This window comes from Phyllobates terribilis, unplaced genomic scaffold, assembly GCF_046119375.1.
Source record: "Phyllobates terribilis strain yellow unplaced genomic scaffold, ASM4611937v1 Scaffold_42__1_contigs__length_11168841, whole genome shotgun sequence".
NCBI classification, from domain to species: domain Eukaryota; kingdom Metazoa; phylum Chordata; class Amphibia; order Anura; family Dendrobatidae; genus Phyllobates; species Phyllobates terribilis.
In genome coordinates, this window is record NW_027362802.1 from 1875459 (window position 1) to 1947547 (window position 72089).

Here is a 72089-nt window from a genome sequence, read left to right on the forward strand (position 1 = left end):
CACCATTCTTCCAAGGGGTATTAAAACCTACTTGTTAAGCTATTGCGACCTCCACGTCTCTTCCAAGTGGCATTAAAACCATCTTGTTAAGCTACTGCGACCTCCATCACTCTTCCAAGGGGCATTGATATTATCTTTTATTCCACTGCGACCTCCACCATTCTTCCAAGCTGCATTAAAACCGTCTTGTTAAGCTACTGCGACCTCCACGTCTTTTCCAAGGGGCATTAAAACCGTCTTGTTTAGCTACTGCGATCTGCACCACTCTTCCAAGTGGCATTGATATTGTCTTTTTTTTCCACTGCGACCTCCACCATTCTTCCAAGGGGCATTAAAACTGTCTTGTTAAGCAACTGCGACCTCCTTGTCTCTTCCAAGTTGCATTAAAACCATCATGTTAAGCTACTGTGACCTCCACGTCTCTTCCAAGTGGCATTAAAACCATCTTGTTAAACTACTGTGACCTCCACGTCTTTTCCAAGGGGCATTAAACCGTCTTGTTTAGCTACTGCGATCTGCACCACTCTTCCAAGTGGCATTGATATTGTCTTTTTGTTCCACTGCGACCTCCACCATTCTTCCAAGGGGCATTAAAACTGTCTTGTTAAGCAACTGCGACCTCCTTGTCTCTTCCAAGTTGCATTAAAACCATCTTGTTAAGCTACTGTGACCTCCACGTCTCTTCCAAGTGGCATTAAAACCATCTTGTTAAACTACTGCGACCTCCATCACTCTTCCAAGGGGCATTGATGTTATCTTTTCATTCCACTGTGACCTCCACCATTCTTCCAAGGGGCGTTAAAACCATCTCGTTAAGCTACTGCGACCTCCACATCTTTTCCAAGGGGCATTTAAACCATCTTGTTAAGCTACTGCGACCTGCACCACTTTTGCAAGGGGCATTGATATTGTCTTTTTGTTACACTGCGACCTCCACCATTCTTCCAATGGCATTAAAACTGTCTTGTTAAGCAACTGCGACCTCCACATCTCTTCCAAGTTGCATTAAAACCATATTCTTCAACTACTGCGACCTCCACGTTTCTTCCAAGGGGCATTGATATTGTCTTTGTTCCACTGCGACCTCAACTATTCTTCCAAGGGGCATTAAAACCATCTTTTTAAGCTACTGCAACCCCCACGTCTCTTCCAATGGGCATTAAAACCAACTTCTTAAGCCACTGTGACCATAACGTCTCTTTCAAGTGGCATTAAAACCGTCTTGTTAAGCTACTGCGACCTTCATCACTCTTCCAAGGGACATTGATATTATCTTTTTATTCCACTGCGACCTCTATCATTCTTCCAAGGGGCATTAAAACCTACTTGTTAAGCTACTGCGACCTCCACGTCTCTTCCCAGGGGCATTAAAACCGGCTTGTTAAGCTACTGTGACCTCTACGTATCTTCCAAGGAGCATTAAAACGTTCTTGTTAAGCTACTGCCAACTCCATGTCTCTTCCCTGGAGCATTAAAACTGGCTTGTTAAGCTACTGCGACCTCCCCTTCTCTTCCAATGGGCATTAAAACCGTCTTGTTAAGCTACTCTGATCTCCACCACTTCTATAAGGGGCATTGATATTGTCTTTTTGTTCCACTGCGACATCCACCATTGTTCCAAGGGGCAATAAAACCCTCTTGTTAAGCAACTGCAACCTACACGTCTTTTCCAAGGGGCATTAAAATAGTCTTTTTAAGCTACTGCGACCTCCTGGTCTCTTCCAAGGTACATTAAAACCGTCTTGTTAAGCTTCACAGACCTAATCCAATTATCCAAGGGGCATTGATATAGTCTTTTTATTCCACTGTGACCTCCACCATTTTTCCAAGGGGCATTAAAACCATCTTGTTGAGCTACTGCTACCTCCACGTCTGTACCAAGTGGCAATAAAACCGTCTTGTTAACCTACTGCGACCTCCATGTCTCTTCCAAGGGGTAATAAAACCGTCTTGTTAAGCTACTGCAACCTCAACCACTTTTCCAAGGGGCAATTTTTAAGCTACTGCGACCTCCCTGTCTCTTCCAAAGTGCATTAAAACCGACTTATTAAGCTACACAGACCTAATTAAATTATCCAAGGGGCATTGATATAGTCTTTTTGTTCCAATGCGACTTCAACCATTCTTCCAAGGGCCATTAAAACCGTCTTGTTTAGCTACTTTGACATCCATGTCTTTTCCAAGGGGCATTAAAACTGGCTTGTTAAGCTACTGCGACCTCCTGGTCTCTTACAAGGTGCATTAAAACCGTATTGTTAAGTTACTGCGACCTGCACCACTTTTCCAAGGGGCATGAATATTGTCTTTTTATTCCGCTGCGACCTCCACCATTCTTCCAAGTGGCATTAAAACCGTCTTGTTAAGCTACTGCGACCTCCACGTCTTTTCCAAGGGGCATTAAAACCGTATTGTTATGTTACTGCGACCTGCACCACTTTTCCAAGGGGCATTGATATTGTCTTTTTATTCCACTGCGACCTCCACCATTCTTCCAAGGGGCATTAAAACCATCTTGTTGAGCTACTGCTACCTCCACGTCTGTACCAAGTTGCATTAAAAACGTCTTGTTAACCTACTGCGACCTCCATGTCTCTTCCAAAGGGGTAATAAAACCATCTTGTTAAGCTACTGCAACCTCAACCACTTTTCCAAGGGGCAATGATATTGTCTTTTTGTTCCACTGCGAGCACCACCATTCATCCAAGGGGCATTAAAACCGTCTTATTAAGCTACTGCGACCTCCACGTCTCTTCCATGTTGCATTAAAACCATATTCTTAAGCTACTTCGATCTCCAAGTCTCTTTCAAGTCACATTAAAACCGTCTTGTTATGCAATTGCGACCTCCATCACTCTTCCAAGGGACATTGATATTATCTTTTTATTTCACAGTGACCTCCACCATTCTTCCAAGGGGCAATAAAACCTTCTTGTTAAGCTACTGCAACCTCCACGTCTCTTCTCAGGGGCATTAAAACTGGCTTGTTAAGCTACTGTGACCACCACGTCGCTTCCAAGTGGCATTAAAACTGTCTTGTTAAGCTACTGCAACCTCCATCACTCTTCCAAGGAACATTGATATTATCTTTTTATTCCATTGCGACCTCCACCATTCTTCCAAGGGGTATTAAAACCTTCTTGTTAAGCTATTGCGACCTCCAAGTCTCTTCCAAGTGGCATTAAAACCGTCTTGTTAAACTACTGCGACCTCCATCACTCTTCCAAGGGGCATTGATATTATCTTTTTATTCCACTGCGACCTCCACCATTCTTCCAAGCGGCATTAAAACCGTCTTGTTAAGCTACTGCAACCTCCACGTCTTTTCCAAGGGGCATTAAAACCGTCTTGTTTAGCTACTGCGACCTGCACCACTCTTCCAAGTGGCATTGATATTTTCTTTTTGTTCCACTGCGAGCTCCACCATTCTTCCAAGGGGCATTAAAACTATCTTGTTAAGCAACTGCAACCTCCACGTCTCTTCCAAGTTGCATTAAAACAATCTTCTTAAGCTACTGCGACCTCCACGTCTCTTCCAAGTGGCATTAAAACCGTCTTGTTAAACTACTGCGACCTCCATCACTCTTCCAAGGAACATTGATATTATCTTTTTATTCCATTGTGACCTCCACCATTCTTCCAAGGGGTATTAAAACCTACTTGTTAAGCTATTGCGACCTCCACGTCTCTTCCAAGTGGCATTAAAACCGTCTTGTTAAGCTACTGCGACCTCCATCACTCTTCCAAGGGGCATTGATATTATCTTTTTATTCCACTGCGACCTCCACCATTCTTCCAAGCGGCATTAAAACCGTCTTGTTAAGCTACTGCGACCTCCACGTCTTTTCCAAGGGGCATTAAAACCGTCTTGTTTAGCTACTGCGACCTGCACCACTCTTCAAAGTGGCATTGATATTTTCTTTTTGTTCTACTGCGAACTCCACCATTCTTCCAAGGGGCATTAAAACTATCTTGTTAAGCAACTGCAACCTCCACGTCTCTTCCAAGTTGCATTAAAACAATCTTCTTAAGCTACTGCGACCTCCACGTCTCTTCCAAGTGGCATTAAAACCGTCTTGTTAAACTACTGCGACCTCCATCACTCTTCCAAGGAACATTGATGTTATCTTTTTATTCCATTGTGACCTCCACCATTCTTCCAAGGGGTATTAAAACCTATTTGTTAAGCTATTGCGACCTCCACGTCTCTTCCAAGTGGCATTAAAACCGTCTTGTTAAGCTACTGCGACCTCCATCGCTCTTCCAAGGGGCATTGATATTATCTTTTATTCCACTGCGACCTCCACCATTCTTCCAAGCTGCATTAAAACCGTCTTGTTAAGCTACTGCGACCTCCACGTCTTTTTCAAGGGGCATTAAAACCGTCTTGTTTAGCTACTGCGATCTGCACCACTCTTCCAAGTGGCATTGATATTGTCTTTTTTTTCCACTGCGACCTCCACCATTCTTCCAAGGGGCATTAAAACTGTCTTGTTAAGCAACTGCGACCTCCTTGTCTCTTCCAAGTTGCATTAAAACTATCTTGTTAAGCTACTGTGACCTCCACGTCTCTTCCAAGTGGCATTAAAACCATCTTGTTAAACTACTGTGACCTCCACGTCTTTTCCAAGGGGCATTAAACCGTCTTGTTTAGCTACTGCGATCTGCACCACTCTTCCAAGTGGCATTGATATTGTCTTTTTGTTCCACTGCGACCTCCACCATTCTTCCAAGGGGCATTAAAACTGTCTTGTGAAGCAACTGCGACCTCCTTGTCTCTTCCAAGTTGCATTAAAACCATCTTGTTAAGCTACTGTGACCTCCACGTCTCTTCCAAGTGGCATTAAAACCATCTTGTTAAACTACTGCGACCTCCATCACTCTTCCAAGGGGCATTGATATTATCTTTTCATTCCACTGTGACCTCCACCATTCTTCCAAGGGGCGTTAAAACCATCTCGTTAAGCTACTGCGACCTCCACATCTTTTCCAAGGGGCATTTAAACCATCTTGTTAAGCTACTGCGACCTGCACCACTTTTGCAAGGGGCATTGATATTGTCTTTTTGTTACACTGCGACCTCCACCATTCTTCCAATGGCATTAAAACTGTCTTGTTAAGCAACTGCGACCTCCACATCTCTTCCAAGTTGCATTAAAACCATATTCTTCAACTACTGCGACCTCCATGTTTCTTCCAAGGGGCATTGATATTGTCTTTGTTCCACTGCGACCTCAACTATTCTTCCAAGGGGCATTAAAACCATCTTTTTAAGCTACTGCAACCCACACGTCTCTTCCAATGGGCATTAAAACCATCTTCTTAAGCCACTGTGACCATAACGTCTCTTTCAAGTGGCATTAAAACCGTCTTGTTAAGCTACTGCGACCTTCATCACTCTTCCAAGGGACATTGATATTATCTTTTTATTCCACTGCGACCTCTATCATTCTTCCAAGGGGCATTAAAACCTACTTGTTAAGCTACTGCGACCTCCACGTCTCTTCCCAGGGGCATTAAAACCGGCTTGTTAAGCTACTGTGACCTCTACGTATCTTCCAAGGAGCATTAAAACGTTCTTGTTAAGCTACTGCCAACTCCATGTCTCTTCCCTGGAGCATTAAAACTGGCTTGTTAAGCTACTGCGACCTCCCCTTCTCTTCCAATGGGCATTAAAACCGTCTTGTTAAGCTACTCTGATCTCCACCACTTCTATAAGGGGCATTGATATTGTCTTTTTGTTCCACTGCGACATCCACCATTGTTCCAAGGGGCAATAAAACCGTCTTGTTAAGCAACTGCAACCTCCACGTCTTTTCCAAGGGGCATTAAAATAGTCTTTTTAAGCTACTGCGACCTCCTGGTCTCTTCCAAGGTGCATTAAAACCGTCTTGTTAAGCTTCACAGACCTAATCCAATTATCCAAGGGGCATTGATATAGTCTTTTTATTCCACTGTGACCTCCACCATTTTTCCAAGGGGCATTAAAACCATCTTGTTGAGCTACTGCTACCTCCACGTCTGTACCAAGTGGCATTAAAACCGTCTTGTTAACCTACTGCGACCTCCATGTCTCTTCCAAGGGGTAATAAAACCGTCTTGTTAAGCTACTGCAACCTCAACCACTTTTCCAAGGGGCAATTTTTAAGCTACTGCGACCTCCCTGTCTCTTCCAAAGTGCATTAAAACCGACTTATTAAGCTACACAGACCTAATCCAATTATCCAAGGGGCATTGATATAGTCTTTTTGTTCCAATGCGACTTCAACCATTCTTCCAAGGGCCATTAAAACCGTCTTGTTTAGCTACTTTGACATCCATGTCTTTTCCAAGGGGCATTAAAACTGGCTTGTTAAGCTACTGCGACCTCCTGGTCTCTTACAAGGTGCAATAAAACAGTATTGTTAAGTTACTGCGACCTGCAACACTTTTCCAAGGGGCATGAATATTGTCTTTTTGTTCCACTGCAACCTCCACCATTCTTCCAAGGGTCATTAAAACTGTCTTGTTAAGCTACTGCGACCTCCAAGTCTCTTCCCAGGGGCATTAAAACCGGCTTGTTAAGCTACTGCGACCTCCTGGTCTATTACAAGGTGCATTAAAACCGACTTTTTAAGCTACAGAGACTTCCTCCACTTATCCAAGGGGCATTGATATAGTCTTTTTATTCCACTGCAACCTCCACCATTCTTCAAAACGGCATTAAAACCATCTTGTTGAGCTACTGCTATCTCCACGTCTTAAGCAAATTGCATTAAAACCGTCTTGTTAACCTACTGCGACCTCCATGTCTCTTCCAAGGGGTAATAAAACCGTCGTGTTAAGCTACTGTAACCTCAACCACTTTTCAAAGGGGCAATGATATTGTCTTTTTGTTCCACTGTGACCACCACCATTCATCAAAGGGGCATTAAATCCGTTTTATTAAGCTACTGCGACCTCCACGTCTCTTCCAAGTTGCGTTAAAACCATATTCTTAAGCTATTGAGACCTCCAAGTCTCTTTCAAGTCTCATTAAAACCATCTTGCTATGCTATTGCGACCTCCATCACTCTTCCAAGGGACATTGATATTATCTTTTTATTTCACAGCGACCTCCACCATTCTTCCAAGGGGCAACAAAAAAACCTTCTTGTTATGCTACTGCAACCTCCACGTCTCTTCCCAGGGGCATTAAAACTGGCTTGTTAAGCTACTGTGACCTCCACGTCTCTTCCAAGGTGCATTAAAACCATCTTGTTAAGCTACTGCGACCTCCACGTTTCTTCCAATGGGCATTGATATTGTCTTTGTTCCACTGCGACCTCAACCATTCTTCCAAGTGGCATTAAAACCATCTTGTTAAGCTACTGTGACCTCCATCACTCTTCCAAGGGGCATTGATATTATCTTTTTATTCCACTGCGACCTCCACCATTCTTCCAAGGGGCATTAAAACCATCTTGTTAAGCTACTACAACCTCCACGTTTCTTCCAATGGGCTTTAAAACCATCTTATTAAAATACTGCAACCTCCACGTTGCTTCCAAGTGGCATTAAAACCGTCTTGTTAAGCTACTGCGACCTCCATCACTCTTCCAAGGTACATTGATATTATCTTTTTATTCCATTGCGACCTCCACCATTCTTCCAAGGGATATTTAAACCAACTTGTTAAGCTATTGAGACCTCCACGTCTCTTCCAAGTGGCATTAAAACCGTCTTGTTAAGCTACTGTGACCTCCATCACTCTTCCAAGGGGCATTGATATTATCTTTTTATTCCACTGCGACCTCCACCATTCTTCCAAGGGGCATTAAAACCATCTTGTTAAGCTACTACGACCTCCACGTTTCTTCTAATGGGCTTTAAAACCATCTTATTAAAATACTGCAACCTCCACGTTGCTTCCAAGTGGCATTAAAACCGTCTTGTTAAGCTACTGTGACCTCCATCACTCTTCCAAGGGGCATTGATATTATCTTTTTATTCCACTGCGACCTCCACCATTCTTCCAAGGGGCATTATAACAGTCTTTTTTAGCTACTGCGACCTCCACGTCTTTTCCAAAGGGCATTAAAACCGTCTTGTTAAGCTACTGCGACCTGCACCACTTTTCCAAGTGGCATTGATATTGTCTTTTTGTTCCACTGCGACCTCCACCATTCTTCCAAGGGGCATTAAAACTGTCTTGTTAAGCAACTGCGACCTCCATGTCTCATCCAAGTTGCATTAAAACCATCTTATTAACACTAGAACTACTGATGGAGTCATTTTGACTCCTTTCGTTTTTTATTTCTCTTCTGTGACTACATTTTTCAGAATTCCGGCTTGAAACTCGGTGACTTTTCCTCAAATACGATGTGAAAAAAGATTTTGTGAGAATAAATAATTTTGGTGAAACATTTGCGCGTTTTTTTCAAAATTTACCAAGAACTACTGAAGGGAGTCATTTTGACTCCCTACTATATTTTGAGGTCCTTTTGTCACTAAATGTTGCTATAAAGTTTTGTGCATAATTTTTTCACTCTGTCTTATTTACCCTGATGTTCATATAGATGTAGTTCAATTTACATGTCAACTTTTCACATTTTCCTTGTGTTTTACCTGCTTGTATTACTGTGTAATGCTGAACAAAATAGCTTGTTTACTCTAGGCTCTTATCTTATGCTAATGAAGGGTGGTGTTTTTCTAAGGTCCTAGCAGGAGACAGTATTCTGGATAGTAACTTTACTTTCAGTTCAGCTGAAGAGACAAAGAGAACAGACGCAGACATACGAGCTCTGAAGACTCATACAGGTATGAATTGTTATGAAATAATTTAGCTGTCTGTCAACTGATTCAGCCCACCTACTTTTGAAGGTGGCAGAACAGTTATTATTTCTTTTAGTTTTCATTTCATTTCTATTTTTCAGCAGGGAACTATATAGAATTATGGAATTTGTGAGGAATATGGAGAGAAGACGTTTGATAAAGCCTCAGGATATTCTGGCTACTTTGCAATCCATACCGGAGGATGAATCGGAATCCGAATTGCAGGAACATGTATTTGATTCTGACAGTGATGAAGATTTCATTCCTCAGAACATATCAAGTGAATCTGAAGACTCAGAAGGAACAAATCCAGAAGGTAAGTAGTTATGTGTATTTATTTGTTCTTCCACACACTGAGTTAGGGCCTGTGCACACTAGCAGAATTCTGGCTGAATAGCCATCTGGATATTCTTGCCGCAATACAGGCCGTACCTGCCCGCTCATGCCTGAAGCTCCGCTCTGAACCCCGGGCTGGAGCCGCTGTCAGGGACAGAGCAGCGCTTGCTTACGTGCGAGCAAGGCTCCGTCCCAGACAGCGGCTCCAGCCCGGGGCTCGGAGCGGAGCTTCAGGTATGAAACTCCGCTCTGTACCTGAGCGGGCAGGTACGGGCCGGATTGTGGTGAGAATATCCGGTCGGATATTCCGCCGCTAATCCAGCCAGTGTGCACGGACCCTTACAAAACAAAAATTCTGAATATTCATCAACTTTTTTCCAGATATTCCAAGCACATCAACTGGGGATCGGGCTCATGCAGTTATGTTGCCTCGTGACCATCCTCCTGGTCGTACACAGAAAAAATCAGCAAAACGTCCCAGAAATGAAAGAACAACAGATAACGATGGCGGCGAAGGTAATGCAACAACAAACACCAGAGAAGGCGAATCTGAAGGAATACTAGTTTCAGCGGATGGTATTCAATGGAAACCTGTTGAAATTGGAGAACACTTGCCTGGTAGGCGTGACAGCCAAAATATTCTTCGAGAAGCACCTGGCCCTACAGGATACGCCAGAAGAAATATCATTATCGATAGTCCTTTGAGCGCATGGCGTTTATTTTTTGATTCATATATATTGACACATATAAAGAACTGTACGCTTGCAGAAGCATGCAGGAACAATAATTTACAGTTTACTCTATCTGATGAGGAGCTAGATGCATTCATTGCGATATTCTATGCTCGTGGAATATCTGGCACGAACCGTCACTCGATTAGCAGTATTTGGTGTAATGACTGGGGAATACCGTTTTGCAAAGCGACAATGTCTAGGGACCGCTTTGTTGAAATTATGAGGTTTCTCAGATTTGATGAGAAATCTACTCGATCGGAGAGACTGCAAATGGACAAGTTTGCTCTATTTTCTACTGTGTGGGACAGGTTTATTGAGAATTGTATTGCGTGTTACAAACCTGGCCCATACATATCGGTGGTTGAGCAACTTTTCCCAAGCAAAACTACGTGTCCATTCACGCAGTACATGCCTTCCAAACCAGATAAATATGGCCACAAATATTGGCTAGCTGTTGATAAGAAGAGCAAATATCTGGCAAATGGCTTCCCTTATCTAGGCAAAGACGACACACGCCGTGCTGAGGACCGTTTAGCTGACCATGTGGTAATGAAGTTATTGGACCCGTTTTTGAAAAAAGGTCGCAATGTTACAACCGATAATTATTTTACTTCAGTAAAATTAGCTAAACAGCTAAAAAGCAAAGGAACAACCATCGTGGGAACACTGAACAAGATAAGGCGAGAAGTGCCTAAAGAAATAAAATCCATGAAAGAGGAATTGTACAACACTAAAGTGTTTAGAAATGAAGACAATTTTACACTTACAGTATATCAAGGAAAGCCCAACAAAAATGTTGTCATTTTGAGTTCCGTCCATCCAGATGTTGTTGTTGTGTCTGATTCCGCTAAAAAAACTCCAGAAACGGTAAAGTTTTACAATGAAACAAAATATGGAGTAGATGTAGTGGATCAGATGGCACGAAAATATACCACACGAACATGCACAAGGAGATGGCCTGTTCATGCATTTGAAAATGCCTTAGACTTTGCGGGTATAAATGCATGGATAATATTCAAGGAGATTACCCTCCAAAAAATGTCACGCAAGGCATTTTTGCAAACGCTTGTGAGAGAGTTGAGTGGTCCTTATGTCACAGATAGGGAAAAGGGTTCCACATCCCAAGTTTCTATAAGCTCAGAAGTGATGGTTCAAACAAAATTTTGCCAGATCAAAGAAAAGTGCAAGAAAAATAGATCTGTCGGAAAATGTAAGACTTGTGGTAAGTCTTTGTGTGGGCAATGTACTGCCATAAATCAAAGGCAATGACTAAAATGCGAAACACCAAATGTTTAGAAGGTGAATTCTGCGCCATATTTTCATTTTTATGCTCCTCCACCTACATTTTCTCTGCTTTTTGTTTTTCAGTTGTTGTTTATATGTGTGCACTTGAATAAAAAAAAATGTTTGAAAAACGTCTATTATAATTATTGTTATTTTCTGTAGAAAAATAAGAAAAGCAGAAAAAAAACAATCAAAAGCATTACTGTTGGATCTCACAATAATAATACATTACAAAAAATATAATTATTAATAAATAACCACAAATGAAACTCTAAAAATAAACGAAAACAAGCAAGGAGTCAAAATGACTCCTTTCAGTAGTTCTAGGCGGGGTCACGAGTCCAGTAGTCCTAGTGTTAAGCTACTGTGACCTCCACGTCTCTTTCAAGGGGCATTAAAACCATCTTGTTAAGCTTCTGTGTCCTCCATCACTCTTCCAAGGGGCATTGATATTATCTTTTCATTCCACTGCGACCTCCACCATTCTTCAAAGGGGCGTTAAAACCATATCGTTAAGCTCCTGCGACCTCCACATTTTTCCAAGGGGCATTTAAACCGTTTTGTTAAGCTACTGCGACCTGCACCACTTTTCCAAGGGGCATTGATATTATCTTTTTGTTCCACTTCGACTTCCACCATTCTTCCAAGAGGCATTAAAACTGTCTTGTTAAGCAACTGCGACCTCCACGTCTCTTCCAAGTTGCATTAAAACCATATTCTTAAGCTACTGCGACCTCCACCTTTCTTCCAAGGGTCATTGATATTGTCTTTGTTCCACTGCGACCTCAACCATTTCTCCAAGGGGCATTAAAATCGTCTTTTTAAGCTACTGCAACCTCCACGTCTCTTCCAATGGGCATTAAAATCATCTTCTTAAGCTACTGCGACCTCTACGTCTCTTCCAAGTGGCATGAAATCCGTCTTGTTAAGTAAGCTACTGCGACCTCCATCACTCTTCCAAGGGACATTGATATTATCTATTTATTCCACTGCGACCTCCATCATTCTTCAAGGGGCATTAAAACCTACTTGTTAAGCTACTGCAACCTCCACGTCTCTTCCCAGGGGCATTAAAACCGGCTTGTTTGGCTACTGTGACCTCTACGTCTCTTCCAAGGGGCATTAAAACCTTCTTGTTAAGCTACTGTGAACTCCATGTCTCTTCCCTGGGGCATTAAAACTGGCTTGTTAAGCTACTGCGACCTCCACTTCTCTTCAAAGGGGCATTAAAACCATCTTGTTAAGCTACTGCGACCTCCACGTTTCTTCCAAAGGGCTTTAAAACTATCTTATTAAGATACTGCAACCTCCACGTCGCTTCCAAGTGGCATTAAAACTGTCTTGTTAAACTACTGTGACCTCCATCACTCTTCCAAAGTACATTGATATTATCTTTTCATTCCATTGCGACCTCCACCATTTTTCCAAGGGGTAATAAAACCAACTTGTTAAGCTATTGCAACCTCCATGTCTCTTCCAAGTGGCATTAAAACCATCTTGTTAAGCTACTGTGACCTCCATCACTCTTCCAAGGGGCATTGATATTATCTTTTTATTCCATTGCGACCTCCACCATTCTTCCAAGGGGTATTAAAACCAACTTGTTAAGCTATTGCGACCTCCACGTCTCTTCTAAGTGGCATTAAAACCATCTTGTTAAGCTACTGTGACCTCCATCACTCTTCCAAGGGGCATTGATATTATCTTTTTATTCCACTGCGACCTCCACCATTCTTCCAAGGGGCATTAAAACCGTCTTGTTAAGCTACTGCGATCTCCAGGTCTTTTCCAAAGGGCATTAAAACCGTCTTGTTAAGCTACTGCGACCTGCACCACTTTTCCACGTGACATTGATATTGTCTTTTTGTTCCACTGCGACCTCCACCATTCTTCCAAGGGGCATTAAAACTGTCTTGTTAAGCAACTGCGACCTCCACGTCTCATCCAAGTTGCATTAAAACCATCTTCTTAAGCTACTGCGACCTCCACGTCTCTTTAAAGGGGCATTAAAACCATCTTGTTAAGCTTCTGCGACCTCCATCACTCTTCCAAGGGGCATTTGTATTATCTTTTCATTCCACTGCGACCTCCACCATTCTTCCAAGGGGCGTTAAAAATCATATCGTTAAGCTTCTGCGACCTCCACATTTTTCCAAGGGGCATTTAAACCGTCTTATTAAGTTACTGCGACCTGCATCACTTTTCCAAGGGGCATTGATATTATCTTTTTGTTCCACTGCGACTTCCACCATTCTTCCAAGAGGCATTAAAACCGTCTTGTTAAGTAACTGCGACCTCCACGTCTCTTCCAAGTTGCATTAAAACCATATTCTTAAGCTACTGCGACCTCCACATTTCTTCCAAGGGGCATTGATATTGTCTTTGTTCCACTGCGACCTCAACCATTCTTCCAAGGGGCATTAAAACCGTCTTTTTAAGCTACTGCAACCTCCACGTCTCTTCCAATGGGCATTAAAATCATCTTCCTAAGCTACTGCGACCTCTACGTCTCTTCCAAGTGGCATGAAAACCGTCTTGTTAAGCTACTGCGACCTCCATCACTCTTCCAAGGGACATTGATATTATCTATTTATTCCACTGCGACCTCCATCATTCTTCCAAGGGGCATTAAAACCTACTTGTTAAGCTACTGTGACCTCTACGTCTCTTCCAAGGAGCATTAAAACGTTCTTGTTAAGATACTGCAAACTCCATGTCTCTTCCCTGGGGCATTAAAACTGGCTTGTTTAGCTACTGCGACCTCCAATTCTCTTCCAAGGGGCATTAAAACCGTCTTGTTAAGCTACTCTGACCTCCACCACTTCTATAAGGGGCATTGATATTGTCTTTTTGTTCCACTGCGACATACAACACTCTTCCAAGGGGCAATAAAACCATCTTGTTAAGCAACTGCAACCTCCACATCTTTTCCAAGGGGCATTAAAATCGTCCTTTTAAGCTACTGCGACCTCCTGGTCACTTCCAAGGTGCATTAAAACCGACTTGTTAAGCTACAGAGACCTAATCCACTTATCCAAGGGGCATTGATATAGTCTTTTTATTCCACTGCGACCTCCACCATTCTTCCAAGTGGCATTAAAACCATCTTGTTGAGCTACTGCTACCTCCACGTCTGTACCAAGTGGTATTAAAACCGTCTTGTTAGCCTACTGCGACCTCCATGTCTCTTCCAAGGAGTAATAAAACCGTCTTGTTAAGCTACTGCAACCTCAATCACTCTTCCAAGGGGCAGTGATATTGTCTTTTTGTTCCAATGCGACTTCAACCATTCTTCCAAGGGCCATTAAAACCGTCTTGCTAAGCTGCTTTGACATCCATGTTTTTTCCAAGGGGCATTAAAACCGTATTGCTAAGTTACTGCGACCTGCACCACTTTTCCAAGGGGCATGAATATTGTCTTTTTGTTCCACTGCGACCGCCACCATTCTTCCACGGGTCATTAAAACTGTCTTGTTAAGCTACTGCGACCTCTAAGTCTCTTCCCAGGGGCATTAAAACTGGCTTGTTAAGCTACTGCGACCTCCTGGTCTATTACAAGGTGCATTAAAACCGACTTTTTCAGCTACAGAGGCCTCCTCCACTTATCCAAGGGGCATTGATATAGTCTTTTTATTCCACTGCAACCTCCACCATTCCACTGCGACATACAACACTCTTTCAAGGGGCATTAAAACCATCTTGTTAAGCTACTGCTATCTCCACGTCTTAAGCAAATTGCATTAAAACCGTCTTGTTAACCTACTGCGACCTCCATGTCTCTTCCAAGGGGTAATAAAACCGTCGTGTTAAGCTAGTGCAACCTCAACCACTTTTCAAAGGGGCAATGATATTGTCTTTTTGTTCCACTGTGACCACCACCATTCATCAAAGGGGCATTAAAACCGTTTTATTAAGCTACTGCGACCTCCACGTCTCTTCCAAGTTGCGTTATAACCATATTCTTAAGCTACTGAGACCTCCAAGTCTCTTTCAAGTCTCATTAAAACCGTCTTGCTATGCTATTGCGACCTCCATCACTCTTCCAAGGGACATTGATATTATCTTTTTATTTCACAGCGACCTCCACCATTCTTCCAAGGGGCAACAAAAAAACCTTCTTGTTATGCTACTGCAACCTCCACGTCTCTTCCCAGGGGCATTAAAACTGGCTTGTTAAGCTGCTGTGACCTCCACGTCTCTTCCAAGGTGCATTAAAACCATATTGTTAAGCTACTGCGACCCCCACGTTTCTTCCAATGGGCATTGATATTGTCTTTGTTCCACTGTGACCTCAACCATTCTTCCAAGTGGCATTAAAACCATCTTGTTAAGCTACTGTGACCTCCATCACTCTTCCAAGGGGCATTGATATTATCTTTTTATTCCACTGCGACCTCCACCATTCTTCGAAGCGGCATTAAAACCATCTTGTTAAGCTACTACGACCTCCACGTTTCTTCCAATGGGCTTTAAAACCATCTTATTAAAATACTGCAACCTCCACGTTGCTTCCAAGTGACATTAAAACCGTCTTGTTAAGCTACTGCGACCTCCATCACTCTTCCAAGGTACATTGATATTATCTTTTTATTCCATTGCGACCTCCACCATTCTTCCAAGGGATATTTAAACCAACTTGTTAAGCTATTGAGACCTCCACGTCTCTTCCAAGTGGCATTAAAACCATCTTGTTAAGCTACTGTGACCTCCATCACTCTTCCAAGGGGCATTGATATTATCTTTTTATTCCACTGCGTCCTCCACCATTCTTCCAAGGGGCATTATAACCGTCTTGTTAAGCTACTGCGACCTCCACGTATTTTCCAAAGGGCATTAAACCCGTCTTGTCAAGCTACTGCGACCTGCACCACTTTTCCAAGTGGCATTGATATTGTCTTTTTGTTCCACTGCGACCTCCACCATTCTTCCAAGGGGCATTAAAACTGTCTTGTTAAGCAACTGCGACCTCCATGTCTCATCCAAGTTGCATTAAAACCATCTTATTAAGCTACTGCGACCTCCACGTCTCTTTCAAGGGGCATTAAAACCATCTTGTTAAGCTTCTGCGTCCTCCATCACTCTTCCAAGGGGCATTGATATTATCTTTTCATTCCACTGCGACCTCCACCATTCTTCCAAGGGGCGTTAAAACCATATCGTTAAGCTACTGCGACCTCCACATTTTTCCAAGGGGCATTTAAACCGTCTTGTTAAGCTACTGAGACCTGCACCACTTTTCCAAGGGGCATTGATATTATCTTTTTGTTCCACTGCGACTTCCACCATTCTTCCACGAGGCATTAAAACTGTCTTGTTAAGCAACTGCGACCTCCACGTCTCTTCCAAGTTGCATTAAAACCATATTCTTAAGCTACTGCGACCTCCACGTTTCTTCCAAGTGGCATTGATATTGTCTTTGTTCCACTGCGATCTCAACCATTTCTCCAAGGGGCATTAAAACCGTCTTTTTAAGCTACTGTAACCTCCACGTCTCTTCCATTGGGCATTAAAATCATCTTCTTAAGCTACTGAGACCTCTACGTCTCTTCCAAGTGGCATGAAATCCGTCTTTTTAAGCTACTGCGACCTCCATCACTCTTCCAAGGGACATTGATATTATCTATTTATTCCACTGCGACCTCCATCATTCTTCAAGGGGCATTAAAACCTACTTGTTAAGCTACTGCAACCTCCACGTCTCTTCCCAGGGGCATTAAAACCGGCTTGTTTGGCTAATGTGACCTTTACGTCTCTTCCAAGGGGCACTAAAACCTCCTTGTTAAGCTACTGTGTACTCCATGTCTCTTCCCTGGGGCATTAAAACTGGCTTGTTAAGCTACTGCGACCTCCACATCTCTTCCAAGGGGCATTAAAACCATCTTGTTAAGCTACTGCGACCTCCACGTTTCTTCCAATGGGCTTTAAAACCATCTTATTAAGATACTGCAACCTCCACGTCGCTTCCAAGTGGCATTAAAACCATCTTGTTAAGTTACTGTGACCTCCATCACTCTTCCAAGGGACATTGATATTATGTTTTTATTCCACTGCGACCTCCACCATCCTTCCAAGGGGCATTAAAACCGTCTTGTTAAGCTACGGCGACCTCCACGTCTTTTCCAAAGGGCATTAAAACCGTCTTGTTAAGCTACTGCGACCTACACCACTTTTCCAAGTGGCATTGATATTGTCTTTTTGTTCCACTGCGACCTCCACCATTCTTCCAAGGGGCATTAAAACTGTCTTGTTAAGCAACTGCGACCTCCACGTCTCATCCAAGATGCATTAAAACCATCTTCTTAAGCTACTGCGACCTCCAGGTCTCTTTTAAGGGGCATTAAAACCATCTTGTTAAGCTACTGCGACCTCCATCACTCTTCGAAGGGGCATTGATATTATCTTTTCATTCCACTGCAACCTCCACCATTCTTCCAAGGGGCGTTAAAACCATATCGTTAAGCTACTGCGACCTCCACATTTTTCTAAGGGGCATTTAAACCGTCTTGTTAAGCTACTGCCACCTGCACCACTTTTCCAGGGGGCATTGATATTATCCTTTTGTTCCACTGCGACTTCCACCATTCTTCCAAGAGGCATTAAAACTGTCTTGTTAAGCAACTGCGACCTCCACGTCTCTTCCAAGTTGCATTAAAACCATAATCTTAAGCTACTGCGACCTCCACTTTTCTTCCAAGGGGCATTGATACTGTCTTTGTTCCACTGCGTCCTCAACCATTCTTCCAAGTGGCATTAAAACCATCTTTTTAAGCTACTGCAACCTCCACGTCTCTTCCAATGGGCATTAAAATCATCTTCTTAAGCTACTGCGATCTCTACGTCTCTTCCAAGTGGCATTAAAACCGTCTTGTTAAGCTACTGCGACCTCCATCACTCTTCCAAGGGACATTGATATTATCTATTTATTCCACTGCGACCTCCATCATTCTTCCAAGGGGCATTAAAACCTACTTGTTAAGCTACTGCGACCTCCACGTCTTTTCCAAGGGGTCATTAAAACTGTCTTGTTTAGCTACTGCGACCTGCACCACTCTTTCAAGTGGCATTGATATTTTCTTTTTGTTCCACTGCGACCTCCACCATTCTTCCAAGGGGCATTAAAACTATCTTGTTAAGCAACTGCAACCTCCACGTCTCTTCCAAGTTGCATTAAAACAATCTTCTTAAGCTACTGCGACCTCCACGTCTCTTCCAAGTGGTATTAAAACCGTCTTGTTAAACTACTGCGACCTCCATCAATCTTCCAAGGAACATTGATATTATCTTTTTATTCCATTGCGACCTCCACCATTCTTCCAAGGGGTATTAAAACCTACTTGTTAAGCTATTGCGACCTCCACGTCTCTTCCAAGTGGCATTAAAACCGTCTTGTTAAGCTACTGCGACCTCCATCACTCTTCCAAGGGGCATTGATATTATCTTTTATTCCACTGCGACTTCCACCATTCTTCCAAGGGGCATTAAAACCGTCTTGTTAAGCTACTGCGACCTCCACGTCTTTTCCAAGGGGCATTAAAACCGTCTTGTTTAGCTACTGCGATCTGCACCACTCTTCCAAGTGGCTTTGATATTGTCTTTTTGTTCCACTGCGACCTCCACCATTCTTCCAAGGGGCATTAAAACTGTCTTGTTAAGCAACTGCGACCTCCTTGTCTCTTCCAAGTTGCATTAAAACCATCTTCTTAACCTACTGTGACCTCCACGTCTCTTCCAAGTGGCATTAAAACCATCTTGTTAAACTACTGCGACCTCCATCACTCTTCCAAGGGGCATTGATATTATCTTTTCATTCCACTGCGACCTCCACCATTCTTCCAAGGGGCGTTAAAACCATCTCGTTAAGCTACTGCGACCTCCACATCTTTTCCAAGGGGCATTTAAACCATCTTGTTAAGCTACTGCTGCCTGCACCACTTTTGCAAGGGGCATTGATATTGTCTTTTTGTTACACTGCGACCTCCACCATTCTTCCAATGGCATTAAAACTGTCTTGTTAAGCAACTGCGACCTCCACATCTCTTCCAAGTTGCATTAAAACCATATTCTTCAACTACTGCGACCTCCACGTTTCTTCCAAGGGGCATTGATATTGTCTTTGTTCCACTGCGACCTCAACTATTCTTCCAAGGGGCATTAAAACCATCTTTTTAAGCTACTGCAACCCCCACGTCTCTTCCAATGGGCATTAAAACCATCTTCTTAAGCCACTGTGACCATTACGTCTCTTTCAAGTGTCATTAAAACCGTCTTGTTAAGCTACTGCGACCTTCATCACTCTTCCAAGGGACATTGATATTATCTTTTTATTGCACTGCGACCTCTATAATTTTTTCAAGGGGCATTAAAACCTTCTTGTTAAGCTACTGTGACCTCTACGTATCTTCCAAGGAGCATTAAAACCTTCTTGTTAAGCTACTGCCAACTCCATGTCTCTTCCCTGGATCATTAAAACTGGCTTGTTAAGCTACTGCGACCTTCCCTTCTCTTCCAATGGGCATTAAAACCGTCTTGTTAAGCTACTCTGATCTCCACCACTTCTATAAGGGGCATTGATATTGTCTTTTTGTTCCACTGCGACATCCACCATTCTTCCAAGGGGCAATAAAACCATCTTGTTAAGCAACTGCAACCTCCACGTCTTTTCCAAGGGGCATTAAAATCGTCTTTTTAAGCTACTGCGACCTCCTGGTCTCTTCCAAGGTGCATTAAAATCGACTTGTTAAGCTTCACAGACCTAATCCAATTATCCAAGGGGCATTGATATAGTCTTTTTATTCCACTGCGACCTCCACCATTCTTCCAAGGGGCATTAAAACCATCTTGTTGAGCTACTGCTACCTCCACGTCTGTACCAAGTGGCATTAAAACCGTCTTGTTAACCTACTGAAACCTCCATGTCTCTTCCAAGGGGTAATAAAACCGTCTTGTTAAGCTACTGCAACCTCAACCACTTTTCCAAGGGGCAATTTTTAAGCTACTGCGACCTCCTGGTCTCTTCCAAGGTGCATTAAAACCGACTTATTGAGCTACACAGACCTAATCCAATTATCCAAGGGGCATTGATATAGTCTTTTTGTTCCAATGCGACTTCAACCATTCTTCCAAGGGCCATTAAAACCGTCTTGTTTAGCTACTTTGACATCCATGTCTTTTCCAAGGGGCATTAAAACCGTATTGTTAAGTTACTGCGACCTGCACCACTTTTCCAAGGGGCATGAATATTGTCTTTTTGTTCCACTGCGACCTCCACCATTCTTCCAAGTGTCATTAAAACCGTCTTGTTAAGCTACTGCGACCTCCACGTCTCTTCCCAGGGGCATTAAAACTGGCTTGTTAAGCTACTGCGATCTCCACGTCTCTTCCAAGGTGCATTAAAACCATCTTGATAAGCTACTGCGACCTCCACATTTCTTCCAATGGGCATTGATATTGTCTTTGTTCCACTGCGACCTCAACCATTCTTCCAAGTGGTATTAAAACCATCTTGTTAAGCTACTGCGACATCCAAGTTTCTTCCAATTGGCTTTAAAACCATCCTATTAAGATATTGCAACCTCCACGTCGCTTCCAAGTGGCCTTAAAACCATCTTGTTAAGCTACTGCGACCTCCATCACTCTTCCAAGGTACATTGATATTATCTTTTTATTCCATTGCGACCTCCACCATTCTTCCAAGGGGTATTAAAACCAACTTGTTAAGCTATTGCGACCTCCACGTCTCTTCGAAGTGGCATTAAAACCATCTTGTTAAGTTACTGTGACCTCCATAACTCTTCCAAGGGACATTGATATTATGTTTTTATTCCACTGCGACCTCCACCATCCATCCAAGGGGCATTAAAACCGTCTTGTTAAGCTACGGCGACCTCCACGTCTTTTCCAAAGGGCATTAAAACCGTCTTGTTAAGCTACTGCGACCTACACCACTTTTCCAAGTGGCATTGATATTGTCTTTTTGTTCCACTGCGACCTCCACCATTCTTCCAAGGGGCATTAAAACCGTCTTGTTAAGCAACTGCTACCTCCACGTCTCATCCAAGATGCATTAAAACCATCTTCTTAAGCTACTGCGACCTCCAGGTCTCTTTTAAGGGGCATTAAAGCCATCTTGTTAAGCTACTGCGACCTCCATCACTCTTCGAAGGGGCATTGATATTATCTTTTCACTCCACTGCAACCTCCACCATTCTTCCAAGGGGCGTTAAAACCATATCGTTAAGCTACTGCGACCTCCACATTTTTCTAAGGGGCATTTAAACCGTCTTGTTAAGCTACTGCGACCTGCACCACTTTTCCAAGGGGCATTGATATTATCTTTTTGTTCCACTGCGACTTCCACCATTCTTCCAAGAGGCATTAAAACTGTCTTGTTAAGCAACTGCGACCTCCACGTCTCTTCCAAGTTGCATTAATACCATAATGTTAAGCTACTGCGACCTCCACTTTTCTTCCAAGGGGCATTGATACTGTCTTTGTTCCACTGCGACCTCAACCATTCTTTCAAGGGGCATTAAAACCGTCTTTTTAAGCTACTGCAACCTCCACGTCTCTTCCAATGGGCATTAAAATCATCTTCTTAAGCTACTGCAATCTCTACGTCTCTTCCAAGTGGCATTAAAACCGTCTTGTTAAGCTACTGCGACCTCCATCACTCTTCCAAGGGACATTGATATTATCTATTTATTCCACTGCGACCTCCATCATTCTTCCAAGGGGCATTAAAACCTACTTGTTAAGCTACTGCGACCTCCACGTCTCTTCCCAGGGGCATTAATACCGGCTTGTTTGGCTACTGTGCCCTCTACGTCTCTTCCAAGGGTCATTAAAACCTTCTTGTTAAGCTACTGTGAACTCCATGTCTCTTCCCTGGGGCATTAAAACTGGCTTGTTAAGCTACTGCGACCTCCACTTCTCTTCCAAGGGGCATTAAAACCATCTTTTTAAGCTACTGCGACCTCCATGTTTCTTCCAATGGGCTTTAAAACCATCTTATTAAGATACTGCAACCTCCACGTCGCTTCCAAGTGGCAATACAACTGTCTTGTTAAGCTACTGCGACCTCCATCACTCTTCCAAGGTACATTGATATTATCTTTTTATTCCATTGCGACCTCCACCATTCTTCCAAGGGTTATTAAAATCAACTTGTTAAGCTATTGCGACCTCCACGTCTCTTCCAAGTGTCATTAAAACTGTCTTGTTAAGCTACTGCGACCTCCATCACTCTTCCAAGGGACATTGATATTATCTTTTGATTCCATTGTGACCGCAAACATTCTTCCAAGGGGCATTAAAACCTTCTTGTTAAGCTACTGCGACATCCATATCTCTTTCTAGGGGCATTAAAACCAGCTTGTTAAGTTACTTTGACCTCCACATCTCTTCCAAGGTGCATTAAACCATCTTGGCAAGCTACTGTGACCTCCATGTTTCTTCCAAGAGGCATTGATATTGTCTTTGTTCCACTGCGACCTCAACCATTCTTCCAAGGGGCAGTAAAACAGTCTTGTTAAGCTAGTGCAACCTCCACCACTTTTCCAAGGGGCAATGATATTGTCTTTTTGTTCCGCTGCAACCTCCACCATTCTTCCAAGGGGCATTAAATCCATCTTGTTAAGCTACTGCGACCTCCATGTTTCTACCATGGATCGTTAAAACTGTCTTGTTAAGTTACTGCGACCTCCACAACTTTTCCAAGGGGCAATGATATTGTCTTTGTTCCACTGCGACCTCAACCATTCTTCCAAGGGGCAGTAAAACAGTCTTGTTAAGCTACTGCAACCTCCACCACTTTTCCAAGGGGCAATGATATTGTCTTTTTGTTCCACTGCAAACTCCATCATTCCTCCAAGGGGCATTAAAACCGTATTGTTAAGCTTCTGCAGCCTCCACATCTCTTCCAAGGGGCATTAAAACCGTCTTGTTAAGCTACTGCGACCTCTATGACATTTCCAAGTGGCATTGATATTGTCTTTTTGTTCCACTGCGACCTCCACCATTTTTCCAAGGTGCATTAAAACCGTCGTGTTAAGCTCCTGCGACCTCCATGTCTCTTCCAAGGGACATTAAAACTGTCTTGTTAAGCTACTTTGAACTCGACGTCTCTTCCAAGGGGCATTAAAACCGTCTTGTTAAGCTACTGCGACCTACTCCACTTTTCAAAGTGGCATTAATATTGTCTTTTTATTCCACTGCGAACTCCACCATTTTTCCAAGGGGCATTAAAACTGTCTTGTTAAACTACTGCGACCTCCACGTCTCTTCCATTTGGCATTAAAACCATCTTGTTAAGCCACTGCAACCTCCTCGTCTCTTCCAAGGGGCATTAAAACCGACTTGTTAAGCAACTGAGACCTCAACCACTATGCCAAGGGGCAATGATATTGTCTTTTTATTTCTCTGCGACCTCCAGCTTTCTTCCAATGGGCATTAAAACTGTATTATTATGTTACTGCGACCTCCACTTATCTTCCAAGTAGCAATAAAACCGTCTTGTTAAGGTACTGTGACCTCCATCACTCTTCCAAGGGGAATTGATATTATCTTTTTATTCCACTGCGATCTCCACAATTCTTCCAAGTGGCGTTAAAACCGTGTTGTTATGCTACTGCGACCTCCACGTCTTTTCCAAGGGGCATTAAAACCGTTTTGTTAAGCTACTGCGACCTACACCATGTTTCAAAGGGGCATTAAAACCATCTTCTTAAGCTGCTGCGACATCCACGTCTCTTCCAATTGGCATTAGAACCCTTTTGTTAAGCTACTGCGACCTCCACCATTTTTCCAAGGATCATTGATATTGTCTTTTTATTTCAGTGCGACCACCACCATTCTTCCAAGGGGCATTAAAACCGTCTTATTAAGCTACTGCGACCTCCACGTCTCTTCCAATTGGCATTAGAACCCTCTTGTTAAGCTACTGCGACCTCAACCATTTTTCCAAGGATCATTGATATTGTCTTTTTATTCCACTGCGACCTCCACGTCTTTTCCAAGGGGCATTAAATCCATCTTGTTAATCAAATGCGACCTGCACCACTTTTCCAAGGGACATTGAAATTGTCTTTTTGTTCCACTGCCACCTCCACCATTCTTCCGATTGGCATTAAAACCGTCTTGTTAAGTTACTGCTACTTCCACGTCTCTTCCAAGGGGCATTCAAACCGTCTAGTTAAGCTTCTGCAACCTCCACGTCTCTTCCAAGTGGCATTAAAACCGTCTTGTTAAGCTACTGCGACCTCCATCACTCTTACAAGGGACAATGATTTTGTCTTTTTATTCCATCGCGACCTACACCATTCTTCCAATAGGCATTAAAACCTTCTTGTTAAGCTACTGCAACCTCCACGTCTCTTCCAAGGGGCATTAAATCCATCTTGTTAACCTACTGTGACCTCCACATCTCTTCCCCTGGGAATTAAAACTGGCTTGTTAAGCTACTGTGACCTCCACGTTTCTTCCAAGGGGCATTGATATTGCCTTTGTTCCACTGCGACCTCAACCATTCTTCCAAGGGGCATTAAAAATGTCTTGTTAAGCTACAGCAACCTCCACGTCTCTTCCAATGAGCATTAAAACCATCTTGTTAAGCTACTGCGACCGCCACCACTTTTGCAAGGGTCATTGATATTGTCTTTTCATTTCACTGCGACCTTTACCATTCTTCCAAGGGGCATTAAAACAGTCTTGTTAAGCTACTGCGACCTCCACGTCTCTTCCAAGGAGCATTAAAACCATCTTGTTAAGCTACTGCGACCTCCACCACTTTCCCAAGGAGCATTGATATTATCTTTTTATTCCACTGCCACATCCATGTCTCTTCCAAGGGGCATTAAAACTGTCTTGTTAATCTACTGCGACCTGCACCATTTTTCCAAGGGACATTGACATTGTCTTTTTCTTCCACTGCGACCTCCACCATTCTTCCGAGGGACATTAAAATCGACTTGTTAGGTTACAGCGACCTCCACGTCCCTTGCAAGGGGCATTAAAACCATCTTGTTAAGCTACTGTGACCTCCACATCTCTTCCAAGGGTTATTAAAACAGTCTTGTTTAGCTGCTGCGACCTCCACCACTTTTCCAAGGGTCATTGATATTGTGTTTTTATTCCACTGAGACCTCCACCATTCTTCCTATGGGGATTAAAACTGTATTTTTAAGCTACTGCAACCTCCATGTGTCTTCCAAGTTGCATTAAAAACGTCTTGTTAATCTACTGTGACCTCCACGTCTCTTCCAAGTGGCAATAAAAATGTCTTGTTAAGCTACTGCGACCTCCATGACTCTTCCAAGGGGCATTATTTTTTCTTTTTATTCCACTGCTACCTCCAACATTCTTTCAAGAGGCATTAAAACTGTCTTGTTAACCTACTGCAACCTCCACGTCTCTTCCAAGGGGCATTAAAACAGTCTTGTTAAGCTACTGCGACCTCCATCACTCTTCCAAGGGACAATGATTTTGTATTTTTGTTCCACTGCGACCTCCACCATTCTTCCAAGGGGCATTAAAACCGTCTTGTTAAGCTACTGCAACCTCCACGTCTCTTCCAAGGGGCATTAAAACCATCTTGTTAAGCTACTGTGACCTCCACCACTGTAACAACGGGCATTAAAACCATCTTGTTAAGCTACTGCAACTTCCACCTCTCTTCCAAGGGGCATTAAAACTGTCTTGTTAAGCTACTGCGACCTCCACCACTTTTCCAAGGGGCATTGATATTGTCTTTTTGTTCCACTGCGACCTACACCATTCTTCCAAGGGTCATTAAAACTGTCTTGTTAAGCTACTGCAACCTCCACGTCTCTTCCAAGGGGCATTAAAACCGTCTTGTTAAGCTACTGCGACCTCCATCACTCTTCCAAGGGACAATGATTTTGTCTTTTATTCAACCGCGACCTCCACCATTCTTCCAATGGGCACTAAAACCTTCTTGTTAGGCTACTGCGACCTCCTCATTGCTCCCCAGAGGCTTTAAAACTGGCTTGATAAGCTACTGTGACCACCACGTCTCTTCCAAGGGACATTAAAACCATCTAGTTAAGCTACTGCGACCTCCAAATCTCTTCCCACGGGCATTAAAACTGGCTTGTTAAGCTACTGCGACCTCCACGTTTCTTCCAAGGGGTATTGATATTGTCTTTGTTCCACTGCGACCTCAACTATTCTTCCAAGGGGCATTAAAACCGTCTTGTTAAGCTATTGCAACCTCCACGTCTCTTCCAATGGGCATTAAAACCATCTTGTTAAGCTACTGCGACCGCCACCACTTTTGCAAGGGTCATTGATATTGTCTTTTCATTTCACTTGGACCTTCACCATTCTTCCAAGGGGCATTAAAACAGTCTTGTTAAGCTACTGCGACCTCCAAGTCTCTTCCAATGGGCATTAAAACCGTCTTGTTAAGCTACTGCGACATCCACCACTTTTCCAAGGAGCATTGATATTGTCTTTTTATTCCACTGCGAACTCCATGTCTCTTCAAAGGGGCATTAAAACCGTCTTGTTAATCTACTGCGACCTGCACCATTTTTCCAAGGGACATTGATATTGTCTTTTTGTTCCACTGCGACCTCCACCATTCTTCCGAGGGGCATTAAAACCATCATGTTAGGTTACTGCGACTTCCACGTCCCTTCCAAGGGGCATTAAAACCATCTTGTTAAGCTACTGTGACCTCCTCGTCTCTTCCAAGGGGCATTAAAACCATCTTGTTAAGATACAGCGACCTCCACCACATTTCCAAGGAGCATTGATATTGTCTTTTCATTCCACTGCGACCTCCACGTCTCTTCCAATTGACATTAGAACCCTCTTGTTAAGCTACTGCGACCTCCATCATTTTTCCAAGGATCATTGATATTGTCTTTTTATTCCACTGCAACCTCCCTTTCTTTTCCAAGGGGCATTAAAACCATCTTGTTAATCAAATGCGACCTGCACCACTTTTCCAAGGGACATTGAAATTGTCTTTTTGTTCCACTGCCACCTCCACCATTCTTCCGAATGGCATTAAAACCGTCTTATTAAGTTACTGCAACCTCCACGTCTCTTCCAAGTGGCATTAAAACCGTCTTGTTAAGCTACTGCGACCTCCATCACTCTTACAAGGGACAATGATTTTGTCCTTTTATTCCATCGTGACCTACACCATTCTTCCAATGGGCATTAAAACCTTCTTGTTAAGTTACTGCGACCTCCACGTCTCTTCCAAGGGGCATTAAATCCATCTTGGTAAGCTACTGTGACCTCCACAACTCTTCCCCTGGGAATTAAAACTGGCTTGTTAAGCTACTGCAACCTCCACGTTTCTTCCAAGGGGCATTGATATTGTCTTTGTTCCAATGCTACCTCAACCATTCTTCCAAAGGGCATTAAAAACGTCTTGTTAAGCTACAGCAACCTCCACGTCTCTTCCAATGAGCATTAAAACCATCTTGTTAAGCTACTGCGACCGCCACCACTTTTGCAAGGGTCATTGATATTGTCTTTTTATTCCACTGCAACCACCACCATTCTTCCAATGGACATTAAAACTGTCTTGTTAAGCTACTGCGACCTCCACGTCTCTTCCAAGTTGCATTAAAAATATCTTGTTAAGCTACTGCGTCCTCCACGTCTCTTCCAAGTGGTAATAAAAACGTGTTGTTAAGCTGCTGGAACCTCCATAACTCTTCCAAGGGGCATTGATATTATCTTTTTATACAACTGCGACCTCCACCATTCTTCCAAGGGGCATTAAAACCGTCTTGATAAGCTACTGCGACCTCCAACTCTTTTCTAAGGGGCATTGATATTGACTTTTTGTTCCACTGCGACCTCCACGATTCTTCCAAGGGGCATTAAAACTGTCTTGTTAAGCTACTGCGACCTCCACGTCTCTTCCAAGGGGCATTATAACTATCTTGTTAAGCTACTGTGACCACCACGTCTCTTCCAAGGGTCATTAAAACCGTCTTGTTAAGCTACTGCGATCTGCACAACTTTTCCAAGGGACATTGATATTGTCTTTTTCTTCCACTGCGACCTCCACCATTCTTCTGAGGGACATTAAAACCGTCTTGCTAAGTTACTGCGACCTCCACGTCTCTTCCAAGGGGCATTATAACCATCTTGTTAAGCTACTGTGACCACCACGTCTCTTCCAAGGGGCATTAAAACCGTCTTGTTAAGCTACTGCGATCTGCAACACTTTTCCAAGGGACATTGATAATGTCTTTTTATTCCACTGCGACCTCCACCATTCTTCCAATGGGCATAAAAACTCTCTTGTTAAGCTACAGTGACCTCCACTTCTCTTCCAAGTTGCAATAAAAAGTCTTGTTAAGCAACTGCGACCTCCACGTCTCTTCCAAGTGCCAATAAAAACGTCTTGTTAAGCTACTGCGACATACATCACTCTTCCAAGGGGCATTGATATTATCTTTCTATTCCACTGCAACCTCCAACATTCTTCCAAGGGGCATTAAAACCGTCTTGTTAAGCTACAGCGACATCCACGTATTTTAAAAGGGGTATTAAAACTGTCTTGTTAAGCTACTGTGACCTCCACCACTCATCCAATGGGCATTAAAACCGCCTTGTTAAGCTACTGCGACCTCCACCACTTTTCCAAGGGGCATTGATATTGTCTTTTTATTCCTCCGCGACCACCACCATTCTTCCAATGGGCATTAAAACTGTCTTGTTAAGCTACTGTGACCTCCACGTCTCTTCCAAGTTGCATTAAAAATGTCTTGTTAAGCTACTGCGACCTCCACTTCTCTTCCAAGGGACAATAAAACTGTCTTGCAAAGCTACTGCTATGTCCACGTCTCATCCAGGGGGCATTAAAACCGTCTTGTTAAGCTACTGTGAACTCCACATCTCTTCCAAGGGGCATTAAAACCGTCTTGTTAAGCTACTGCGACCTACACCACTTTTCCAAGGTGCATTGATATTGTCTTTTTATTCCACTGCGACCTCCACCATTCTTCCAATGGGCATTAAAACTGTCTTGTTAAGCTACTGGGAACTCCACATCTCTTCCAATTTGCATTAAAACATTCTTCTTAAGCTTCTGCGACCACCATCTCTTTACCAAGGGCCAATGATATTATCTTTTTATTCCACTGCGACCTCCACCATTCTTCCAATGGGCATTAAAACCATCTTGTTAAGCTACTGCGACCTCCACGTTTTTTCCAAGGGGCATTAAAACCGTCTTCTCAAGCTGCTGCGACCTCCACGTCTCTTCCAAGGGGTGTTGATATTGTCTTCTTATTCCACTGCGACCGCCACCATTCTTCAAAGGGGCTTTAAACTGTCTTGTTAAGAAACTGCGACCTCCACGTCTTTTCCTCGGGGAATTAAAACCGTCTTGTTAAGCTACTGTGACCTCCACCACTCTTTCGAGGGATATTAAAACCTTCTTTTCAAGCTACTGCGATCTCCACCACTTTTCGAAGGAGCATTAATATTGTCTTTTTATTCCACTGCTACCTCCACCATTCTTCGAATGGGCATTAAAACCGTCTTGTTAAGCTACTGCGACCTCCATGTCTTTTCCAATTGGCATTAAAACCGTCTTGTTAAGCTACTGCGACTTCCATCATTCTTCCAAGGGGCATTGATATTATCTTTTCATTCCACTGCGACCTCCACCATTCTTCCAATGGGCATTAAAACCATCTTGTTAAGCTACTGCGACCTCCACGTCTTTTCCAAGGGGCATTAAAACCGTCTTGTTAAGCTACTGCGACCTGAACCACTTTTCCAAGTGTCATTGATATTGTCTTTTTGTTCCACTGCGACCTCCACCATTCTTCCAAGGGGCATTAAAACTGTCTTGTTAAGCAACTGTGACCTCCACGTCTCATCCAAGTTGCATTAAAACCATCTTCTTAACCTACTGCGACCTCCACGTCTCTTTCAAGGGGCATTAAAACCATCTTGTTAAGCTACTGCGACCTCCATCACTCTTCCAAGGGGCATTGAAAATATCTTTTCATTCCACTGCGACCTGAACCACTTTTCCAAGGGGCATTGATATTATCTTTTTGTTCCACTGCGACCTCCATCATTCTTCCAAGAGACATTAAAACCGTCTGGTTAAGCAGCTGCGACCTCCACGTCTCTTCCAAGGGGCATTGATATTGTCTTTGTTCCACTGCGACCTCAACTATTCTTCCAAGGGGCATAAAAACAGTCTTTTTAAGCTACTGCGACCTCTACGTCTCTTCCAAGAGGCATTAAAACCGTCTTGTTAAGCTACTGCGACCTCCATCACTCTTCCAAGGGACATTGATATTATCTATTTATTCCACTGTGCCCTCCATCATTCTTCGAAGGGACATTAAAACCTACTTGTTAAGCTACTGCGACCTCCACGTCTCTTCCCAGGGGCATTAAAACCGGCTTGTTAAGCTACTGTGACCTCCACCACTTCTATAAGGGGCATTGATATTGTCTTTTTGTTCCTCTGCGACATTCACCATTCTTCCAAGGGGCAATAAAACCGTCTTGTTAAGCTACTGCGACCTGCACCACTTTTCCAAGGGGCATTGAAATTGTCTGTTTGTTCCACTGCGACCTCCACCATTCTTCCAAGAGGCATTAAAACTGTCTTGTTAAGCAACTGCGACCTCCACGTCTCTTCCAAGTTGCATTAAAACCATATTCTTAAGCTACTGCGACCTCCACGTTTCTTCCAAGGGGCATTGATATTGTCTTTGTTCCACTGCGACCTCAACCATTCTTCCATGGGGCATTAAAACCGTCTTTTTAAGCAACTGCAACCTCCACGTCTCTTCCAGTGGGCATTAAAATCATCTTCTTAAGCTACTGCGACCTCTACGTCTCTTCGAAGTGGCATTAAAACCATTTTGTTAAGCTACTGCGACCTCCATCACTCTTCCAAGGGACATTGATATTATCTATTTATTCCACTGAGACCTCCATCATTCTTCCAAGGGGCATTACAACCTACTTGTTAATCTACTGTGACCTCAACGTCTCTTCCGTGGGGCATTAAATCCGGCTGATTTAGCTACTGTGACCTCTACGTCTCTTCCAAGGGGCATTAAACCTTCTTGTTAAGCTACTGCGAACTCCATGTCTCTTCCCTGGGGCATTAAAACTGGCTTGTTAAGCTTCTGCAACCTCCACTTCTCTTCCAAGGGGCATTAAATCCGTCTTGTTAAGCTACTGCGACCTCCACCACTTCTATAAGGGGCATTGATATTGTCTTTTTGTTGCACTGCGACCTCCACCATTTTTCCAAGGGGCATTAATACTGTCTTGTTAAGCAACTTTGACCTCCATGTTTTTTCCAAGGAGCATTAAAACCGTATTGTTAAGTTACTGCGACCTGCACCACTTTTCCAAGGGGCATTAATATTGTCTTTTTGTTCCACTGCGACCTCCACCATTCTTCCAAGAGTCATTAAAACCGTCTTGTTAAGATACTGCGACCTCCAAGTTTCTTCCCAGGGGCAATAAAGCCGGCTTGTTAAGCTACTGTGACCTCCACGTCTCTTCCAAGTGTCATTAAAACTGTCTTGTTAGGCTACTGCGACCTCCATCACTCTTCCAAGGGACATTGATATTATCTTTTGATTCCATTGTGACCGCAAACATTCTTCCAAGGGGCATTAAAACCTTCTTGTTAAGCTACTGCGACATCCATATCTCTTTCTAGGGGCATTAAAACCAGCTTGTTAAGTTACTTTGACCTCCACATCTCTTCCAAGGGGCATTAAACCATCTTGGCAAGCTACTGTGACCTCCATGTTTCTTCCAAGAGGCATTGATATTGTCTTTGTTCCACTGCGACCTCAACCATTCTTCCAAGGGGCAGTAAAACAGTCTTGTTAAGCTAGTGCAACCTCCACCACTTTTCCAAGGGGCAATGATATTGTCTTTTTGTTCCACTGCAACCTCCACCATTCTTCCAAGGGGCATTAAATCCATCTTGTTAAGCTACTGCGACCTCCATGTTTCTACCATGGATCGTTAAAACTGTCTTGTTAAGTTACTGCGACCTCCACAACTTTTCCAAGGGGCAATGATATTGTCTTTGTTCCACTGCGACCTCAACCATTCTTCCAAGGGGCAGTAAAACAGTCTTGTTAAGCTACTGCAACCTCCACCACTTTTCCAAGGGGCAATGATATTGTCTTTTTGTTCCACTGCGAACTCCATCATTCCTCCAAGGGGCATTAAAACCGTATTGTTAAGCTTCTGCAGCCTCCACATCTCTTCCAAGGGGCATTAAAACCGTCTTGTTAAGCTACTGCGACCTCTATGACATTTCCAAGTGGCATTGATATTGTCTTTTTGTTCCACTGCGACCTCCACCATTTTTCCAAGGTGCATTAAAACCGTCGTGTTAAGCTCCTGCGACCTCCATGTCTCTTCCAAGGGACATTAAAACTGTCTTGTTAAGCTACTTTGAACTCGACGTCTCTTCCAAGGGGCATTAAAACCGTCTTGTTAAGCTACTGCGACCTACTCCACTTTTCCAAGTGGCATTAATATTGTCTTTTTATTCCACTGCGAACTCCACCATTTTTCCAAGGGGCATTAAAACTGTCTTGTTAAACTACTGCGACCTCCACGTCTCTTCCATTTGGCATTAAAACCATCTTGTTAAGCCACTGCAACCTCCTCGTCTCTTCCAAGGGGCATTAAAACCGACTTGTTAAGCAACTGAGACCTCAACCACTATGCCAAGGGGCAATGATATTGTCTTTTTATTTCTCTGCGACCTCCAGCTTTCTTCCAATGGGCATTAAAACTGTATTATTATGTTACTGCGACCTCCACTTCTCTTCCAAGTAGCAATAAAACCGTCTTGTTAAGGTACTGTGACCTCCATCACTCTTCCAAGGGGAATTGATATTATCTTTTTATTCCACTGCGATCTCCACAATTCTTCCAAGTGGCGTTAAAACCGTGTTGTTATGCTACTGCGACCTCCACGTCTTTTCCAAGGGGCATTAAAACCGTTTTGTTAAGCTACTGCGACCTACACCATGTTTCCAAGGGGCATTAAAACCATCTTCTTAAGCTGCTGCGACATCCACGTCTCTTCCAATTGGCATTAGAACCCTTTTGATAAGCTACTGCGACCTCCACCATTTTTCCAAGGATCATTGATATTGTCTTTTTATTTCAGTGCGACCACCACCATTCTTCCAAGGGGCATTAAAACCGTCTTATTAAGCTACTGCGACCTCCACGTCTCTTCCAATTGGCATTAGAACCCTCTTGTTAAGCTACTGCGACCTCCACCATTTTTCCAAGGATCATTGATATTGTCTTTTTATTCCACTGCGACCTCCACGTCTTTTCCAAGGGGCATTAAATCCATCTTGTTAATCAAATGCGACCTGCACCACTTTTCCAAGGGACATTGAAATTGTCTTTTTGTTCCACTGCCACCTCCACCATTCTTCCGATTGGCATTAAAACCGTCTTGTTAAGTTACTGCTACCTCCACGTCTCTTCCAAGGGGCATTCAAACCGTCTAGTTAAGCTTCTGCAACCTCCACGTCTCTTCCAAGTGGCATTAAAACCGTCTTGTTAAGCTACTGCGACCTCCATCACTCTTACAAGGGACAATGATTTTGTCTTTTTATTCCATCGCGACCTACACCATTCTTCCAATAGGCATTAAAACCTTCTTGTTAAGCTACTGCAACCTCCACGTCTCTTCCAAGGGGCATTAAATCCATCTTGTTAACCTACTGTGACCTCCACATCTCTTCCCCTGGGAATTAAAACTGGCTTGTTAAGCTACTGTGACCTCCACGTTTCTTCCAAGGGGCATTGATATTGCCTTTGTTCCACTGCGACCTCAACCATTCTTCCAAGGGGCATTAAAAATGTCTTGTTAAGCTACAGCAACCTCCACGTCTCTTCCAATGAGCATTAAAACCATCTTGTTAAGCTACTGCGACCGCCACCACTTTTGCAAGGGTCATTGATATTGTCTTTTCATTTCACTGCGACCTTTACCATTCTTCCAAGGGGCATTAAAACAGTCTTGTTAAGCTACTGCGACCTCCACGTCTCTTCCAAGGAGCATTAAAACCATCTTATTAAGCTACTGCGACCTCCACCACTTTCCCAAGGAGCATTGATATTATCTTTTTATTCCACTGCCACATCCATGTCTCTTCCAAGGGGCATTAAAACCGTCTTGTTAATCTACTGCGACCTGCACCATTTTTCCAAGGGACATTGACATTGTCTTTTTCTTCCACTGCGACCTCCACCATTCTTCCGAGGGACATTAAAACCGACTTGTTAGGTTACTGCGACCTCCACGTCCCTTGCAAGGGGCATTAAAACCATCTTGTTAAGCTACTGTGACCTCCACATCTCTTCCAAGGGTTATTAAAACAGTCTTGTTTAGCTGCTGCGACCTCCACCACTTTTCCAAGGGTCATTGATATTGTGTTTTTATTCCACTGAGACCTCCACCATTCTTCCTATGGGCATTAAAACTGTATTTTTAAGCTACTGCAACCTCCATGTGTCTTCCAAGTTGCATTAAAAACGTCTTGTTAATCTACTGTGACCTCCACGTCTCTTCCAAGTGGCAATAAAAATGTCTTGTTAAGCTACTGCGACCTCCATGACTCTTCCAAGGGGCATTATTTTTTCTTTTTATTCCACTGCTACCTCCAACATTCTTCCAAGAGGCATTAAAACTGTCTTGTTAACCTACTGCAACCTCCACGTCTCTTCCAAGGGGCATTAAAACAGTCTTGTTAAGCTACTGCGACCTCCATCACTCTTCCAAGGGACAATGATTTTGTATTTTTGTTCCACTGCGACATCCACCATTCTTCCAAGGGGCATTAAAACCGTCTTGTTAAGCTACTGCAACCTCCACGTCTCTTCCAAGTGGCATTAAAACCATCTTGTTAAGCTACTGTGACCTCCACCACTGTAACAACGGGCATTGAAACCATCTTGTTAAGCTACTGCAACTTCCACCTCTCTTCCAAGGGGCATTAAAACTGTCTTGTTAAGCTACTGCGACCTCCACCACTTTTCCAAGGGGCATTGATATTGTCTTTTTGTTCCACTGCGACCTACACCATTCTTCCAAGGGCATTAAAACCGTCTTGTTAAGCTACTGCAACCTCCACGTCTCTTCCAAGGGGCATTAAAACCGTCTTGTTAAGCTACTGCGACCTCCATCACTCTTCCAAGGGACAATGATTTTGTCTTTTATTCAACCGCGACCTCCACCATTCTTCCAATGGGCATTAAAACCTTCTTGTTAGGCTACTGCGACCTCCTCATTGCTCCCCAGAGGCTTTAAAACTGGCTTGATAAGCTACTGTGACCACCACGTCTATTCCAAGGGACATTAAAACCATCTAGTTAAGCTACTGCGACCTCCAAATCTCTTCCCACGGGCATTAAAACTGGCTTGTTAAGCTACTGCGACCTCCACGTTTCTTCCAAGGGGTATTGATATTGTCTTTGTTCCACTGCGACCTCAACTATTCTTCCAAGGGGCATTAAAACCGTCTTGTTAAGCTATTGCAACCTCCACGTCTCTTCCAATGGGCATTAAAACCATCTTGTTAAGCTACTGCGACCGCCACCACTTTTGCAAGGGTCATTGATATTGTCTTTTCATTTCACTTGGACCTTCACCATTCTTCCAAGGGGCATTAAAACAGTCTTGTTAAGCTACTGCGACCTCCAAGTCTCTTCCAATGGGCATTAAAACCGTCTTGTTAAGCTACTGCGACCTCCACCACTTTTCCAAGGAGCATTGATATTGTCTTTTTATTCCACTGCGAACTCCATGTCTCTTCAAAGGGGCATTAAAACCGTCTTGTTAATCTACTGCGACCTGCACCATTTTTCCAAGGGACATTGATATTGTCTTTTTCTTCCACTGCGACCTCCACCATTCTTCCGAGGGGCATTAAAACCATCATGTTAGGTTACTGCGACTTCCACGTCCCTTCCAAGGGGCATTAAAACCATCTTGTTAAGCTACTGTGACCTCCTCGTCTCTTCCAAGGGGCATTAAAACCATCTTGTTAAGATACAGCGACCTCCACCACATTTCCAAGGAGCATTGATATTGTCTTTTTATTCCACTGCGACCTCCACGTCTCTTCCAATTGACATTAGAACCCTCTTGTTAAGCTACTGTGACCTCCACCATTTTTCCAAGGATCATTGATATTGTCTTTTTATTCCACTGCAACCTCCCTTTCTTTTCCAAGGGGCATTAAAACCATCTTGTTAATCAAATGCGACCTGCACCACTTTTCCAAGGGACATTGAAATTGTCTTTTTGTTCCACTGCCACCTCCACCATTCTTCCGAATGGCATTAAAACCGTCTTGTTAAGTTACTGCAACCTCCACGTCTCTTCCAAGTGGCATTAAAACCGTCTTGTTAAGCTACTGCGACCTCCATCACTCTTACAAGGGACAATGATTTTGTCTTTTTATTCCATCGCGACCTACACCATTCTTCCAATAGGCATTAAAACCTTCTTGTTAAGCTACTGCAACCTCCACGTCTCTTCCAAGGGGCATTAAATCCATCTTGTTAACCTACTGTGACCTCCACATCTCTTCCCCTGGGAATTAAAACTGGCTTGTTAAGCTACTGTGACCTCCACGTTTCTTCCAAGGGGCATTGATATTGCCTTTGTTCCACTGCGACCTCAACCATTCTTCCAAGGGGCATTAAAAATGTCTTGTTAAGCTACAGCAACCTCCACGTCTCTTCCAATGAGCATTAAAACCATCTTGTTAAGCTACTGCGACCGCCACCACTTTTGCAAGGGTCATTGATATTGTCTTTTCATTTCACTGCGACCTTTACCATTCTTCCAAGGGGCATTAAAACAGTCTTGTTAAGCTACTGCGACCTCCACGTCTCTTCCAAGGAGCATTAAAACCATCTTATTAAGCTACTGCGACCTCCACCACTTTCCCAAGGAGCATTGATATTATCTTTTTATTCCACTGCCACATCCATGTCTCTTCCAAGGGGCATTAAAACCGTCTTGTTAATCTACTGCGACCTGCACCATTTTTCCAAGGGACATTGACATTGTCTTTTTCTTCCACTGCGACCTCCACCATTCTTCCGAGGGACATTAAAACCGACTTGTTAGGTTACTGCGACCTCCACGTCCCTTGCAAGGGGCATTAAAACCATCTTGTTAAGCTACTGTGACCTCCACATCTCTTCCAAGGGTTATTAAAACAGTCTTGTTTAGCTGCTGCGACCTCCACCACTTTTCCAAGGGTCATTGATATTGTGTTTTTATTCCACTGAGACCTCCACCATTCTTCCTATGGGCATTAAAACTGTATTTTTAAGCTACTGCAACCTCCATGTGTCTTCCAAGTTGCATTAAAAACGTCTTGTTAATCTACTGTGACCTCCACGTCTCTTCCAAGTGGCAATAAAAATGTCTTGTTAAGCTACTGCGACCTCCATGACTCTTCCAAGGGGCATTATTTTTTCTTTTTATTCCACTGCTACCTCCAACATTCTTCCAAGAGGCATTAAAACTGTCTTGTTAACCTACTGCAACCTCCACGTCTCTTCCAAGGGGCATTAAAACAGTCTTGTTAAGCTACTGCGACCTCCATCACTCTTCCAAGGGACAATGATTTTGTATTTTTGTTCCACTGCGACATCCACCATTCTTCCAAGGGGCATTAAAACCGTCTTGTTAAGCTACTGCAACCTCCACGTCTCTTCCAAGTGGCATTAAAACCATCTTGTTAAGCTACTGTGACCTCCACCACTGTAACAACGGGCATTGAAACCATCTTGTTAAGCTACTGCAACTTCCACCTCTCTTCCAAGGGGCATTAAAACTGTCTTGTTAAGCTACTGCGACCTCCACCACTTTTCCAAGGGGCATTGATATTGTCTTTTTGTTCCACTGCGACCTACACCATTCTTCCAAGGGCATTAAAACCGTCTTGTTAAGCTACTGCAACCTCCACGTCTCTTCCAAGGGGCATTAAAACCGTCTTGTTAAGCTACTGCGACCTCCATCACTCTTCCAAGGGACAATGATTTTGTCTTTTATTCAACCGCGACCTCCACCATTCTTCCAATGGGCATTAAAACCTTCTTGTTAGGCTACTGCGACCTCCTCATTGCTCCCCAGAGGCTTTAAAACTGGCTTGATAAGCTACTGTGACCACCACGTCTATTCCAAGGGACATTAAAACCATCTAGTTAAGCTACTGCGACCTCCAAATCTCTTCCCACGGGCATTAAAACTGGCTTGTTAAGCTACTGCGACCTCCACGTTTCTTCCAAGGGGTATTGATATTGTCTTTGTTCCACTGCGACCTCAACTATTCTTCCAAGGGGCATTAAAACCGTCTTGTTAAGCTATTGCAACCTCCACGTCTCTTCCAATGGGCATTAAAACCATCTTGTTAAGCTACTGCGACCGCCACCACTTTTGCAAGGGTCATTGATATTGTCTTTTCATTTCACTTGGACCTTCACCATTCTTCCAAGGGGCATTAAAACAGTCTTGTTAAGCTACTGCGACCTCCAAGTCTCTTCCAATGGGCATTAAAACCGTCTTGTTAAGCTACTGCGACCTCCACCACTTTTCCAAGGAGCATTGATATTGTCTTTTTATTCCACTGCGAACTCCATGTCTCTTCAAAGGGGCATTAAAACCGTCTTGTTAATCTACTGCGACCTGCACCATTTTTCCAAGGGACATTGATATTGTCTTTTTCTTCCACTGCGACCTCCACCATTCTTCCGAGGGGCATTAAAACCATCATGTTAGGTTACTGCGACTTCCACGTCCCTTCCAAGGGGCATTAAAACCATCTTGTTAAGCTACTGTGACCTCCTCGTCTCTTCCAAGGGGCATTAAAACCATCTTGTTAAGATACAGCGACCTCCACCACATTTCCAAGGAGCATTGATATTGTCTTTTTATTCCACTGCGACCTCCACGTCTCTTCCAATTGACATTAGAACCCTCTTGTTAAGCTACTGTGACCTCCACCATTTTTCCAAGGATCATTGATATTGTCTTTTTATTCCACTGCAACCTCCCTTTCTTTTCCAAGGGGCATTAAAACCATCTTGTTAATCAAATGCGACCTGCACCACTTTTCCAAGGGACATTGAAATTGTCTTTTTGTTCCACTGCCACCTCCACCATTCTTCCGAATGGCATTAAAACCGTCTTGTTAAGTTACTGCAACCTCCACGTCTCTTCCAAGTGGCATTAAAACCGTCTTGTTAAGCTACTGCGACCTCCATCACTCTTACAAGGGACAATGATTTTGTCCTTTTATTCCATCGTGACCTACACCATTCTTCCAATGGGCATTAAAACCTTCTTGTTAAGTTACTGCGACCTCCACGTCTCTTCCAAGGGGCATTAAATCCATCTTGGTAAGCTACTGTGACCTCCACAACTCTTCCCCTGGGAATTAAAACTGGCTTGTTAAGCTACTGCAACTTCCACGTTTCTTCCAAGGGGCATTGATATTGCCTTTGTTCCACTGCGACCTCAACCATTCTTCCAAGGGGCATTAAAAATGTCTTGTTAAGCTACAGCAACCTCCACGTCTCTTCCAATGAGCATTAAAACCATCTTGTTAAGCTACTGCGACCGCCACCACTTTTGCAAGGGTCATTGATATTGTCTTTTCATTTCACTGCGACCTTTACCATTCTTCCAAGGGGCATTAAAACAGCCTTGTTAAGCTACTGCGACCTCCACGTCTCTTCCAAGGAGCATTAAAACCATCTTGTTAAGCTACTGCGACCTCCACCACTTTGGCAAGGAGCATTGATATTATCTTTTTATTCCACTGCCACATCCATGTCTCTTCCAAGGGGCATTAAAACCGTCTTGTTAATCTACTGCGACCTGCACCATTTTTCCAAGGGACATTGACATTGTCTTTTTCTTCCACTGCGACCTCCACCATTCTTCCGAGGGACATTAAAACCGACTTGTTAGGTTACTGCGACCTCCACGTCCCTTGCAAGGGGCATTAAAACCATCTTGTTAAGCTACTGTGACCTCCACATCTCTTCCAAGGGTTATTAAAACAGTCTTGTTTAGCTGCTGCGACCTCCACCACTTTTCCAAGGGTCATTGATATTGTGTTTTTATTCCACTGAGACCTCCACCATTCTTCCTATGGGCATTAAAACTGTATTTTTAAGCTACTGCAACCTCCATGTGTCTTCCAAGTTGCATTAAAAACGTCTTGTTAATCTACTGTGACCTCCACGTCTCTTCCAAGTGGCAATAAAAATGTCTTGTTAAGCTACTGCGACCTCCATGACTCTTCCAAGGGGCATTATTTTTTCTTTTTATTCCACTGCTACCTCCAACATTCTTCCAAGAGGCATTAAAACTGTCTTGTTAACCTACTGCAACCTCCACGTCTCTTCCAAGGGGCATTAAAACAGTCTTGTTAAGCTACTGCGACCTCCATCACTCTTCCAAGGGACAATGATTTTGTATTTTTGTTCCACTGCGACCTCCACCATTCTTCCAAGGGGCATTAAAACCGTCTTGTTAAGCTACTGCAACCTCCACGTCTCTTCCAAGTGGCATTAAAACCATCTTGTTAAGCTACTGTGACCTCCACCACTGTAACAACGGGCATTAAAACCATCTTGTTAAGCTACTGTAACTTCCACCTCTCTTCCAAGGGGCATTAAAACTGTCTTGTTAAGCTACTGCGACCTCCACCACTTTTCCAAGGGGCATTGATATTGTCTTTTTGTTCCACTGCGACCTACACCATTCTTCCAAGGGCATTAAAACCGTCTTGTTAAGCTACTGCAACCTCCACGTCTCTTCCAAGGGGCATTAAAACCGTCTTGTTAAGCTACTGCGACCTCCATCACTCTTCCAAGGGACAATGATTTTGTCTTTTATTCAACCGCGACCTCCACCATTCTTCCAATGGGTATTAAAACCTTCTTGTTAGGCTACTGCGACCTCCTCATTGCTCCCCAGAGGCTTTAAAACTGGCTTGATAAGCTACTGTGACCACCACGTCTATTCCAAGGGACATTAAAACCATCTAGTTAAGCTACTGCGACCTCCAAATCTCTTCCCACGGGCATTAAAACTGGCTTGTTAAGCTACTGCGACCTCCACGTTTCTTCCAAGGGGTATTGATATTGTCTTTGTTCCACTGCGACCTCAACTATTCTTCCAAGGGGCATTAAAACCGTCTTGTTAAGCTATTGCAACCTCCACGTCTCTTCCAATGGGCATTAAAACCATCTTGTTAAGCTTCTGCGACCGCCACCACTTTTGCAAGGGTCATTGATATTGTCTTTTCATTTCACTTGGACCTTCACCATTCTTCCAAGGGGCATTAAAACAGTCTTGTTAAGCTACTGCGACCTCCAAGTCTCTTCCAATGGGCATTAAAACCGTCTTGTTAAGCTACTGCGACCTCCACCACTTTTCCAAGGAGCATTGATATTGTCTTTTTATTCCACTGCGAACTCCATGTCTCTTCAAAGGGGCATTAAAACCGTCTTGTTAATCTACTGCGACCTGCACCATTTTTCCAAGGGACATTGATATTGTCTTTTTCTTCCACTGCGACCTCCACCATTCTTCCGAGGGGCATTAAAACCATCATGTTAGGTCACTGCAACTTCCACGTCCCTTCCAAGGGGCATTAAAACCATCTTGTTAAGCTACTGTGACCTCCTCGTCTCTTCCAAGGGGCATTAAAACCATCTTGTTAAGATACAGCGACCTCCACCACATTTCCAAGGAGCATTGATATTGTCTTTTTATTCCACTGCGACCTCCACGTCTCTTCCAATTGACATTAGAACCCTCTTGTTAAGCTACTGCGACCTCCACCATTTTTCCAAGGATCATTGATATTGTCTTTTTATTCCACTGCAACCTCCCTTTCTTTTCCAAGGGGCATTAAAACCATCTTGTTAATCAAATGCGACCTGCACCACTTTTCCAAGGGACATTGAAATTGTCTTTTTGTTCCACTGCCACCTCCACCATTCTTCCGAATGGCATTAAAACCGTCTTGTTAAGTTACTGCAACCTCCACGTCTCTTCCAAGTGGCATTAAAACCGTCTTGTTAAGCTACTGCGACCTCCATCACTCTTACAAGGGACAATGATTTTGTCCTTTTATTCCATCGTGACCTACACCATTCTTCCAATGGGCATTAAAACCTTCTTGTTAAGTTACTGCGACCTCCACGTCTCTTCCAAGGGGCATTAAATCCATCTTGGTAAACTACTGTGACCTCCACAACTCTTCCCCTGGGAATTAAAACTGGCTTGTTAAGCTGCTGCAACCTCCACGTTTCTTCCAAGGGGCATTGATATTGTCTTTGTTCCAATGCGACCTCAACCATTCTTCCAAGGGGCATTAAAAACGTCTTGTTAAGTTACAGCAACCTCCACGTCTCTTCCAATGAGCATTAAAACCATCTTGTTAAGCTACTGCGACCGCCACCACTTTTGCAAGGGTCATTGATATTGTCTTTTTATTCCACTGCGACCACCACCATTCTTCCAATGGACATTACAACTGTCTTGTTAAGCTACTGCGACCTCCACGTCTCTTCCAAGTTGCATTAAAAATGTCTTGTTAAGCTACTGCGTCCTCCACGTCTCTTCCAAGTGGTAATAAAAACGTGTTGTTAAGCTGCTGGAACCTCCATAACTCTTCCAAGGGGCATTGATATTATCTTTTTATACAACTGCGACCTCCACCATTCTTCCAAGGGGCATTAAAACCATCTTGATAAGCTACTGCGACCTCCAACTCTTTTCTAAGGGGCATTGATATTGACTTTTTGTTCCACTGCGACCTCCACGATTCTTCCAAGGGGCATTAAAACTGTCTTGTTAAGCTACTGCGACCACGTCTCTTCCAAGGAGCATTATAACTATCTTGTTAAGCTACTGTGACCACCACGTCTCTTCCAAGGGTCATTAAAACCGTCTTGTTAAGCTACTGCGATCTGCACAACTTTTCCAAGGGACATTGATATTGTCTTTTTCTTCCACTGCGACCTCCACCATTCTTCTGAGAGACATTAAAACCGTCTTGCTAAGTTACTGCGACCTCCACGTCTCTTCCAAGCGGCATTATAACCATCTTGTTAAGCTACTGTGACCACCACGTCTCTTCCAAGGGGCATTAAAACCGTCTTGTTAAGCTACTGCGATCTGCAACACTTTTCCAAGGGACATTGATAATGTATTTTTATTCCACTGCGACCTCCACCAGTCTTCCAATGGGCATAAAAACTCTCTTGTTAAGCTACAGTGACCTCCACGTCTCTTCCAAGTTGCAATAAAAAGTCTTGTTAAGCAACTGCGACCTCCACGTCTCTTCCAAGTGCCAATAAAAACGTCTTGTTAAGCTACTGCGACATACATCACTCTTCCAAGGGGCATTGATATTATCTTTTTATTCCACTGCAACCTCCAACATTCTTCCAAGGGGCATTAAAACCGTCTTGTTAAGCTACAGCGACCTCCACGTATTTTAAAAGTTGTATTAAAACTGTCTTGTTAAGCTACTGTGACCTCCACCACTCATCCAATGGGCATTAAAACCGCCTTGTTAAGCTACTGCGACCTCCACCACTTTTCCAAGGGGCATTGATATTGTCTTTTTATTCCTCCGCGACCACCACCATTCTTCCAATGGGCATTAAAACTGTCTTGTTAAGCTACTGTGACCTCCACGTCTCTTCCAAGTTGCATTAAAAATGTCTTGTTAAGCTACTGCGACCTCCACTTCTCTTCCAAGGGACATTAAAACTGTCTTGTAAAGCTACTGCTATGTCCACGTCTCATCCAGGGGGCATTAAAACCGTCTTGTTAAGCTACTGTGAACTCCACATCTCTTCCAAGGGGCATTAAAACCTTCTTGTTAAGCTACTGCGACCTACACCACTTTTCCAAGGTGCATTGATATTGTCTTTTTATTCCACTGCGACCTCCACCATTCTTCCAATGGGCATTAAAACGGTCTTGTTAAGCTACTGGGAACTCCACATCTCTTCCAATTTGCATTAAATCATTCTTCTTAAGCTACTGCGACCTCCATCTCTTTACCAAGGGCCAATGATATTATCTTTTTATTCCACTGCGACCTCCACCATTCTTCCAATGGGCATTAAAACCATCTTGTTAAGCTACTGCGACCTCCACGTCTTTTCCAAGGGGCATTAAAACCGTCTTCTCAAGCTGCTGCGACCTCCACGTCTCTTCCAAGGGGTGTTGATATTGTCTTCTTATTCCACTGCGACCGCCACCATTCTTCAAAGGGGCTTTAAAACTGTCTTGTTAAGAAACTGCGACCTCCACGTCTTTTCCTCGGGGAATTAAAACCGTCTTGTTAAGCTACTGTGACCTCCACCACTCTTTCGAGGGATATTAAAACCTTCTTTTCAAGCTACTGCGATCTCCACCACTTTTCGAAGGAGCATTAATATTGTCTTTTTATTCCACTGCTACCTCCACCATTCTTCGAATGGGCATTAAAACCGTCTTGTTAAGCTACTGCGACCTCCATGTCTTTTCCAATTGGCATTAAAACCGTCTTGTTAAGCTACTGCGACCTCCATCACTCTTCCAAGGGGCATTGATATTATCTTTTCATTCCACTGCGACCTCCACCATTCTTCCAATGCGCATTAAAACCGTCTTGTTAAGCTACTGCGACCTCCACGTCTCTTCAAATGGGCATTAAAACCATCTTGTTAAGCTGCTGCGACCGCTACCACTTTTCCAAGGGTCATTGATATTGTCTTTTCAGTTCACTGCGACCTTCACCATTCTTCCAAGTGGCATTAAAACAGTCTTGTTATGCTACTTCGCCCTCCACGTATCTTCCAAGGGGCATTAAAACCATCTTGTTAAGCTAATGCGACCTCCACCACTTTTCCAAGGGGCTTTGATGTTGTCTTTGTTTCATTGCGACCTCCACCATTCTTCCAAGGGGCATTATACCATCTTGTTAAGCTATTGCGACCTCCATGTCTCTTCAAATGGGCATTAAAACCATCTTGTTAAGCTGCTGCGACCGCTACCACTTTTCCAAGGGTCATTGATATTGTCTTTTCAGTTCACTGCGACCTTCACCATTCTTCCAAGTGGCATTAAAACAGTCTTGTTATGCTACTTCGCCCTCCACGTATCTTCCAAGGGGCATTAAAACCATCTTGTTAAGCTAATGCGACCTCCACCACTTTTCCAAGGGGCATTGATATTGACTTTTTATTCCACTGCGTCCTCCACCATTCTTCCAAGGAGTATTAAAACTATTTTGTTAAGCTTTTGCGACCTCCACGTCTCTTCCAATGGGCATTAAAACTGTCTTGTTAAGCTACTGCGACCTCCACCACTTTTCCAAGGGGAATTGATATTGAATTTTTATTCCACTGCGACCTCCACCATTCTTCCAAGGGGCATTAAAACCATCTTGTTAAGCTACTGCGACCTCCACCACTTTTCCAAGGGGCACTTATATTGTCTTTTTGTTTCACTGCGACCTTCACCATTCTTCCAAGGGGCATTAAAACCATCTTGTTAAGCTACTGCAACCTCCACGTCTCTTCCAAGGGGCATTAAAACCATCTTGTTAAGCTACTGTGACCTCCACGTCTCTTCCAAGGTGCATTAAAACTGTCTAGTTAAGCTACTACGCCCTCCACCACATTTCCAAGGTGCATTGATATTGTCTTTTTGTTCCACTGCGACCTCCACCATTCTTCCGAGGGGCATTAAAACCATCTTTATAAGTTACTGCGACACTTGGTATATAGCTCAGCAGCTCCCTTCTATCCCTGCCTGAGCATAGAGTTTCCTTCAGTGTGTGCTTGCACTCTGAAGGTGCCAGGTCCCGTTCTTTGTTTCCCTGTCTGCCTTTCCTGGAGGCTGTATTTCCAGGCCTGTCTGAACTTAGTCCTGTTTGTCTCCTGCTTTGCGGTATTAGTTCCCGTGTCTGAACTGAGTCCTGTATGTCTCCTGCTTTGCGGTATTAGTTCCCGTGTCTGAACTGAGTCCTGTATGTCTCCTGCTTTGCGGTATTAGTTCCCGTGTCTGAACTGAGTCCTGTATGTCTCCTGCTTTGCGGTATTAGTTCCCGTGTCTGTACTTAGTCCTGTATGTCTCCTGCTTTGCGGTATTAGTTCCCGTGTCTGAACTGAGTCCTGTATGTCTCCTGCTTTGCGGTATTAGTTCCCGTGTCTGAACTGAGTCCTTTCTGTGTTCTCTTGTCTGTCCTGTTTGTACATGCTCCTAGCCTGTTCCTCCCGCCTTCTAGTGGCCGATTACCTAGACCCGCTCCGGTATCTAGTCTGTCCTGTCTGAACACGCTCCTTGCCTGTTCGTTCCGCCTCTCTGGGGGCCGTATTCCCAGACCCGCTCCTGTATTCCGCTGCAGTGTCGGTCTCCTCCGTACACTCAGTTCCAGTCTGAACTCTCTCCTGTCCTTTACCTGTTTTGCCTCTATGTCCGTTCCCTTCCTTTTTCTGCAGAGTCTGAACTCGTACCTATCTCCTGCTTGTTGTCTCTGTACTCCCGTTTGTGAGTTTGTGGTCCACTCGCTACTTCACTGCAAGTACCCTGTGGGTATCTGGCTCTGCCTTTCCCTTCCTGTCTGTTCAGTGTGAACAGAGCCCTGTCCCCCCTGCTCAGCCTTGTCTGCACTCTAGCTGTGCTTGCCTGTAACCCTCTGCCTGTATTGTTCCTGAGTCCCGGTGTGTACTGGGTCCTATCCCGCCTGTGTTCCTACCTGCTAGTGCCTCCCTGTCTGCACTCTAGCTGTGCTTGCTTGTACCCCCCGGCCTGCATACCCGCCTGCCTGCATTCCAGTCTGTGTGCCAGCCTACCAGTCTGTTCCTGTATTCCCCTGTGTGGGTCAACAGCCGTGTCCGGGGTCTGTCCTGGAGTAGCACCTGGTCCCTCTGCTCGGTTCCTCCTTGGTGCACTGGCGTCGTATGCCGTCGTGCGACCCTGGTCGGATCGGGTGAATACCTAGTTACGCCCCTCCAGGCATTCACTCTCCGGCACGGTCCAGTGGAATCACTACCAATCACACGCACACGCCGCTTAGCCCGGGCGTGTGCATAACACAAGGGACATTAAAACCGTCTTGTTAATCTAATGCGACCTGCACCATTTTTCCAAGGGACATTGATATTGTCTCTTTCTTCCACTGCGACCTCCACCATTCTTCCGGAGGGCATTAAAACAGTCTTGTTAAGTAACTACGACCTCCACGTCTCTTCCAAGGGGCATTAAAACAGTCTTGTTAAGTTACTGTGACCTCCACCACTTTTCCAAGATGCATTAATAATGTTTTTTTAATCCACTGCGACCTCCGCCATTTTTCCAATGCACATAAAAACTGTCTTGTTAAGCTACTGCGACCTCCACGTCTCTGCCAGGTTGCATTAAAACGTCTTGTTAAGCTACTGCAACCTCCACGTCTCTTCCAAGTGGCAATAAAAACGTCTTGTTAAGCTACTGCGACCTCCATCACTCTTCTAAGGGGCATTGATATTATCTTTTTATCCCACTGCGACCTCCAACATTCTTCAAAGTGGCATTAAAACAGACTTGTTAAGCTACTGCGACCTACACCACTTTTCTAATGTGCATTGATATTGTCTTTTTATTCCACTGCGACCTCCACCATTCTTCCAATAGGCATTAAAACTGTCTTGTTAAGCTACTGCGAATTCACGTCTCTTTCAATTTGCATTAAAACCTTCTTCTTAAGCTACTGCGACCTCCACGTCTCTTCAAAGTGACATTAAAACAGTTTTGTTAAGCTACTGCGACCTCCATCACTCTTCCAAGGGGCATTGATATTATCTTTTTATTCCACTGCGACCTCGAACATTCTTCCAAGGGGCATTAAAACCGTCTTGTTAAGCAACTGCGAACTCCATGTCTTTTCCAAGGGGCATTAAAACCGACTTGTTAAGCTACTGCGACCTGCACAACTTTGCCAAGGGGCATTGATATTGTCTTTTTGTTCCACTGCGACCTCCACCATACTTCCAAGGGGCATTAAAACCGTCTTGTTAAGCAACTGCGAACTCCATGTCTTTTCCAAGGGGCATTAAAACTGTCTTGCTAAGCTGCTGCGACCTCCACGTCTCTTCCAAGGAGCATTAAAACTATCTTGTTAAGCTACTGCGACCTCCACCACTTTTTCAAGGGGTATTGATATTGTCTTTTTATTCCACTGCAACCTCCACCATACTTCAAAGAGGCATTAAAACTGTCTTGTTAAGATACTGAGACCTCCACGTCTCTTCCAAGGGGCATTACAACCATCTTGTTAAGCAACTGCAACCTCCACGTCTCTACCAAGTGGCATTAAAACCGTCTTGTTAAGCTACTGTGAACTCCACGTCTCTTCCAAGTTGCATTAACCGACTTGTTAAGCTACTGCGACCTCCACGTCTCTTTCAAGTGGCAATAAAACCATCTTGTTAAGCTATTGTGACCTCCATCACTCTTCCAAGGGACATTGATATTATCTTTTTTTTCCACTGCCACCTCCACAATTCTTCTAAGGGGCATTAAAACCATCTTGTTAAGCTGCTGCGACCTCTACGGCTCTTCCAAGGGGCAATAAAACCATCTTGTTAAGCAACTGCAACCTCCACGTCTCTACCAAGTGGAATTAAAACCGTCTTGTTAAGCTACTGCGCCCTCCACCACTTTTCCAAGGGGCATTGATTTTGTCTTTTTGTTCCACTACAACCTCCACCATTTTTCCAAGGGGCATTAAAACCATCTTGATAAGTTACTGTGACCTCCACGTCTCTTCCAAGGGGCATTAAAACTATCTTGTTAAGCTACTGAGACCTCCACATCTCTTTCAAGGAGCATTATAATTGTCTTGTTAAGCTACTGCGACCTCCACCACTTTTCCAAGGGGCACTGATATTGTCTTTTTATTCCAATCCGACCTCCACTATTCTTCCAATGGGCATTAAAACTGTCTTGTTAAGCTACTGCGACCTCCAAATCTCTTCCAAGTTGCATTAAAACCGTCTTCATAAGCTACTGCAAACTCCAAGTCCCTTCCAAGAGCCATTAAAAGCGTCTTCTTAAGCAACAGCAACCTACATCACTCTTCCAAGGGGCATTGATATTATCTTTTTATTCCACTGCGATCTCCACGTCTTTTCCAAGGGGCATTAAAACCGTCTTGTTAAGCTACTGTGACCTCCACCACTCTTCCAAGTGGCATTAAAACTGTCTTTTTAAGCTACTGCGACCTCCACCACTTTTCCAAGGGGCAGTAAAACCGTCTTGTCAAGCTACTGCGACCTCCACGTCTCTTCCAAGTGGCATTAAAAACGTCTTGTTAAGCTTCTGCGACCGCCATCACTCATCCAAGGGGCTTTGATATTATCTTTTTATTCCACTGCGACCTCCACCATTCATCCAAGGGGCATTAAAACCGTCTTATTATGCTACTGCGACCTATACATCTCTTCCAATTGGCATTAAAACCATCTTGTTAAGCTACTGTGACCTCCACAACTTTTCCGAGGAGCATTGGTTTTTTCTTTTCATTCCACTGCGACCTCCACGTTTCTTCCAACTGGCATTAAAACCGTCTTGTAAAGCTTTTGCGACCTGTACCACTTTTCGAAGGGACATTGATATTTTCTTTTTGTTCCACTGCAACCTCCACCATTCTTCCAAGGTGCATTAAAACCGTCTTGTTAAGCTACTGCGACCTCCACATTTCTTCTAATGGGCATTAAAAACATCTTGTTAAGCAACTGTGACATTCACGTCTCTTCCAAGGGGCATTAAAACCATCTTGTTAAGTTCCTGCGACCTACACGTTACTTCCAATAGGCATTGATATTGTCTTTTTGTTCCACTGCGACCTCCACCATTCTTCCCAGGGGCATTAAAACCATCTTCCTCCAAGTTGGATTAAGCCCATCTTGTTAAGCTACTGCGACCTCCACATCTTTTCCAAGGGGCATTAAAACCATCTTTTTAGGCTGCTGTGACCTCCACCTCTCTTCCAAGGGGCATTAAAACCGTCTTGTTAAGCTACTTCGACCTCCACTTCTCTTCCAAAAGGCATTAAAACCGTTTTGTTAAGCTACTGCGACCTCCACCACTTTTCCAAGGGGCAATGATAATGTCTTTTTGTTTCACTGCGACCTCCACGTCTCTTTCAACGGGCTTTAAAACCGTCTTGTTAAGCTACTGCGACCTCCACATCTCTTCCAAGGAGCATAAAAAACAGTCTTGTTAATCTACTGCGACCTCCACCACTTTTCCAAGGGGCATTGATATTGTCTATTTGTTCCATTGCGACCTCCACCAATTCTACCAAGGGGCATTAAAACCGTCTTGTTAAGCTACTGGACCTCCACGTCTCTTCCAATGGGCTTTAAAAACGGCTTGTTAAACTAGTGCGATCTCCACCACTTTTCCAAGGGGCATTGATATTGTCTTTTTATTCCACTGCGACCTCCACCATTTTTCCAAGGGGCAATAAAACCATCTTGTTAAGCTACTGCGACCTCCTTGTCTTTTCCAAGGGGCATTAAATCCTTCCTGTTAAGCTACTGTGACCTCAACCATTTTTCCCAGGGACATTGAAATTGTCTCTTTATTCCACTGCAACCTCCACCATTCTTTCAAGGGGCATAGAAACCTTCTTTTCAAGCTACTGCGACCTCCACCAGTTTTCCAAGGGGCATTAAAAACGTCTTGTTAAGCTACTGTGACCTCCACCACTTTTCCAAGGGACATTGAAATTGTCTTTTTGTTCCACTGTGACCTCCACCATTCTTCCGAGGGGCATTAAAACCATCTTCTTAAGTTACTGCGACCTCCACGTCTCTTCCAAAATGCATTAAAACCATATTCTTAAGCTACTGCGACCTCCACCACTTTTCCAGGGGGCATTGATATTGTCTTTTTATTCCACTGCGACCTCCACGATTCTTCCTATGGGCATTAAAACTGTCTTGTTAAGTTACTGCGACCTCCATGTCTCCTCCAAGTTGGATTAAAACCATCTTGTTAAGCTACTGCGACCTCCACATCTTTTCCAATGGGCATTAAAACCGTCTTGTTAGGCTGCTGTGAACTCCACCTCTCTTCCAAGGGGCATTAAAACCGTCTTGTTAAGCTACTGCGACCTCCATCACTTTTCCAATGGGCATTAAAACCGTCTTGCTAAACTACTGCGACCTCTACCACTTTTCCAAGGGGCATTGATATTGTCTTTTTGTTCCACTGCCACCTCCACCATTCATCCACGGGGAATTAAAACCGTCTTATTAAGCTACTGCGACCTCTAAGTCTCTTCCAATTGGCAATAAAACCATCAAGTTAAGCTACTGCGACCTCCAACACTTTTCCAAGGAGCATTGATATTGTCTTTTTGTTCCACTGTGATCCTCCACCATTCTTTCGAGGGGCATTAAAACTGTCTAGTTAAGTTACTGCGACCTCCACGTCTCTTACAATGGGCTTTACAACCTTCCTGTTAAGCTACTGCAACCTCCACGTATCTTCCAAGTGACTTTAAAACCGTCTTGTTAAGCTACTGCGACCTCCACCACTTTTCCAAGGGGCATTGATATTGTCTTTTTATTCAACTGCGACCTCCAAAATTCTTCCAATGTGCTTTAAAACTGTCTTCTCAATCTTCTGCGACCTCCACGTTTCTTAAAAGTTGTATTAAAAATGTCTTGTAAAGCTACTGCTACATCCACGTATCTAAAAAAGTGGCAATAAAAGCATCTTGTTATGTTACTGTGACCTCCATCACTCGTCCAAGGAGCATTGATATTATCTTTTTATTCCACTGTGACCTCCACCATTCTTTCAAGGGGCATTAAATCTGTCTTGTTAAGCTTCTGCAACCTCCACGTCTTTTCCAAGGGGCATTAAAACTGTCTTGTTAAGGTACTGTGACCTCCATCACTCTTCCAAGGGGCATTAAAATTGTCGTTTCAAGCTAATGCAACCTCCACCACTTTTCCAAGAAGCATTAAAACCATCTTGTTAAGCTACTGCGACCTCCAAGTCTCTTCCAAGGTACATTAAAACCGTCTTTTTAAGCTACTGCGACCTCCTCCACTTTTCCAAGGGGCATTGATATTGTCTTTCTTTTCCACCGCGACCTCCATCCTTCTTCCAAGGGGCAATAAAACCATCTTGTTAAGCTACTGCGACCTCCACGTCTTTTCCAAGGGGCATTAAAACCTTCTTGTTAAGCTACTGCGACTTCCACGTCTCTTCCAAGGGGCATTAAAACCGTATTGTTAAGCTACTGTGATCTCCACCATTTTTCCCAGGGGCATTGAAATTGTCTTTTTATTCCACTGCGACCTCCACCATTCTTCCAAGGGGCATTAAAACCTTCTTGTTAGGCTACTGCGAACTCCACCTCCCTTCCAAGGGGCATTAAAACCATCTTGTAAAGCTACTGCAACCTCCATCACTTTTCCAAGGGGCATTGATATTGTCTTTTTCTTCCACTGCGACCTCCAAAATTCTTCCAAGGGGCATTAAAACCGTCTTTTTAAGTTACTGCGACGTCCACGTCTCTTCCAAAGGGCATTAAAACCGTCTTGTTAAGCTACTGCGACCTCCACCACTTTTCCAAGGGGTATTGATGTTGTCTTTTTATTCCACTGCGACCTCCACCATACTTCAAAGAGGCATTAAAACTATCTTGTTAAGATACTGAGACCTCCACGTCTCTTCCAAGGGGCATTAAAACCATCTTGTTAATCAACTGCAACCTCCACGTCTCTACCAACTGGCATTAAAACCGTCTTGTTAAGTTACTGTGAACTCCACGTCTCTTCCAAGTTGCATTAACCGTCTTGTTAACTACTGCGACCTCCACGTCTCTTTCAAGTGGCAATAAAACCATCTTATTAAGCTACTGTGACCTCCATCACTCTTCCAAGGGACATTGATATTATCTTTTTTTTCCACTGCCACCTCCACAATTCTTCTAAGGGGCATTAAAACCATCTTGTTAAGCTGCTGCGACCTCTACGGCTCTTCCAAGGGGCAATAAAATCATCTTCTTAAGCAACTGCAACCTCCACGTCTCTACCAAGTGGCATTAAAACCGTCTTGTTAAGCTAATGCGCCCTCCACAACTTTTCCAAGGGGCATTGATTTTGTCTTTTTGTTCCACTACGACCTCCACCATTTTTCCAAGGGGCATTAAAACCATCTTGATAAGTTACTGTGACCTCCACGTCTCTTCCAAGGGGCATTAAAACTATCTTGTTAAGCTACTGAGACCTCCACGTGTCTTCCAAGGAGCATTACAATTGTCTTGTTAAGCTACTGCGACCTCCACCACTTTTCCAAGGGGCACTGATAATGTCTTTTTATTCCACTCCGACCTCCACCATTCTTACAATGGGCTTTAAAACTGTCTTGTTAAGCTACTGCGACCTCCACATCTCTTCCAAGTTGCATTAAAATTGTATTGTTAAGCTACTGAAACCTCCACATCTCTTCTTCCAATGGGCTTTAAAACTGTCTTGTTAAGCTACTGCGACCTCCACATCTCTTCCAAGTTGCATTAAAACTGTATTGTTAAGCTACTGCAACCTCCACATCTCTTCCAAGTTGCATTAAAACCGTCTTGTTAAGCTACTGCAACCTCCACGTCTCTTCCAAGAGCCATTAAAAACATCTTGTTAAGCTACTGCGACCAACATTACTCTTCCAAGGGGCATTGATATTATCCTTTTATTCCACTGCGACCTCCACCATTCTTCCAGGGTGCATTAAAACCATATTTTTAAGCTACTGCGATCTCCATGTCTTTTCCAAGGGGCATTAAAACCGTCTTGTTAAGCTACTGTGACCTCCATCACTCTTCCAAGGGGCATTAAAACTGTCTTTTTCAGCTACTGCGACCGCCACCACTTTTGCAAGGGGCATTAAAATAAGTCTTGTTAAGCTACTGCGACCTCCACGCCTCTTCCAAGTGGCATTAAAAACGTCTTGTTAAGCTACTGCGACCTCCACGTCTCTTCCAAGTGGCATTAAAACTGTCTTGTCAGGCTACTGTGACCTCCACCATTTTTCCCAGGGGTATTGAAATTCTCTTTTTATTCCACTGCGACCTCCACCATTCTTCCAAGGGGCATCTTGTTAAGTTTCTACGACTACACCTCTCTTTCAAGGGGCATTAAAACAGTCTTGTTAAGCCACTGCAACTTCCACCACTTTTCCAAGGGCCATGGATATTGCCTTTTTGTTCCACTGTGACCTCCACTATTTTTCCAAGGGGCATTAAATTCATCTTGTTAAGCTACTATGACCTCCACGTCTCTATTCCAAGTGGCATTAAAATCATCTTGTTAAGCTACTGTGACTTCCATGTCTCTTCCAAGGGGCATTAAAACAGTCTTGTTAAGCTACAGCAACCTCTACCACTTTTATAAGGGGCACTGATATTGTCTTTTTGTACCACTGCAACCACCACCATTCTTCCAAGAGGCATTAAAACCGTCTTGTTAAACTACTGCAACTTCCACGTCTCTTCCAAGTGGCATTAAAACCGTCTTGTTAAGCTATTGCGCCCTCCACCACTTTTCAAAGGGGCATTAATTTTGTCTTTTTGTTCCACTGCGACCTCCACCATTCTTCCAAGGGCATTAAAACCGTCTTGATAAGTTACTGCGACCTCCACGTCTCTACCATGGGCATTAAAACATTCTTCTTAAGCTATTGCAACCTCCACGTCTCTTCCAAGGGCCATTATAATTGTCTTGTTAAGCTACTGCGACCTCCACCACTGTTCCAAGGGGCACTGATATTGTCTTTTTATTCCACTCCGACCTCCACCATTCTACCAATGGGCATTAAAACTGTCTTGTTAAGCTACTACAACCTCCACGTCTCTTCCAAGTTGTATTAAAAATGTCTTGTTAAGCTACTGCGACCTCCACATCTCTTCCAAGTGGCAATAAAAACGTCTTGTTAAGCTGTTGGAACCTTCATCACTCTTCCAAGGGGCATTGATATTATCTTTTTATACCACTGGGACCTCCACCATTCTTCCAAGGGGCAATAAAACCATTTTGTTAAGCTACGGCGACCTCCACGTCTTTTCCAAGGGGCATTAAAACCGTCTTGTTAAGCTACTGCGACCTCCACCACTTTTCCAAGGGGCATTGATATTGTCTTTTTGTTCCACTGCGACCTCCACCATTCTTCCAAGGGTCATTAAAACCGTCTTGTTAAGCTACTGCAACCTCCAAGTCTCTTCCAAGAGCCATTAAAAACGTCTTGTTAAGCTACAGAGACCTCCATCACTCTTCCAAGTGGCATTGATATTATCTTTTTATTCCACTGCGATCTCCACCATCCTTCCAAGGGGCATTAAAACCGTCTTGTTAAGCTACTTCGATTTCCATGTCTTTTCCAAGGGGCAATAAAACCGTCTTGTTAAGCTAATGTGACCTCCACCACTCTTCCAAGTGGCATTAAAACCGTCTTTTTAAGCTACTGCGACCTCCACCACTTTTCCAAGGGGCATTAAAACCGTCTTGTCAAGCTACTGCGACCTCCACGTCTCTTCCAAGTGGCAATAAAAACGTCTTGCTAAGCTACTGCGACCTCCATCACTCTTCCAAGGGGCTTTGATATTATCTTTCTATTTCACTGCGACCTCCACCATTCATCCAAGGTTCATTAAAACCGTCTTATTAAGCTACTGCGACCTCCACGTCTCTTCCAATTGGCATTAAAACCGTCTTGTTAAGCTACTGTGACCTCCACAACTTTTCCGAGGAGCATTGATTTTGTCTTTTCATTCCACTGCGACCTCCACGTCTCTTCCAACGGGCATTAAAACCGCCTTGTAAAGCTTTGCGACCGGCACCACTTTTCCAAGGGACATTGATATTGTCTTTTTGTTCCACTGCGACCTCCACCATTCTTCCAAGGGGCATTAAAACCGTCTTGTTAAGCTACTGCGAACTCCACATTTCTTCTAATGGGCATTAAAACCGTCTTGTTAAGCAACTGTGACATTCAAGTCTCTTCCAAGGGGCATTAAAACCATCTTGTTAAGCTACTGCGACCTACACCACTTTTCCAAGGGGCATTGATATTGTCTTTTTGTTCCACTGCGACCCCACCATTTTACCAAGGGTCATTAAAACCGTCTTGTTAAGCTACTGCAACCTCCACTTCACTTCCAAGGGGCACTAAAACCGTCTTGTTAAGCTACTGCACCCTCCACCACTCTTCCAAGGGGCATTGATATTGTCTTTTTATTCCACTGCGACCTCCACCATTCTTCCAATGGGCATTAAAACTGTCTTGTTAAGTTACTGCGACCTCCATGTCTCCTCCAAGTTGGATTAAAACCATCTTGGTAAGCTACTGCGACCTCCACATCTTTTCCAAGGTGCATTAAAACCGTCATGTTAGTCTGCTGTGACCTCCACCTCTCTTCCAAGGGGCATTAAAACCTTCCTGTTAAGCTACTTCGACCTCCACATCTCTTCCAAGGGGCACTAAAACCGTCTTGTTAAGTTATTGCGACCTCCACCACTTTTTCAAGGGCAATGATAATGTCTTTTTGTTTCACTGCGACCTCCACGTCCCTTTCAACTGGCTTTAAAACCGTCTTCTTAAGATACTTTGACCTCCACGTCTCTTCCAAAGGGCATAAAAAACAGTCTTGTTAAGCTACTGCGACCTCCACCACTTTACCAAGGGGCATTGATATTGTCTATTTTTTCCATTGCGACCTCCACCATTCTACAAAGGGGCATAAAACCCGTCTTGTTAAGCTACTGCGACCTCCATGTCTCTTCCATTGGGCTTTAAAACCTTCTTGTTAAACTATTGCGATCTCCACCACTTTTCCAAGGGGCATTGATATTTTCTTTTTATTCCACTGCGACCTCCACAATTTTTCCAAGGGGCAATAAAACCGTCTTGTTAAGCTACTGTGACCTCAACCATTTTTCCCAGGGACATTGAAATTGTCTTTTTATTCCACTGCAACCTCCACTATTCTTTCAAGGGGCATTGAAACCTTCTTTTCAAGCTTCTGCAACCTTCACCACTTTTCCAAAGGGCATTAAAACTGTCTTGTTAAGCTACTGCGACCTCTACCACTTTTCCAGGGGGCATTGATATTGTCTTTTTGTTCCACTGCCACCTCCACCATTCATCCAAGGGGCATTAAAACCGTCTTATTAAGCTACTGCGACCTCCAATTCTCTTCCAATTGGCATTAAAACCATCTTGTTAAGCTACTGCGACCTCCAACACTTTTACAAGGAGCATTGATATTGTCTTTTTGTTCCACTGTGATCCTCCACCATTCTTTCGAGGGGCATTAAAACCGTCTAGTTAAGTTACTGAGACCTCCACGTCTCTTCCAATTGGCTTTACAACCATCCTGTTAAGCTACTGCAACCTCCACATATCTTCCAAGGGGCTTTAAAACCATCTTGTTAAGCTACTGCGACCTCCACCACTTTTCCAAGGGGCATTGAAATTGTCTTTTTATTCCCCTGCGACCTCCACCATTCTTCCGAGGGGCATTAAAACCATCTTCTTAAGTTACTGCGACCTCCAAGTCTCTTCCAAAGGGTATTAACACCATCTTGTTAAGCTACTGCGACCTATACCACTTTTCCAAGGGGCATTGATATTGTCTTTTTATTCCACTGCGACCTCCACCATTCTTCCAATGGGCATTAAAACTGTCTTGTTAAGTTACTGCAACCTCCATGTCTCCTCCAAGTTGGATTAAAACCATCTTTTTAAGCTACTACGACCTCCACATCTTTTCCAAGGGGCATTAAAACTGTCTTGTTAGTCTGCTGTGACCTCCACCTCTCTTCAAAGGGGCATTAAAACCATCTTGTTAAGCTACTTTAAACTCCACGTCTCTTCCAAGGGGCATTAAAACCGTCTTGTTAAGCTACTGCGACCTCCACCACTTTTCCAAGGGGCAATGATAATGTCTTTTTGCTTCACTGCGACCTCCACGCCTCTTTCAATGGGCTTTAAAACTGTCTTGTTAAGCTACTGCAACCTCCATGTCTCTTCCAAGGAGCATAAAAAACAGTCTTGCTAAGCTACTGGGACCTCCACCACTTTTCCAAGGGGCATTGATATTGTCTTTTTGTTCCACTGTGATCCTCCACCATTCTTTCGAGGGGCATTAAAACCGTCTAGTTAAGTTACTGCGACCTCCACGTCTTTTCCAATGGGCTTTACAACCATCCTGTTAAGCTACTGCAACCTCCACGTATCCTCCAAGTGCCTTTAAAACCGTCTTGTTAAGCTACTGCGACCTCCACCACTTTTCCAAGGGGCATTGATATTGTCTTTTTATTCCCCTGCGACCTCCAAAATTCTTCCAATGTGCTTTAAAACTGTCTTCTCAAGCTTCTTCGACCTCCACGTCTCTTCCAATTTGTATTAAAAATGTCTTGTAAAGCTACTGCGACATCCACGTCTCTAAAAAAGTGGCAATAAAACCATCTTTTTATTCCACTGCAACCTCCACCATTCTTTCAATGGGCATTAAAACTGTCTTGTTAAGCTTCTGCAACCTCCACGTCTTTTCCAAGGGGCATTAAAACTGTCTTGTTAAGGTACTGTGACCTCCATCACTCTTCCAATAGGCATTAAAATTGTCTTTTCAAGCTAATGCGACCTCCACCACTTTTCCAAGAAGCATTAAAACCATCTTGATAAGCTGCTGCAACCTCCACGTCTCTTCCAAGGTTCATTAACACCGTCTTGCTAAGCTACTGCGATCTCCACCACTTTTCCAAGGGGCATTGATATTGTCTTTTTTTTCCACCGCGACCTCCACCATTCTTCCAATGAGCAATAAAACCATTTTGTTAAGCTACTGCGACCTCCACGTCTTTTCCAAGGGGCATTAAAACCATCTTGTTAAGCTACTGCGACTTCCACGTCTCTTCCAAGGGGCATTAAAACCGTTTTGTTAAGCTACTGTGATCTCCACCATCTTTCCCAGGGGCATTGAAATTGTCTTTTTATTCCACTGCGCCCTCCACCATTCTTCCAAGGGGCATTAAAACCGTCTTGTTAGGCTACTGCGAACTCCACCTCTCTTCCAAGGGGCATTAAAACCATCTTGTTAAGCTACTGCAACCTCCACCACTTTTCCAAGGGGCATTGATATTGTCTTTTTCTTTCACTGCGACCTCCACCATTCTTCCAAGGGGCGTTAAAACCGTCTTGTTAAGTTACTGCGACGTCCAAGTCTCTTCCAAAGGGCATTAAAACGGTCTTGTTAAGCTACTGCGACCTGTGCCACTTTTCCAATGGGCATTGATATTGTCTTTTTATTCCACTGCGACCTCCACAATTCTTCCAATGGGCATTAAAACTGTCTTGTTAAGTTACTGCGACCTCCATGTCTCCTCCAAGTTGGATTAAAATCATCTTGTTAAGCTACTGCGACCACCATCACTCTTCCAAGGGGCTTTGATATTATCTTTTTATTCCACTGCGACCTCAATCATTCTTCCAAGGGGCATTAAAACTGTCTTGTTAAGCTACTGTGATCTCCCTGTCTCTTCCAAGGGGCATTAAAACCATCTTGTTAAGGTACTGTGACCTCCACCACTCTTCCAAGGGGCATTAACACCGTCTTTTTAAGCTACTGCGATCTCCACCACTTTTCCAAGATGCATTAAAATAGTCTTATTATGCTACTACGACCTCCACGTTTCTTCCAAGTGGCATTAAAAATGTCTTGTTAAGCTACTGCGACCTCCACGTCTCTTCCAAGTGGCATTAAAACTGTCTTGTCAGGCTACTGTGACCTCCACAATTTTTCCCAGGGGCATTGAAATTGTCATTTTATTCCACTGCGACCTCCACCATTCTTCCAAGGGGCATTAAAACGACATACACCTCTCTTTCAAGGGGCAATAAAACAGTCTTGTTAAGCTACTGCATCCTCCACCACTTTTCCAAGGGGCATTGATATTGTTTTTCTGTTCAACTGCTACCTCCACTATTCTTCCAATCTTCCAAGGGGCATTAAATTCGTCTTGTTAAGCTACTGCGACCTCCACGTCTCTTCCAATTGGCATTAAAACCATCTTGTTAAGCTACTGTGACTTCCACTTCTATTCCAAGGGTCATTAAAACTGTCTTGTTAAGCTACTGCAACCTCTAACACTTTTATAAGGGGCACTGATATTGTCTTTTTGTACCACTGCGACCACCACCATTCTTCCAAGGGGCATTAAAACCGTCTTGTTAAACAACTGCAACTTCCACGTCTCTTCCAATTGGCATTGAAACCGTGTTGTTAAGCTATTGCGCCCTCCACCACTTTTCCAAGGGGCATTGATTTTGTCTTTTTGTTCCACTGCGACCTCCACCATTCTTCCAAGGGGCATTAAAACCGTCTTGATAAGTTACTGCGAGCTCCACGTATCTACCATGGGCATTAAAACAATCTTGTTAAGCTACTGCGACCTCCACATCTCTTCCAAGGGCCATTATAATTGTCTTGTTAAGCTACTGCGACCTCCACCACTTTTCCCTAGGGGCACTGATATTGTCTTTTTATTCCACTTCGACCTCCACCATTCTACCAATGGGCATTAAAACTGTCTTGTTAAGCTACTGCGACCTCCACGTCTCTTCCAAGTTGCATTAAAACCATCTTCTTAAGCTACTGCATCCTCCACGTCTCTTCCAAGAGCCATTAAAAACGTCTTGTTAAGCTACAGAGACCTCCATCACTCTTCCAAGGGGCATTGATATTATCATTTTATTCCACTACGATCTCCACCATCCTTCCAAGGGGCATTAAAACCGTCTTGTTAAGCTTCTGCAACCTCCACGTCTTTTCCAAGGGGCATTAAAACTGTCTTGTTAAGGTACTGTGACCTCCATCACTCTTTCAAGGGGCTTTAAAATTGTATTTTCAAGCTAATGCAACCTCCACCACTTTTCCAAGAAGCATTAAAACCATCTTGTTAAGCTGCTGCGACCTCCACGTCTCTTCCAAGGTTCATTAAAACAGTCTTGTTAAGCTACTGCGACCTCCACCACTTTTCGAAGGGGCATTGATATTGTCTTTTTTTTCCACCGCGACCTCCACCATTCTTCCAAGGGGCAAAAAAACCATCTTGGTAAGCTTCTGCGACCTCCACGTCTTTTCCAAGGGACATTAAAACAGTCTTGTTAAGCTACTGCGACTTCCAAGTCTCTCCCAAGGGGCATTTAAACCGTCTTGTTAAGTTACTGCGACGTCCACTTCTCTTCCACATGGCAGTAAAACCGTCTTGTTAAGCTACTGCGACCTTCACCACTTTTCCAAGGGGCATTGATATTGTCTTTTTATTCCACTGCGACCTCCACCATTCTTCCAATGGGCATTAAAACTGTCTTGTTAAGTTACTGCGACCTCCATGTCTCCTCCAAGTTGGATTAAAACCATCTTGTTAAGCTACTGCGACTCCCACATCTCTTCCAAGTGGCATTAAAACCGTCTTGTTAAGCTACTGCGACCTCCACGTCTTTTCCAAGGGGCATTAAAACCGTCTTGTTAGGCTGCTGTGACCTCCATCACTCTTCCAAGGGGCCTTAAAACCATCTTGTTAAGTTGCCTCGACGCCCACGTCTCTTCCAAGGGGCATTAAAACCGTCTTGTTAAGCTACTACGACCTCCACCACTTTTCCAAGGGGCAATGATAATGTATTTTTGTTTCACTGCGACCTCCACGTCTCTTTCAACGGGCTTTAAAACCGTCTTATTAAGCTACTGCGACCTCCACGTCTCCTCCAAGGGGCATAAAAAACAGTCTTGTTAAGCTACTGCGACCTCCACCACTTTTCCAATGGGAATTGATATGGTCTTTTTGTTCCATTGCGACCTCCACCATTCTACCAAGGGGCATTAAGAACCTCTTGTTAAGCTACTGCGACCTCCACGTCTCTTCCAATGGGCATTAAAACCGTCTTGTTATACTACTGTGATCTCCACCACTTTTCCAAGGGGCATTGATATTGTCTTTTTATTCCACTGCGACCTCCACTATTTTTACAAGGGGCAATAAAACCATCTTGTTAAGCTACTGCGGCCTCCACGTCTTTTCCAAGGGGTCATTAAAACTGTCTTGTTAGCTACCGCGACCTCCACGTCTCTTCCAATCGGCATTAAAACAATCTTGTTAAGCTAATGCGACCTCCAACACTTTTCCAAGGAGCATTGATATTGTCTTTTTGTTCCACTGCCACCTCCACCATTCATCCAAGGGGCATTAAAAATGTCTTATTAAGCTACTGCGACCTCCAAGTCTCTTCCAATCGGCATTAAAACAATCTTGTTAAGCTAATGTGACCTCCAACATTTTTCCAAGGAGCATTGATATTGTCTTTTTGTTCCACTGTGATCCTAAACCATTCTTTTGAGGGGCATTAAAACCGTCTTGTTAAGTTAATGCGACCTCCACGTCTCCTCCATTGGGCTTTACAACCATTCTGTTATGCTACTGCGACCTCCACGTATCTTCCAAGGGGCTTTAAAATCGTCTTGTTAAGCTACTGCGACCTCCACCACTTTTCCAAGGGGCATTAATAATGTCTTTTTATTCCCCTGTGACGTCCAAAATTCTTCCAATGGGCATTAGAACTGTCTTGTCAAGCTTCTGCGACCTCCACATCTCTTAAAACTTGCATTAAAAATGTCTAGTTAAGCTACTGCAACCTCCATGTCTCTTCCAAGGGGCAACAAAACTGTCCTGTTATGGTAGTGTGACCTCCATCACTTTTCCAAGGGGCAATAAAATTGTCCTTTCAAGCTACTGCGATCTCCACCACATTTCCAAGAGGCATTAAAACTATCTTGTTAAGCTGCTGTGACCTCCACGTCTCTTCCAAGGGGCATTAAAACCGTCTTGTTAAGCTACTGTGACCTCCACCACTTCTCCAAGGGGCATAGATATTGTCTTTTTTTTCCACCGCGACCTCCACCATTCTTCCAAGGGGCAATAAAACCATTTTGTTAAGCTACTGCTACCTCAACGTCTTTTCCAAGGGGCATTAAATCCGTCTTGTTAAGCTACTGCCACCTCCATGTCTCTTACAAGGGACACTAAAACCATATTGTTAAGCTACTGCGACCTCCACATCTCTTACAAGTGGCACTAAAACCGTCTTATTAAGCTACTGCGCCCTCCACCACTTTTCCAAGGGGCATTGATATTGTCTTTTTGTTCCACTGCGACCTCCACCTTTCTTCCAAGGGGCATTAAAACCGTCTTGATAAGTTACTGCGACTTCCACGTCTCTTCCAAGGGGCATTATAAAGGTCTTGTTAAGCTACTGTGACCTCCACGTCTCTTCCAAGTGGCATTAAAACCGTCTTTTTCACCTTCTGTGACTTCCACCATTATTCTCAGGGGCATTTAAATTGTCTTTTTATTCCACTGCGACCTCCACCATTTTTCCAATTTGCTTTAAAACGGTATTGTTAAGCTACTGCAACCGCCACGTCTCCTCCAAGTTGCATTAAAACCATCTTGTTAAGCTACTGCGACCTCCACGTCTCTTCCAAGAGGCATTAAAACCATCTTGTTAAGCTACTGCGACCTCCATCACTCTTCCAAGGGGTATTAATATTATTTTTTAATTCACTGCGACCTCCACCATTCTTCCAAGGGGCAGTAAAACCGTCTTGTTAAGCAACTGCAACCTCCACTTCTTTTCCAGGGTGCATTAAAACCGTTTGTAAGGCTGCTGTGACTTCCACCACTTTTCCAAGGGGCATTAAAACCATCTTACTAAGCAACTGCAACCTCCACCACTTTTCCAAGGAGCATTAAAACGGTCTTGATAAGCTACTGCGACCACCACGTCTCTTCCAAGTGGCAATAAAAACGTCTTGTTAAGCCACTGTGACCTCCATCACTCTTCCAAGGGGCATGGATATTATCTTTTTATTCCACTGCGACCTCCACCATTCTTCCAAGGGGCAATAAAACCGTCTTGTTAAGCTACTGCGACCTCCACATCTTGTCCAAGGGGCATTACAAACTTCTTGTTAAGCTACTGTGAACTCCACCACTCTTCCAAGGGGCATTAAAACCATCCATTCAAGCTTCTGCGGCCTCCACCCCTTTTCCAAGGGGCATTAAACCCATCTTGTTAAGCTGCTGCGACCTCCACGTCTCTTCCAAGGGTCATTAAAACCTTCTTGTTAAGCTACTGCGACCTCCAACACTTTTACAAGGGGCATTGATATTGTCTTTTTGTTCCACTGTGACCTCCACCATTCATCCAAGGGGCATTAAAACCGACTTATTAAGCAACTGCGACCTCCATGTCTCTTCCAATTGGCATTAAAACTGTCTGTTTAAGCTACTGCAAGCTGAACCACTTTTCCAAGGTACATTGCTATTGTCTTTTTGTTCCTCTGCAACCTCCACCATTCATCCAAGGGGTATTAAAACCATCTGTTTATGCTACTGCGACCTCCACGTCTCTTTCCAGGGGCATTAAAACCATCTTGCTAAGTTCCTGCGACCTCCACGTCTCTTCCAAGGTGATTTAAAACTATCTTGTTAAGCTACTGCGACCTCCCCGTTTCTTCAAATGGGCATTGATATTGTCTTTATTCCCCTGAGACCTCCACCATTTTTCCAAGTGGCTTTAAAACCGTGTTGTTAAGATACTGCGACCTCTACGTCTCTTCAACCGGGCATTAAAACCTTCTTGTTGAGCTACTTTGGCCTCCACCACTTTTACAATGGGCATTGATATTGTCTTTTTGTTCCACTGCTACCTCCAACATTCTTCCAAGTGGCATTAAAACCGTGTTCTTAAGCTACTGCGACCTCCACGTCTCTTCAAATGGGCATTAAAACCATGTTGTTAAGATACTGTGACCTCCACCACTTTTACAAGGGGTATTATTATTGTCTTTTTGTTCCACTGCGACCTCCACCATTCTTCCAAAGGGCATTAAAACGGTCTTGTTAAGTTACTGTGACCTCCACGTCTCTTCCAAGGGGCATTAAAACCATCTTGTTAAGCTACGGTGACCTCCATGTATCTTCCAAGGTGCATTAAAACCGTCTTGTTAAACAACTGCGACCTCCACCATTCTCCTAAGGCGCATTAAATCCATCTTTTTAAGCTACTGCAACCTCCAAGCCTCTTCCAAGGTGCATTAAAACCGTCTTGTTAAGCTACTGCCACCTCCACCAGTTTTCCAAGGGGCATTGATATTGTCTTTTTGTTCCACTGCGACCTCCACCATTCTTCCAAGGGGCATTAAAACCATCTTTTTAAGCTACTGTGACCTCCACGTCTCTTCCAAGGGGCATTAAAACCATCTTGTTAAGCTACTGCGACCTCCACGTCTCTTCCATGGGGCATTAAAACCGTCTTGTTAAGCTACTGCGACCTCCACGTCTCTTACAAGTGGCATTAAAACAGTCTTGTTAAGCTACTTCGCCCTCCACCACTTTTCCAAGGGGCATTGATATTGTCTTTTTGGTCCAATGCGACCTCCTCCATTCTTCCAAGGGGCATTAAAACCGTCTGAATAAGTTACTGCGACCTCCACGTCTCTTCCAAGGGGTATTATAACCGTCTTGTTAAGCTACTGCGAACTCCAACCCTCTTCCAAGGGGCACTGATATTGTCTTTTTATTCCACTCCGACCTCCACCATTCTTCCAATGGGCTTTAAAACGGTCTTGTTAAGCTACTGTGACCTCCATGTCTCTTCCAAGTGGCATTAAAAACGTCTTGTTAAGCTGCTGCGACCTCCATCACTCTTTCAAGGGGCATTGATATTATCTTTTTATTCCACTGAAACCTCCACCATTCTTCCAAGGGACATTAAAACCGTCTTGTTAAGCTACTGCGATCTCCACGTCTTTTCCAAGGGTCATTAAAACCATCATTTTAAGCTTCTGTGACCTCCACCATTCTTCCAAGGGGCATTAAAACCATGTTGTTAAGATACTGCGACCTCTACGTCTCTTCAACCGGGTATTAAAACCTTCTTTTGAGCTACTTTGGACTCCACCACTTTTACAATGGGCATTGATATTGTCTTTTTGTTCCACTGCGACCTCCAACATTCTTCCAAGTGGCATTAAAACCGTGTTGTTAAGCAGCTGGGACCTCCACGTCTCTTCAAAGGGGCATGAAAACCGTCTTGTTAAGCGACTGCAACCTTCACCACTTTTCCAAGGAGTGTTAAAACCGTCTTGTTAAGCTACTGCGACCTCCACGTCTCTTCCAAGTGGCAATAAAAACGTCTTGTTAAGCTACTGCGACCTCAATCACTCTTCCAAGGCGCATGGATATTATCTTTTTATTCCACTGCGACCTCCACCATTCTTCCAATGGGCATTAAAACCATCTTGTTAAGATACTGCGACCTCCACGTCTTTTCCAAGGGGCATTAAAACCTTCTTGTTAAGCTACTGTGACCTCCACCACTCTTCCAAGGGGCATTGAAACCATCTATTCAAGATACTGCGACCTCCACCACTTTTCCAAGGGGCATTAAACCCATCTTTTTAAGCTGCTGCGACCTCCACGTCTTTTCCAAGGGGCATTAAAACCTTCTTGTTAAGCTACTGCGACCTCCACCACTATAACAAGGGGCATTCATATTGTCTTTTTGTTCCACTGCGATCTCCACCATTCATCCAAGGGGCATTAAAACCGACTTATTAAGCTACTGCGACCTCCAAGTCTCTTCCAATTGGCATTAAAACTGTCTTGATAAGCTACTGCGACCTGCACCACTTTTCCAAGGGACAGGGTTATTGTCTTTTTCTTACGCTGCGACCTCCACCATTCATCCAAGGGGTATTAAAACCATCTTGTTAAGCTATTGCGACCTCCATGTCTTTTCCTAGGGGCATTAAAACCATCTTGATAAGTTACTGTGAACTCCACGTCTCTTCCAAGGGGCATTAAAACTATCTTGTTAAACTACTGCGACCTTCATGTTTCTTCAAATGGGCATTAAAACCGTCTCCACCACTTTTCCAAGGGGCATTGATATTGTCTTTTTATTCCACTGCGACCTCCACCATTTTTACAAGGGGCAATAAAACCATCTTGTTAAGCTACTGCGACCTCCACGTCTTTTCCAAGGGGTCACTAAAACTGTCTTGTTAGCTACCGCGACCTCCACGTCTCTAACAAGGGGCATTAAATCCGTCTTGTTAAGCAACTGTGACCTCAACCATTTTTCCCAGGGACATTAAAATTGTCTTTTTATTCCACTGAAACCACCACCATTCTTTCAAGGGGCATTAAAACGTACTTTTCAAGCTACTGCGACCTCCACCACTTTTTCAAGGGGCATTAAAACCATCTTGTTAAGCTACTGCAACCTCTACCACTTTTCCAAGGGGCATTGATATTGTCTTTTTGTTCCACTGCCACCTCCACCATTCATCCAAGGGGCATTAAAACTGTCTTATTAAGCTACTGCGACCTCCAAGTCTCTTCCAATCGGCATTAAAACAATCTTGTTAAGCTAATGCGACCTCCAACACTTTTCCAAGGAGCATTCATATTGTCTTTTTGTTCCACTGCGATCCTAAACCATTCTTTCGAGGAGCATTAAAACCGTCTTGTTAAGTTACTGCGACCTCCACGTCTCTTCCATTGGGCTTTACAACCATCCTGTTAAGCTACTGCGACCTTCACGTATCTTCCAAGGGGCTTTAAAATCGTCTTGTTAAGCTACTGCAACCTCTACCACTTTTCCAAGGGGCATTGATATTGTCTTTTTGTTCCACTGCCACCTCCACCATTCATCCAAGGGGCATTAAAACTGTCTTATTAAGCTACTGCAACCTCCACGTCTCTTCCAATCGGCATTAAAACAATCTTGTTAAGCTAATGCGACCTCCAACAGTTTTCCCAGGAGCATTGATATTGTCTTTTTGTTCCACTGCGATCCTAAACCATTCTTTCGAGGAGCATTAAAACCGTCTTGTTAAGTTACTGCGACCTCCACGTCTCTTCCATTGGGCTTTACAACCATCCTGTTAAGCTACTGTGACCTCCACGTATCTTCCAAGGGGCTTTAAAATCGTCTTGTTAAGCTACTGCGACCTCCACCACTTTTCCAAGGGGTATTAAAACTGTCCTGTTATGGTAGTGTGACCTCCATCACTTTTCCAAAGGGCAATAAAATTGTCTTTTCAAGCTACTGCGATCTCCACCACATTTCCAAGAGGCAATAAAACTATCTTGTTAAGCTGCTGTGACCTCCATGTCTGTTCCAAGGGGCATTAAAACCGTCTTGTTAAGCTACTGTGACCTCCACCACTTCTCCAAGGGGCATAGATATTGTCTTTTTTTTCCACCGCGACCTCCACCATTCTTCCAAGGGGCAATAAAACCATCTTGTTAAGCTACTGCTACCTCAACGTCTTTTCCAAGGGGCATTAAATCCGTCTTGTTAAGCTACTGCGACCTCCATGTCTCTTACAAGGGGCACTAAAACCATCTTGTTAAGCTACTACGACCTCCAGGTCTCTTACAAGTGGCATTAAAACCAACTTATCAAGCTACTGCGCCCTTCACCACTTTTCCAAGAGGCATTGATATTGTCTTTTTGTTCCACTGCGACCTCCACCATTCTTCCAAGGGGCATTAAAACCATCTTGATAAGTTACTGCCACCTCCACGTCTCTACCAAGGGGCATTATAAACATCTTGTTAAGCTACTGTGACCTCCACATCTCTTCCAAGTGGCATTAAAACCGTCTTTTTCAGCTACTGTGACTTACACCATTATTCCCAGGGGCATTTAAATTGTCTTTTTATTCCACTGCAACCTCCACCATTTTTCCAATTTGCTTTAAAACGGTATTGTTAAGCTACTGCAACCGCCACGTCTCCTCCAAGTTGCATTAAAACCATCTTGTTAAGCTACTGCGACCTCCACGTCTCTTCCAAGAGACATTAAAACCATCTTTTTAAGCTACTGCGACCTCCATCACTCTTCCAAGGGGTATTGATATTATTTTTTAATCCACTGTGACCTCCACCATTCTTCCAAGGGTCATTAAAACCGTCTTGTTAAGCAACTGCAACCTCCACGTCTTTTCCAGGGGGCATTAAAACCGTTTGTAAGGCTGCTGTGACTTCCACCACTTTTACAAGGGGCATTAAAACCATCTTACTAAGCAACTGCAACCTCCACCACTTTTCCAAGGAGCATTAAAACGGTCTTGATAAGCTACTGCGACCACCACGTCTCTTCCAAGTGGCAATAAAAACGTCTTGTTAAGCCACTGCGACCTCCATCACTCTTCCAAGGGGCATGGATATTATCTTTTTATTCCACTGTGACCTCCAGCATTATTCCAAGGGGCAATAAAACCATCTTGTTAAGCTACTGCGACCTCCACATCTTGTCCAAGGGGCATTAAAAACTTCTTGTTAAGCTACTGTGACCTCCACCACTCTACCAAAGGGCATTAAAACCATCTTGTTAAGCTGCTGCGACCTCCTAGCCTCTTCCAAGGTGCATTAAAACCGTCTTGTTAAGCTACTGCCACCTCCACCAGTTTTCCAAAGGGCATTGATATTGTCTTTTTGTTCCACTGCGACCTCCACCATTCTTCCAAGGGGCATTAAAACCATCTTGTTAAGCTACTACGACCTCCACGTCTCTTCCAAGGGGCATTAAAACCGTCTTGTTAAGCTACTACGACCTCCACGTCTCTTACAAGTGGCATTAAAACCGTCTTGTTAAGCTACTTCGCCCTCCACCACTTTTGCAAGGGGCATTGATATTGTTTTTTTGTTCCAATGCGACCTCCTCCATTCTTCCAAGGGGCATTAAAACCATTTGAATAAGTTACTGTGACCTCCACGTCTCTTCCAAGGGGTATTATAACCGTCTTGTTAAGCTACTGCGAACTCCAACCCTCTTCCAATGGGCACTGATATTGTCTTTTTATTCCACTCCGACCTCCACCATTCTTCCAATGGGCTTTAAAACTGTCATTTTAAGCTACTGCGACCTCCAAATCTTGTCCAAGGGGCATTAAAAACTTTTTGTTAAGCTACTGTGACCTCCACCACTCTTCCAAGGGGCATTAAAACCTTCCATTCAAGCTTCTGCGACCTCCACCACTTTTCCAAGGGGCATTAAACCCATCTTGTAAAGCTGCTGCGACCTCCACTTCTCTACCAAGGGTCATTAAAACCTTCTTGTTAAGCTACTGCGACCTCCAACACTTTTACAAGGGGCATTGATAATGTCTTTTTGTTCCACTGCGACCTCCACCATTCATCCAAGGGGCATTAAAACCGACTTATTAAGCAACTGCGACCTCCATGTCTCTTCCAATTGGCATTAAAACTGTCTTGTTAAGCTACTGCGACCTGCACCACTTTTCCAAGGTACATTGCTATTGTCTTTTTGTTCCACTGCAACCTCCACCATTCATCAAAGGGGTATTAAAACCATTTTGTTATGCTACTGCGACCTCCACGTCTCTTCCCAGGGGCATTAAAAGCATCTTGCTAAGTTCCTGTGACCTCCACGTCTCTTCCAAGGCGATTTAAAACTATCTTGTAAAGCTACTGCGACCTCCCCGTTTCTTCAAATGGGCATTGATATTGTCTTTATTCCCCTGAGACCTCCACCATTTTTCCAAGTGGCTTTAAAACCGTGTCGTTAAGATACTGTGACCTCTACGTCTCTTCAACCGGGCATTAAAACCTTCTTGTTGAGCTACTGTGACCTCCACCACTTTTCCAACGGGCATTATTATTGTCTTTTTGTTCCACTGCGACCTCCACCATTCTTCCAAAGGGCATTTAAACGGTCTCGTTAAGTTACTGTGACCTCCACGTCTCTTCCAAGGGGCATTAAAACCATCTTGTTAAGCTACGGTGACCTCCATGTCTCTTCCAAAGTGCATTAAAACCGTCTTGTTAAACAACTGTGACGTCCACCATTCCCCTAAGGCGCATTAAATTCGTCTTTTTAAGCTACTGCAACCTCCAAGCCTCTTCCAAGGTGCATTAAAACCGTCTTGTTAAGCTACTGCCACCTCCACCAGTTTTCCAAGGGGCATTGATGTTGTCTTTTTGTTCCACTGCGACCTCCACCATTCTTCCAAGGGGCATTAAAACCATCTTTTTAAGCTACTGTGACCTCCACGTCTCTTTCAAGGGGCATTAAAACCATCTTGTTAAGCTACTACGACATCCACGTCTCTTCCAAGGGGCATTAAAACCGTCTTGTTAAGCTACTGCGACCTCCACATCTCTTACAAGTGGCATTAAAACCGTCTTGTTAAGCTACTTCGCCCTCCACCACTTTTCCAAGGGGCATTGATATTGTCTTTTTGTTCCAATGCGACCTCCTCCATTCTTCCAAGGGGCATTAAAACCGTCTGAATAAGTTACTGCGACCTCCACGTCTCTTCCAAGGGGTATTATATCCGTCTTGTTAAGCTACTGCGAACTCCAACCCTCTTCCAATGTGCACTGATATTGTCTTTTTATTCCACTCCGACCTCCACCATTCTTCCAATGGGCTTTAAAACTGTCTTTTTAAGCTACTGCGACCTGCACGTCTCTTCCAAGTTGCATTAAAACGGTCTTGTTAAGCTACTGCGACCTCCGTGTCTCTTCCAAGTGGCATTAAAAACGTCTTGTTAAGCTACTGTGACCTCCATCACTCTTTCAAGGGGCATTGATATTATCTTTTTATTCCACTGCGACCTCCACCATTCTTCCAAGGGACATTAAAACCATCTTGTTAAGCTTCTGCGATCTCCATGTCTTTTCCAAGGGGCATTAAAACCATAATTTTAAGTTCCTGTGACCTCCACCATT